Source organism: Oncorhynchus nerka, linkage group LG9b (genome assembly GCF_034236695.1).
Source record: "Oncorhynchus nerka isolate Pitt River linkage group LG9b, Oner_Uvic_2.0, whole genome shotgun sequence".
NCBI classification, from domain to species: Eukaryota; Metazoa; Chordata; class Actinopteri; order Salmoniformes; family Salmonidae; genus Oncorhynchus; species Oncorhynchus nerka.
This window is the reverse complement of record NC_088424.1, coordinates 40,729,296-40,799,627: the sequence shown is the minus strand read 5'-3', so window position 1 is coordinate 40,799,627 and position 70,332 is coordinate 40,729,296. Positions and strand designations below refer to the sequence as shown.

The 70,332-nt window shown below is 47.2% G+C and overlaps 2 protein-coding genes across 5 annotated transcripts; one reads left to right on the top strand and one right to left on the bottom strand.

Moving 5' to 3' along the window:
* The first annotated feature begins 13,836 nt into the window (after positions 1-13,836).
* Positions 13,837-16,835, top strand: LOC115126329 (secretogranin-2b-like). The gene is made up of 2 exons (XM_065013226.1): positions 13,837-13,925; positions 14,615-16,835. Exon 2 carries the CDS (start codon positions 14,615-14,617, stop codon positions 16,406-16,408), a length of 1,794 nt encoding a protein of 597 aa, XP_064869298.1. The 5' UTR covers positions 13,837-13,925; the 3' UTR covers positions 16,409-16,835.
* Positions 16,836-17,430: 595 nt separating this feature from the next.
* Positions 17,431-65,545, bottom strand: LOC115126330 (AP-1 complex subunit sigma-3-like). 4 transcript variants are annotated; one of them, XM_065013693.1, is made up of 6 exons: positions 65,374-65,545; positions 56,189-56,367; positions 21,189-21,297; positions 20,792-20,929; positions 18,586-18,637; positions 17,431-18,054 (listed from the first exon to the last, which is right to left on the bottom strand). In XM_065013693.1, the coding sequence occupies exons 2-6, from the start codon at positions 56,365-56,367 to the stop codon at positions 17,873-17,875; spliced, it is 660 nt and encodes a 219-aa protein (XP_064869765.1). In that variant the 5' UTR covers positions 65,374-65,545; the 3' UTR covers positions 17,431-17,872. The 4 variants fall into 4 exon arrangements, with proteins under 4 accessions (XP_064869765.1, XP_064869766.1, XP_064869767.1 ...); XM_065013694.1 differs by having other exon boundaries at positions 65,435-65,541; XM_065013695.1 differs by lacking the exon at positions 65,374-65,545 and adding an exon at positions 64,947-65,048.
* Between the last annotated feature and the right edge of the window lie 4,787 nt (positions 65,546-70,332).

Sequence of the window (70,332 nt, the reverse complement as noted above, 5' to 3'; positions counted from 1 at the left end):
ATTATCATTCAGCTCCCCTTTTCAAGATTTTAACGCCTTTTATAAGACACAATGACTGTGTCCAGAAAATCCCCAAACAGAGCATTCCCTCCCACACACACTCAGTCAGCTGCATCTGTTACGATGCACAAACACACACAACGCATCACAGCAACCGTCTGACTGTTTTATTTTTAGTGGTCCACTGATGACAAGCCATGTCAGAGACAGTCATAGTGGGCCTGTGCTTTGTCAAGGTTTTTCTAAGGTTTTGATCAGTAACCTTAGTCAAATACTTAGCCACGGTGTACAGTCGATTTAGGGCCAGATAGCACTGCATTTTGCTTTGTGCTTGTGCTTGTGTTTCTCCTTAAGCAATGTAGTTTTGTTTTGACTGTGTTGCAATTTGGTTTATCCTGATTGATTGGATGTTCTGGTCCTGAGGCTTCAGTGTGTTAGTAGAACAGGTTTGTGAACTCAGCCCCAGGACCAGCTGGATGAGGGGACTCTTTTCTTTGCTCAGCTCTTGGCATTGCAGGGCTTGGTAATGATATGAGAGGGGTCACTCTACTTTAGATCTTTCCTAAACATGTTTCCCTCCTCTTTTTTGAGTTTTTATTATTAGTGGATATTGGCCTAATTCTGCCCTGCATGCATTGTTTGTAGTTTTCCTCTGGACATGTAGTAGAATCTTACAGAACTCTGCATGCAGGGTTTCAATGGGGTGTTTGTCCCATTTGATGAAATCTTGTTTTGTGTGGACCCCACACCTCGCTGGCATCTCTCTGTCTCTCTCTCTGTCTCTCTCTCTGTCTCTCTCTCTGTGTCTCTCTGTGTGTGTCTCTCTCTCTGTCCCTCTCTCTCTCTGTCTGTCTCTCTCTCTCTGTCTCTCTCTCTCTGTCTCTCTCTCTGTCTCTCTCTCTGTGTCTCTCTGTGTGTGTCTCTCTCTCTGTCCCTCTCTCTCTCTGTCTCTCTCTGTCTCTCTCTCTCTGTCTCTCTCTCTGTCTCCCTCTCTGTGTCTCTCTGTGTGTGTGTCTCTCTCTGTCCCTCTCTCTCTCTGTCTCTCTCTGTCTCTCTCTCTCTGTCTCTCTCTCTGTCTCTCTCTCTGTGTCTCTCTGTGTGTGTCTCTCTCTCTGTCTCTCTCTCTGTGTCTCTCTGTGTGTATCTCTCTCTCTGTCTCTCTCTCTGTCTCTCTCTCTCTGTCTCTCTCTCTCTGTCTCTCTCTCTGTCTCTCTCTCTGTGTCTCTCTGTGTGTGTCGTGATTCCACCATTTCTCCTTCAACATAGCTGTTGTTCTGAAAGAGCTGCAAAATCTGGACCCCTACAAATCAGCCGGGCTAGACATTCTGGACCCTTTCTTTCTAAAATTATCTGCCGAAATTGTTGCAACGCCTATTACTAGCCTGTTCAACCTCGCTTTCGTCTCGTCTGAGATTCCCAAAGATTGGAAAGCTGCCGCATTATTCTCTCTGTGTGTGTCGTGATTCTGTCCTTGATATTTTCATTCAATTTTATTTTTCTATGGTGGAGGGTTAATGAAATATTTGTTTTAGCGGTATCCGCAGTTTTTTCAAAGTTAGTGTGGAAGAGGACAGAGTAAGTTTCCTGGGGTTTGGAAGATGTGGTGCGCGCGATGGCTTCTCAGCCTAGCGCGGAGGAGACGCTGTCGATACGGCATGGATTCAGGTGTGTTCCTGAGAATGGAGTTAAGGTGGAGGAGGTTCTGCTCGCGGTCGGTGAACAGGTAGGGGACAGAGTATTCAGGTGTTGAGGTGGAGGAGGTTCTGCTCGCGGTCGGTGAACAGGTAGGGGACAGAGTATTCAGGTGTTGAGGTGGAGGAGGTTCTGCTCGCGGTCGGTGAACAGGTAGGGGACAGAGTATTCAGGTGGAGGAGGTTCTGAGGTGGAGGGGAGGTTCTCAGGTGTTGAGGTGGAGGAGGTTCTGGTAAACAGGTAGGGGACAGAGTATTCAGGTGTTGAGGTGGAGGAGGTTCTGCTCGCGGTCGGTGAACAGGTAGGGGACAGAGTATTCAGGTGTTGAGGTGGAGGAGGTTCTGCTCGCGGTCGGTGAACAGGTAGGGGACAGATTATTCAGGTGTTGAGGTGGAGGAGGTTCTGCTCGCGGTCGGTGAACAGGTAGGGGACAGAGTATTCAGGTGTTGAGGTGGAGGAGGTTCTGCTCGCGGTCGGTGAACAGGTAGGGGACAGAGTATTCAGGTGTTGAGGTGGAGGAGGTTCTGCTCGCGGTCGGTGAACAGGTAGGGGACAGAGTATTCAGGTGTTGAGGTGGAGGAGGTTCTGCTCGCGGTCGGTGAACAGGTAGGGGACAGAGTATTCAGGTGTTGAGGTGGAGGAGGTTCAGGTGGGGACAGAGTATTCAGGTGTTGAGGTGGAGGAGGTTCTGCTCGCGGTCGGTGAACAGGTAGGGGACAGAGTATTCAGGTGTTGAGGTGGAGGAGGTTCTGCTCGCGGTCGGTGAACAGGTAGGGGACAGAGTATTCAGGTGTTGAGGTGGAGGAGGTTCTGCTCGCGGTCGGTGAACAGGTAGGGGACAGAGTATTCAGGTGTTGAGGTGGAGGAGGTTCTGCTCGCGGTCGGTGAACAGGTAGGAGCTGAATTTATACATTCTGCTTCTAGAATGAACAAAGCTGTTGTCGTGTTCATGAAAAGACCAAATTTGTTTGGTAGGCTAATTGTTAGTGTAATATTTGTAAGTGGTGTGTTGGTGCCAATTTCACCTCTCTCTACCCATTCGACAAGAGTGGTAGTTACAAATGTGCCTGCGTTTATTACGGATGATCAAATCAGGAAAGTGCTGAGTTGTTTTGGTAAGTTTGCTAGAGGTTTTCGTGTCGGCATGTTTTCATGCAGATGCCGTTAAGCATGTTGTTTCATTGCGGAGGCAAGTGTTCATGTTTCTGATTAACAATGAGCCACAGCTAAATGTGCATTTTAAAGTGAGACTTGGAGAGGGGCTCTACGCAGGGTTTGCCAGCACAGATAAGTCTATGGTGTTTTGAGTGTGGGGATTTGGGGCATAAGAGCTTTGTGTGCCCACATAAAGGGTGTAAACAAGGTGAGGGGGGGGGGGGGAATCGAGGTCAACGTGTAGGGGACAATGAGACGCAGGTAACAGAGGCTGGGCATGGTCATGCCAGTGATGGTGGTGTAGATGAGGCTGGGTCTAGTCATGTTATGGAGGGTGGTGTAGATGAGGCTGGGTCTAGTCAGGTTATAGACGGTGGTGTAGATGAGGCTGGGTCTAGTCAGGTTATAGACGGTGGTGGAGATGAGGCTGGGTCTAGTCAGGTTATAGACGGTGGTGTAGATGAGGCTGGGTCTAGTCATGTTATAGATGGTGGTGTAGATGAGGCTGGGTCTAGTCATGTTATGGATGGTGGTGTAGATGAGGCTGGGTCTAGTCATGTTATGGATGGTGGTGTGGATGAGGCTGGGTCTAGTCATGCTATGGATGGTGGTGTAGATGAGGCTGGGTCTAGTCATGTTATGGATGGTGGTGTAGATGAGGCTGGGTCTAGTCATGCTATGGATGGTGGTGTAGATGAGGCTGGGTCTAGTCATGTTATATAGATGGTGGTGTAGATGAGGCTGGGTCTAGTCTTGTTATGGAAGGTGGTGTCGATGAGGCCTGGTCTAGTCATGTTAAAAATGTCTGTAAAAATGTGCTCCTCAAAATAGGTGTGTAGGGGTAGTCTGCTTGTTGTAAAAGCAGAAATTAACAACATGGGTTTTGTCTTTATAAATGTGTATGCACCTAACACAGGGAGAGAGGGGGGGCATCTGTTTGGGTGTCTTAGACAGGAACTCTCACAGGTAGTGCCTGAGAAGACTCTGGTGGTCGGTGGGGACTGGAACTGTACAATGGATTTTTACTAAAGACAGAAGACAGCCTCATTCTGGGTCAGTGGGAGTTCTAAGGGACATCATTAATCATTAATCAGTTTGACCTAGTGGATGTTTGGAGAACTAGACTTCCCAACACAAGACAGTATACATTTAGTTTATTTTTATTTCACCTTTATTTAACCAGGTAAGCAAGTTGAGAACAAGATCTCATTTACAACTGCAACCTGGCCAAGATAAAGCATAGCAATTCGACATAGCAGTTCTGCCCCTGAACAGGCAGTTAACCCACTGTTCCCAGGCCGTCATTGAAAATAAGAATTTGTTCTTAACTGACTTGCCTGGTTAAATAAAGGTAAAATAAAAAATAAATAAATAAAAACATACAACAACACAGAGTTACACATGGAATACACAAAACCTAGTCAATAATACAGTAGAAAAAGAAAAACAAAAAGTCTATATACAGTGAGTGCAAATGAGGTAAGATAATGGAGTTAAGGCAATAAATAGGCCATGGTGGTGAAGTAATTACAATATAGCAATTAAACACTGGAATGGTAGGATCTGCTTTTCTGATGTATCAAATACTTATGTCATGCAATAAAATGCTAATTAATTACTTAAAAATCATACAATGTGATTTTCTGGAATTTTGTTTTAGATTCCATCTCAGTTGTACAGGGTACAGTTGAAGTGTACCTATGATTAAAAAAATTACAGACCTCTACATGCTTTGTAAGTAGGAAAACCTGCAAAATCGGCAGTGTATCAAATACTTGTTCTCCCCACTGTACCTGCTGGAGCCCGTGCTACGAGTGGGTGCTGCTATGGTGACCAGTGAGCTGAGATAAGGCAAGCTTTACCTAGCAGAGACTTGTAGATAACCTGTAGCCAGTGGGTTTGGCGATGAGTACGAAGCGAGGGCCAACCAACGAGAGCGTAAAGGTCGCAGTGGTGGGTAGTGTATGGGGCTTTGGTGACAAAACGGAAGGCACTGTGATAGACTGCATCCAATTTGTTGAGTAGAGTGTTGGAGGCTATTTTATAGATGACATCGCCGATGTCGAGGATTGGTAGGATGGTCAGTTTTACGAGGGTATGTTTGGCAGCATGAGTGAAGGATGCTTTGTTGCGATATAGGAAGCCGATTCTAGATTTAATTTTGGATTGGAGATGCTTAATGTGAGTCTGGAAGGAGAGTTTACAGTCTAACCAGACACCTAGGTATTTGTAGTTGTTCACGTATTCTAAGTCAGAGCTGTCCAGAGTAGTGATGCTGGACCGGCGGGCAGGTGCGGGCAGTGATCGATTGAATAGCATGCGTTTAGTTTTACTTGTATTTAAGAGCAGTTGGAGGCCACGGAAGGAGAGTTGTATGGTATTGAAGCTCGTCTGGAGGTTAGTTATTAACACAGTGTCCAAAGAGAGGCCAGAAGTACACAGAATGGTGTTGTCTGCGTAGAGGTTGATCAGAGAATCACCAGCAGTAAGAGCGGCATCATTGATGTATACAGAGAAGAGAGTCGGCCCGAGAATTGAACCCTGTAGCAGCCCCATAGAGACTGCCAGAATTCCGGACAAAAGGCCCTCCGATTTGACACACTGAACTCTATCAGAGAAGTTGGTAAACCAGGTGAGGCAATCATTTGAAAAACCAATGCTGTCGAGTCTGCCAATAATGTGGTGATTGACAGAGTCGAAAGCCTAGGCCAGGTTGATGAATACGGCTGAACAGTAATGTCTCTTATCGATGGCGGTTATGATATCGTTTAGGACCTTGAGCGTGGCTGAGCTGCACCCATGACCAGCTCTGAAACCAGATTTCATAGCGGAGAAGGTACGGTGGGATTTTGAAATGGTTGGTAATCTGTTTGTTAACTTGGCTTTTGAAGACCTTAGAAAGACAGGGTAAGATAGATATAGGTCTGTAGCAGTTTGGGTCTAGAGTGTCACCCCCTTTGAAGAGGGGGATGACTGCGGCAGCTTTCCAATCTTTGGGAATCTCAGACGAGACGAAAGCGAGGTTGAACAGGCTAGTAATAGGCGTTGCAACAATTTCGGCAGATAATTTTAGAAAGAAAGGGTCCAGAATGTCTAGCCCGGCTGATTTGTAGGGGTCCAGATTTTGCAGCTCTTTCAGAACAACAGCTATGTTGAAGGAGAAATGGTGGGGGCTGGGTGGGTTGCTGTGGAGGGTGCTGGGCAGTTGACCGGGGTAGGGGTAGCCAGGTGGAAAGCATGGCCAGCCGTAGAGAAATGCTTATTGAAATTCTCAATTATAGTGGATTTATCGGTGGTGGCAGTGTTTCCTAGCCTCAGAGCAGTGGGCAGCTGGGAGGAGGTGCTCTTATTCTCCATGGAATTTACAGTGTCCCAGAACTATTTTGAGTTTGTACTACAGAATGCAATTTTCCGTTTGAAAAAGCTAGTCTTAGCTTTCCTAACTGCCTGTGTATATTTGTTCCTAACTTCACTGAAAAGTTGCATATCACGGGGGCTATTTGATGCTAATGCAGAACATGGGTGAAGGTATTTGGGGCTAGAGTGAGTGCAGCCCGACTTGATAGGTTTTACATGTCCAGAAATCAGAGCAATAGGCTGTTGGGTGCTACCATTCTACCAGTGGGGTTTTCAGATCACCACATAACCATGGCCCGGCTGTCTATTTCACCAGGGCCTCGGCATGCATCCTATTGGAAGTTTAATGCAAAGCTCTTACAAGTTGCCACTTTTTTCTCAGGTTTCCAGACTTTTTGGGAAAGGTGGAGGCAGCAAAGAGAGGAGTATGAGGCTCTGAGTTAATGGTGGGATGTGGGAAAGTCAACAGTATACAGCTCTCTCATCCTCAGAGGCTAGGAGAGTATTGTGGGAACTAGAGCGTAGATGAGATGGAGGTAGAGATGGTGGGGCAAGGCAATGTAGGCCTCCAGGAAAATTTTGCTGAATTACGTAGTGACCTGGGCAGTTTTCTCCAGGTTAAAACAAAGGGAGCACTTGTAAAAGAGCTAGGTTCTCCATGCCTCAAGGAGATGGATGCTCCCAGCTCCTTCTTCTTTGGTTTGGAAAGACAGAGTGGTGAAGCCAAGGGTATGCATTGTCTACGGCTGTCTGATGGGCGGGTGACCTCTGTGGTGGGGGAGATGCGGGAGTGAACTGTGGAGTTTTATACTGAGTTGTACAGGGCAGAACTGTGTGATCCTATGTGTGCTCAGGTCTTGTTTGCAGAACACCCTAAGCTCTCTCTGGCACAGAGGGATGAAATTCACATTCCGCTGTTGTCCCATGAACTGGCAGAGGCCGTAACCCAGATGTCCCCCGGCACCAGGGATCGATGGACTCCCGGTGGAGTTTTATAAAATATTCTGGGGAATAATTGGACTGGACTTCTTTTGCGTGTTGCGTGAGTGCATAGGAGAGTTGCCGATGAGCTGCCGTCGGGCGGCTCTGACTCTCCTGCCCAAAAAAGGGGACTTAAGAACTGGGAGCCTGTGGCGTTGCTCTGTGCGGACTACAATATATTTGCCAAGGTCCTCTCTAACATACTGAAGTCCCAAATGGGACTTCAAGGACAAAACATATTGTGTACCGGGAAGGTCAATCCCGGACAACTTGTTCTTAATCAGGGACATGTTGGACTTCTCGAGAGGTTCTAATGTGACGTTTGGACTGGTCTCTTTAGATCAAGAGATGGCTTTTGATAGAGTGGACCATGAGTATCTGTTTAATGTGATGTCTGTTTTGGGGTTTGGGATTTGTTTTTGACCTGTGTGAAGATGTTGTATGCTGTGGCGTCATGTATGGTCAGGGTGGGAGGGGGGCTCAGAAGGCCAGTCTGGGTGAGATGGGCCATGCCTTCTATCGGGGGAGTTATATACACTAGTCATTGAGTCTTTTTTGGGCCTGCTATGCAGGAGACTGCAGGAAGTGTGCTGGACAGGCATGGGTGTGGTGACAGGCATAGCAGTGTCAGCATATGCAGACTATGTTTCTGTGGTCAGGGATGGGCAGGATATGCAGGCACTAGAGACTAGTCTGAAAGTCTACGAGGGAGCTTTGTCAGCTAAGGTAAACTGGGGCAAGAGCAAATCTCTGTTATGTGGGGCATGGGGGGATAGGGCCACTCATCTGCTTCCAGGGGGTTTGCAGTGGGGTTGTGAAGAGTTTAAAATGTTGGGGGTGTACCTGGGCTCGGAGAGGTGGGTCAGGAAGACCTGGAAGGGGCTGTCACAGGTAGTGGTGTCAAGACCGGCCAGGTGGAGGTGGCTCCTGTCCCAAGTGTCATATAGAGGGAGGGTGCTGTAAATCAAACACCTGGTGACATCTTCCCTGTGTCATAAACTGGCTGTCCTCAACCACACCTGCCAGGCTGCTTGCAGACCTGCAACGCAAGCTGGTGGACTTCATCTGGTTGGACCATCACTGGCTGAGGACGGCAGTGTTGTACATGACCGTCCCCGAAGGAGGACAGGGCCTGGTGGACTTCATCTGGTTGGGCCATCACTGGCTGAGGACGGCAGTGTTGTACATGACCCTCCACGAAGGAGGACAGGGCCTGGTGGAACTGGAGAACAGGGTGGCTGCTTTCCGAACTAAAGGCGGTGCAGAGACTGCTGTACCATACTGATGTTGGCTGGGGGGAACCAGCATGTGCGCTGCTGAGAAGAGCTGGTGGATTAGGGTTGGACCCTGGGCTGTGGGTGTGGGAGGGGCCTATCTTACACAACCCAGCCATCCCTTTGAGATCGGTTCAGTTGGCCACCCCGCAGAGGCAACTGATGGCAGCGGGTTAACTAAGGCTGGGTGACCTGCGACTGCTGGGAGAGGAGGGGTGGAAAACCCCGGAAGTCCTGGCACAACAAACAGGAATAATGTCTCTTAGGCTGCTGGAGAGATCCCTGGAGGAGGTCCAGGAGGGGGGTGTTTGAGCGGCCAAAGGGGGAGGGGCCACCAATGTTTCTGCCACTGCAGGTGACGGCAGAGACAGTGGACTGGCAAGGGGGTCTGGATGACTTGTTTTTAACACTCCGAGCCTGGGGGAGTTTGAGGGGTGTGGGAGGTAAAGCCCTCCACAACCTCTGCATTAAGATGAGGAACATGACATTGATCTCTGTTACCTCATCCACATAACCCTGATCTCTGTTACCTCATCCACATAACCCTGAACTGTTACCTCATCCTCATGACCCTGATCTCTGTTACCTCATCCACATGACACTGATCTCTGTTACCTCATCCTCATAACCCTGATCTCTGTTACCTCATCCTCATAACCCTGATCTCTGTTACCTCATCCTCATAACCCTGATCTCTGTTACCTCATCCACATAACCCTGAACTGTTACCTCATCCTCATGACCCTGATCTCTGTTACCTCATCCACATGACCCTGATCTCTGTTACCTCATCCTCATAACCCTGATCTCTGTTACCTCATCCACATAACCCTGATCTTGGTTACCTCATCCACATAACCCTGAACTGTTACCTCATCCTCATGACCCTGATCTCTGTTACCTCATCCACATGACACTGATCTCTGTTACCTCATCCTCATAACACTGATCTCTGTTACCTCATCCTCATAACCCTGATCTCTGTTACCTCATCCACATAACCCTGATCTTGGTTACCTCATCCACATAACCGCGTTCTCTGTTACCACATCCTCATAACCCTGATCTCTCTGTTACCTCATCCTCATGACCCCGATCTCTGTTACCTCATCCTCATAACCCTGATCTCTGTTACCTCATCCTCATAACCCTGATATCTGTTATCTCATCCTCATAGCCCTGATCTCTGTTACCTCTGATCTCTGTTACCTCATCCTCATAGCCCTGATCTCTGTTAACTCTGATCTCTAGTCCTCATCCACATAACCCTGATCTCTGTTACCACATCCTCAAGACCCTGATCTGTTCCCACATCCAAAGGACCCTGATCTCTGTTACCTCATGCTCATACTCATGATCTCTGGTCTTCATCCACATGACCCTGATCTATGTTACCTCTGATCTCTGTTACCTCATCCACATAACCCTGATCTCTGTTACCTTATCCTCATAACCCTGATCTCTAGTCCTCATCCACATGACCCTGATCTCTGTTACCTCATTCACATAACCCTGATCTCTGTTACCTCATCCTCATGACCCTGATCTGTTCCCACATCCAAAGGACCCTGATCTCTGTTACCTCATGCTCATACTCATGATCTCTGGTCCTCATCCACATGACCCTGATCTCTGGGCCTCATCCACATGACCCTGATCTATGTTACCTCATCCTAATAACCCTGATCTCTGTTACCTCATCCTCATAACCCTGATCTCTGTTACCTCATTCTCATAACCCTGATCTCTGGTCCTCATCCACATGACCCTGATCTCTAATTACCTCATCCTCATAACCCTGATCTGTTACCTCATCCTCATAACCCTGATCTGTTACCTCATCCTTATGACCCTGATCTATGTTACCTCATCCTTATAACCCTGATCTCTGGTCCTCATCCACAACCCTGATCTCTGTTACCTCATCCTCATAACCCTGATCTCTGTTACCTCATCCTCATAACCCTGATCTGTTACCTCATCCTCATAACCCTGATCTCTGGTCCTCATCCACATGACCCTGATCTCTGTTACCTCATCCTCATAACTCTGATCTGTTACCTCATCCTCATAACCCTGATCTGTTACCTCATACACATGACCCTGATCTCTGCTACCTCATCCTCATAACCCTGATCTGTTACCTCATCCTCATAGCCCTGATCTGTTACCACATCCACAGGACCCTGATCTCTGGTCCTCATCCACATGACCCTGATCTCTGGTCCTCATCCTCATCCACATGACCCTGATCTCTGGTCCTCATCCTCATAACCCTGATCTGTTACCTCATCCTCATAACCCTGATCTCTGGTCCTCATCCACATGACCCTGATTCCTGTTACCTCATCCACATGACCCTGATCTCTGTTACCACATTCTCAAGACCCTGATCTGTTCCCACATCCAAAGGACCCTGATCTCTGTTACCTCATCCTCATACTCATGATCTCTGGTCCTCATCCACATGACCCTGATCTCTGGTCCTCATCCACATGACCCTGATCTCTGTTACCTCATCCTATTAACCTGATCTGTTACCTCATCCACATGACCCTGATCTCTGTTACCTCATCCACATGACCCTGATCTCTGTTACCACATCCTCATAACCCTGATCTCTGTTACCTCATCCTCATAACCCTGATCTCTGTTACCTCATCCTCATAACCCTGATCTCTGTTACCTCATCCTCATAACCCTGATCTCTGGTCCTCATCCACATGACCCTGATCTCTGTTACCTCATCCACATAACCCTGATCTGTTACCTCATCCACATGACCCTGATCTCTGGTCCTCATCCACATAACCCTGATCTGTTACCTCATCCACATGACCCTGATCTATGGTCCTCATCCACATGACCCTGATCTATGTTCCTCCGGCTAAAATGTATATTTATTCAATAGAGGTTGTGATGATGATGCAGAAGGATTATACTAACACAGCCCATCACACACACACACAGCAAAACACACACACACACACACACACACACACACACACAGTAAAACACACACACACACACACACACACAGCAAAATACACACACACACACACACACACACACACACACACAGTAAAACACAAGCATGTATACACTCACAAGCACATCTACACACAAGCACATCTTCATGTGAGACTCTTGCGAATGAATCAGTGTGCTCACGTCAGAGAGGCTCTTCTTCTCCCTCGAGAACAGTCAGCTGACGGAATGTTAAAGCAAAACACCTCCAATAGCAGCCAAGTGAAACGTGGAGCACCTCAGGACGTGTGGAGGGAGGAATTAGTGGGTACTCGAATGGCTACAACCTTGGTGGGTATGTAAAACGCTCAAGTTATTGTACACGATGACAGCAAGTCATGTGGTGTGATGGTTATGTGAAGTGTGGAGGGCATTTCAAGGGTGAATTGTAAGAGCACTTCTGAGTGAATGCCATTCCATTTAACCACAAGAGCATTAGTGAGGTTGGGCACTGATGTTGGGCGATTAGGCCTGGCTCGCAGTTGGTGTTCCAATTCATCCCAAAGTTGTTAGACGAGTTTGATGTCAGGGCTCTGTGCAGGTCAATCAAATTCTTTCAAACCATTTCTGTATGGACCTGGCTTTGTGCACGGGGGAATTCTCCTGCTGAAACAGGAAAGGGCCTTCCCTAAACTGTTGCCACAAGCTGTAAACACACAATCGTCATTCTATGCTGTAGCAATAATATTTCCCTACACTAGTACTAATGGGCCAAGCCTGAACCATGAAAAACAGCCCAAGACCATTATTCTTTCTCCACCAAACTTTACAGTTTGCACTATGCATTTGGGTAGGTAGCGTTTTCCTGGCCTACGTCAAACCCAGATTTGTCTGTTGGACTTTCAAATGGTGAAGCGTGATTCATGACTCCAGAGAAAGCTTTTCCTGCTCCAGAGTCCAATAGCGGCAAGCTTTACACGACTCCAGCCGCATTGCAAATGGTGATCTTAGGGTTGTGTGCGGCTGCTCGGCCATGGAAACCCATTTCATGAAGCTCCCGACGAACAGTTCTTGTGCTGACGTTGCTTCCAGAGGCTGTTTGGAACTCGGTAGTGAGTGTTGCAACCGAGGACAGACGATTTTCACGCGCTAAGCGCTTCAGCACTCGGTGGTCCCGTTCTGTGAGCTTGTGTGGCCTACCACTTTGCGGATGAGCAGTTGTTGCTCCTAGACTTTTCCACTTCACAATAACAGCACTTACAGTTGACCAGGGCAGCTCTAGCAGGGAAGAAATGTGGTGAACTGACTTGTTGGATGGTGCTACATTGAAAGTCATTGAGCTCTTCAATAAGGCCATTCTGCTGCCAATGTTTGTCTATGGGGATTGCATGGCTGTTTACTCGATTTTATACACCTGTCAGCAATGGGTGTGGCTGAAATATAATCCACTCATTTAAAGGGGTGTCCACATACTGATGTATATAGTGTATCTGAAATAGCGGTATTAAATTCCCTGTATAAAATCCCACCAATACATATTATTAAATGTCTGTAACTGGGTAGGCCTGTTGACATGTTGTTGATACGCAGCGTTATTATTTAACGCCTGCCACTGCTTTGTTGTTGACATTGCGTGCCACCAGGTCCCTGACCTGCCCGTGACGTGTTGTGATGGGCGTCCTGATCAATGGCCCGATTTTAAAAATCACTATGCCAGGAGGAGCGCGAGCCATGCCAGTAGATGCATTTACCACCGGCGGCGTCTCTTCTCTGCAGACCATAAGCGAGACAGAGAACTGCGACTGCTACTAAGATTCTGCAGCTCCTCAGTGGTGGGTTCAGGGCGTGAGTCATCGCCGGTGGTTTTAACCTCTTATCTTCCGCGAGAGACGGATGTAGTAGGATAACTCCCTGTTACACCTTATTGTTCTGATAATTCCATTAGGCTAATGCAAATCACTGCAATGGATGTCAACAGACATAGGTGATTTCTATGGGTGTAGTTTTTATGCTTAAGCTATTGCTTACTGCTTGAGTAAATGTGTGCCTCATTAGCAAATTAATATTTACAAGAACTGCAATCTGAATAGGGTGGTAAATGAAGCTATACAATTAAATGCTGTAAGAATTGATGTCACAGTGATAACTATTGGCCTTCACAAAGCTAATTGGGACAAGCCCAAAAATAACCCACCACTTTTCCAAAGGGAGTTATGAATAGCGCTTGAATAATAATTGATACAGCTAGAAACAGACAATATCCATCTCTATTTTAAGCACACTGCCTTTTCTTAGCATGCTATATCATGAGCCTAAATCATGTATTATGGATTTCCAAAGGCTGGGTATTGCGTGCGTACTGCTGTGATGACGCGCGAGTCAGGTGTTGCCATATATCACCCGGAGCTGTCCTGGTGCTGAAAACAGAATCGCTCGCGCTACGACTGGGAGGAGATGCTATACACGTTTACTACTGTCGTCTGAGATACTTACCGAAAGGTACAAACTCATGCATGTCTTTTATTTCTCAAACAAAGATTATGATGTTTGTAAGTTATTTGTGGGCTTTCCAGCATTCCGTGTTTAGATTTTCTCTCTCAAGTTCTCATCTCTTATCAGATCTCGGCAATGGCTTGGAATTGAGTTGAATAACTGATAGCCTGATAGCTGTGTGCATGTTGTTGTGATGCATGTCAAGTAGTCTGATGCATTTTGACATTGGGCAACATTGAGATGAATGAATTATTATTATATCCTTCAGAAAAGTGTTTAATGGAGATGGTTTGGAGAAAGGCAGCCACAACCAAAAAAGGTTGCCCTGACAACGGGCAGTGACTCATCCTGTGATGTAGTCTAGTCATTTAAAAACAGTGATTCACAAATATAGCCCACTTTTCCTTGGTGGGTGATTATATCCTGCTCTAGCTATAACCTACTTTTTATCATTTGTGCATTGAGTCATAGCATTCATCACTTATAAGGGTTGTCAATGAACTCGGCATAAATTGAAACACAGATTTTTCATTAAAATAATAATTTGCATTGGAGTGTGGTGGTAACCTCCTTAAAGAGTTAGAAGATTCTAAGAATTTGGAAGATAGAATCTCAGATCAAAATGTAAAAAATGTGCAGGCATATTATTGTTAAACTCAGCTCTCTCTCTCTCTCTCTCTCTCTGCTATATGAAGATGCTGTCACTCCCCAAGCTATCCACGGGGAAAACTGTTGTTCTCGCCTGCCTCCTCCATGCGTGCGCGTCCCTCCCCCGCCATCACAGGCTCAGAGGCGGAGAGTCCGAGGACCGGCAACCCGCTGCATACCCGCCCAGCTCAGACATGATCAAAGCCCTGGAGTACATCGAGAGCCTGAAGCAGCGGACAGATGGGGGCAGAGAGAGAGAGGAGCCAACAAGAGACTATGATGAGGTCGAAAAGTTCCACATCCTCCTCCAGCTCGCCTCTCTCCAGGACAAAGGTGCACCCGAAAGGCAGTCTCCCTCGCCGACCCAGAGAGAGCAAGACATCCCGGCTGAGCAGCTGGTGAGAGCCTTGCTCAGGACCCTCCAGGAGCAGCCCGCTAGTCCCCTCAGACCGGTTCCCGTGGTGCCGGGGAACGAACGTCACACACACAGGTACCAATCGGTGAACACAGGCAGCCCCGTAAACGCACCTGCCTACGGTGGCTTCCCGAGGCCACACAAGAAGTACCCGCTGATGTTCGAGGACGAGGAGAATAGGGACAGCGCCAAGCGCGCTACGGAGGACCTGAACGAACAATACACCCCTCAGAGCCTTGCCAACCTGCGCTCCATCTTCGAAGAGCTGGAGAAACTATCCACATCCAACGGCCAGAAGCGCGGAATCTTTGATGATGATGATGATTTATTCAGTCTGAGGAACCTGGCCTACGAGGATGTGGCGGGCGGGGAGGAGTGGATTCCTTTAGAGGAGCAGGTCGAGACGGAGGAAGTGGTAAACGGGAGCCACGAGGAGTTCGACAGGGCACTGGAGCAGAACTATGACGAGGATGAAGAGGAGGAAGGCAATGGGATGCAGGTGCAGCGCAGAGCCAGCCAGGACAAAGAGGACCCAGAGGACGATACTAAACTAGTGGATTATTACCTGTTGAAGATACTGGAGATGAGTGAACATGAGACAGCCAAGAGGCAAGCTGGAGAGCAAAAACATAGAGTGATTCGCCACCCCCTGGTCGACCCCCAGGCTCTGAACGAGCTGTTAGAGATCTCCCTCAAGCTCCACATCCCCCCGGAGGACCTCATCGATATGCTGATCACCGAGGAGATCAGAAAACTAGAACGTCACCCGCAAGCCTCTTCCCGCTACAGGACCAAACCGAAAATCAGATACTACAGCCGGAGACTGCCAGTCAAAAACGCTCCTGAGGACATGGACGAGGAAGACTTCTTGAAAATCATTGAAATGGAAACCATCAGCAACGACTATCCTGTGAGTCGGAGGCCGCTCAAAAGTGTCTCTGTCCCGGCCAGGGTTTCAGCACCACCCGCCCCGGCGAGAGTTTCAGCACCAGCACCAGCGGTTCCTCCAAAAATCCCAGCTCAGTCTGGACGAAGGGAAAACTTATTTATGTCGGAGCTCAACAAGATGCCTTTTAGGAGAGAAGCGGATGACGATGACGAGGCGGACGAAGACGAGATAACAACCTTTCTGGCGGCCAAAATGTTAACGGAGTACCCTAGCACGATCAGCAAACGCGACACCCAATCTCAGGCGAACGGACAGTTTCCTTATGAGCTATACGAACAAGCCATGAAAGATTACTTTGACCAAGCGGACAGTGAGAAAGCAGGCATGCTGACAAAGAGAGATTCAGTAGCTAACGAGGAGGTAGTGGAGTCCACTGAGACGCAGGTGAAAGATGAGGTAACGACAGAGACCACGGCTCCAGAGTCCGAGAAAGAGGAGGAAAAGGAGCATCGCGGAAAACCGTTTGCTGGAATGTAAAGCTAAGATCGGAGGTCACGCACGGCATCCTCTACTGAAATATTAATAAGTCATGTTTATACTATCTCAAAATGACCCGTCTGCTGGACGTACTCTGGTTTACATAAAATGTGTATATACATGAAGTAACATATATGAATTATATCAGTGTGCTGGGCATGGAGGCAAAGTGTGTTGTGTAAACATCTGGGTTTGTGACTTTCCAATCTTGTAACATTGTGAAAATGTAATTCCCTGATATAGGCTAGAGAGTAAGACCGTCACCGTCCTGCCTTTCAACCCTGTAACGCTGCAAGCTCTGTAATCGCTCAACTCTCTCTATTGATGTGGTATATATATATGCTCATTTTGAAACCATTTTGTACGTGTTTAATAATGTGTGACGAGTTGGAGATGAATAAAGCGTCAGCGCCATTTTTCTTCTTGCTGCGCTGTGTGTTTTTTAATAAACACTGATCACTACAACAGTGATCAGAAATGCCTTCTGAATGATCATACATTGACTGACAGTGATGATTAGATATTGATGATCAGAAATGCCTTCTGAATGATCATACATTGACTGACAAAGGTGATTAGATATTGATGATCAGAAATGCCTTCTGAATGATCATACATTGACTGACAAAGGTGATTAGATATTGATGATCAGAAATGCCTTCTGAATGATCATACATTGACTCACAGTGATGATTAGATATTGATGATCAGATATGCCTTCTGAATGAAGCTTGATTCCACAATGAAAGTGTGAGAAGTTCCTTTTTCACATCCCCCTTGAGCAAGCTTGAACCTGTGGACAATTCCCGAGGCAGAATCAACAGACTCCAGGTAAGATTATAAAGACAGTAAAAGTGTCGGTCTATAAATTCACAATTCTACTGATTGTGCTTGTTTTAATGTTTATCATCTAGTTTGTTTTTCAAACTTCAGCACCATGGACAGCTCCCGCAAATAAAATGTCAAATAATGATGAACATCAAATAGTCCAGTCTACAACAGAAACACAAATCATCAGAGGCTTCTGTATCAAAATACACATTTTAATTCCAAAGTCTTCACCATTCAAGATCCATAATTAGTTATATAAAAAAAACTGTGACATTCACCAAGATAAATAATCACTCCCTTTCCAAGATATAATCCTACAACAAGTCACACAGAAAAAGGCTAGTCTACAAGATGCATTTAAAACACAACTTCAAATACATATTTCTAAAAAGGCACTTCTTAAAATGTCAATACAGCGTACATATTTTGGAGAAAAAAAATGTGAGTATTGATTTTAATGATTGTCAAACCACAGTTTTCAGTAACCTCAATGTACATCGACGAGCAAGAGGGATGGGTGATCATACAGTATCAATATACATTTGATAATAGCTCAATCAATGAGTGTCTCCTACCAATTTATTGGTCATCATGTTATTGTCCTATTTGCAGAAACAAGATGCACTTCCCTACTTAAAAACACTTCCTGCCTGCCTCAGGACACAGATTCAGACACATCATTCTAGAACTCATAACTCCATGGTTCTGGACAGTAGTAAGACTTCCAGGTCTGTAATCGTTCAGATTCCTTCTGGTGTGTAGATCCATTTCCCCCAGTGTTAGAATGCAGGCTTGCTCATGTATTCCTCCATGGTCTAGAGTGGAGAGACAGATGAAACGTGAGATCTCCAGATCAACAAGCCTTGTCCTAATGTGATATTCATAGCCACACCTACATAACATCTAACCATAGAGGTAGAATGATTGTCATTCTAATTGGATGCATCTTACATCCGTGGAGACATAGGAGCGTAAACCGCCAACACAATGTAGACTACTCTGCTACGAACACAATCACAATCATTCACTTCTAACCTTTCGGTCCACATTCAAGGCCATCCAAGCTCCAGACCAAAATCACTGTTGTCAATCTCAGCCTATAGCAATGATGATGAAGGGTGGTGATGAAGATTAAAATGAGTGTGATGATGCAACAACGTCAGATAGCATGCACGTGCATCAGACTAGATCAAACAAGTTTGTTTTATTCCCCCGAAGCAAGAAGATGGTGTGAAACCAGGGCCACGCAGAGTGGGACTCTGGTTTGGTGCGTCTATAGCGCCACCGAGAGCTGAGGATAGACGGACAATACAGAAAACAGACATACTGCCAACGCTCAGACTTACAGCAACTGAAGAATAAAGGAAATAGAAGTATAATCTCCATCAGTCTCTGTTTCTGAGATAGGAGAGAAAATAGGAGAGAAAAGAGAAAAGAGGAGAGAAAAGAGAAGAGGAGAGAAAAGAGAAGAGGAGAGAAAAGAGAAGAAGAGAAGAGGAGAGAAAAGAGAAAAAGAGAAGAGAGAGAGAAAAGAGAAAAGAGAAGAGGAGAGAAAAGAGAAAGAGAGAAAAGAGGAGAGAAAAGAGAAAAGAGAAAAAAGAGAAGAGGAGAGAAAAGAGAAAAAAAGAGAAAGGAGAAAAAGAGAAAAGGAGAGAAAAGAGAAAAGAGAAAAGAGAAGAGGAGAGAAAAGAGAAAAGAGAAAAGAGAAGAGGAGAGAAAAGAGAAAAGAGAAGAGGAGAGAAAAGAGAAAAGAGAAGAGGAGAAGAGAGAGAAAAGAGAAGAGGAGAGAAAAGAGAAAAGAGAAGAGAAAAGAAAAAGAGAAAAGAGAGAAAGAGAAGAGAGAGAAAAAGAGAAAAGAGAAGAGGAGAGAAAAGAGAAAAGAGAAAAGAGAAAAGAAGAGAAAAGAGAAAAAGAGAGGAAAAAAGAAAAAGAGGAGAGAAAAGAGAAAAGAGAAGAAGAGAGAAAAGAGAAAAGAGAAGAGGAGAGAAAAGAGAAAAGAGAAAAGAGAAGAGGAGAGAAAAAGAGAAAAGAGAAAAGAGAAAAGGAGAGAAAAGAGAAAAGAGAAAAGAGAAGAGGAGAGAAAAGAGAAAGAGAAAAGAGAAAAGAGAAGAGGAGAGAAAAGAGAAAAGAGAAAAGGAGAGAGAAAAGAGAAGAAGAAAGAAAAGAGAAGAGAAAAGAGAAAAAGAGAAGAGAGGAGAGAGGAGAGAAAAAGAGAGGAGAGAGAGAGAGAAGAGAGAGGAGAGAGGAGAGAGAGAGAGAAAAGAGAAAGAGAAAAGAGAAGAGAAAAGAGAAAAAAGAGAAAAAGAGAAAAGAGAAGAGAAGAAAAAGAGAAAAGAAAGAGAGAAGAGAGAAAGAGAAAAGAGAAAGAAGAGAGAAAAAGAGAAGAGGAGAGAAAAGAGAAAAGAGAAAAGAGAAGAGGAGAGAAAAGAAAAAGAGAAGAGGAGAGAAAAAGAGAAAAGAGAAAAGAGAAAGAGAAAAGAGAAGAGAAAAGAGAAAAGAGGAGAGAAAAGAGAAAAGAGAAGAGGAGAGAAAAGAGAGAAAAGAAAAGAGAGGAGAGAGGAGAGAAAAGAGAGGAGAGGAGAGAGAAGAGAGAGGAGAGAGGAGAGAGGAGAGAAAAGAGAGAAGAGGAGAGAAGAGAGGAGAGAGAGGAGAGAAAATAGGAGAGAAGAGAGGAGAGAGAGAATAGACAGAACAGGTCCATGAGTATTGGCACCAGTTAATATGGTTCATGAAGGGAAGCCTGTTAGCGGAGATTGACAGGAGAGCTCACCAGGAAGTCAGTTAGCTGCTGCACTACACATTATCAACCCATGCTGAAACAGTAACACTTTTTCAACAGTCCACTTTCACCTGGTATTACTAAGGAATTATAGGGTAAAATGGCTACTTTAGAGTACCTACTATAAATAATTCATTAAAATTGGTAACTACTTGGTATAGCTATGCGTGTGTTCAATCTCCAATAAACAAGAGGTTAATTATAGCTAATTATTATGTAATTACATATGTAAATACAAGATAAATATCAGACCGCAATATAGTCTCAGCTAAGATCGGAGGCAGAAATACTAATCCTAGATCAGATCGGAGGCAGAAATACTGATCCTAGATCAGATCAGGAACAGAAATACTGATCCTAGATCAGATCGGAGGCAGAAATACTGATCCTAGATAAGATCGGAGGCAGAAATACTGATCCTAGATAAGATCAGAGGCAGAAATACTGATCCTAGATCAGATCGGAGACAGAATTCTGATCCTAGATCAGATCGGAGACAGAATTCTGATCCTAGATCAGATCGGAGACAGAATTCTGATCCTAGATCAGATCGGAGACAGAATTCTGATCCTAGATCAGATCGGAGACAGAATTCTGATCCTAGATCAGATCGGAGACAGAATTCTGATCCTAGATCAGATCGGAGACAGAATTCTGATCCTAGATCAGATCGGAGACAGAATTCTGATCCTAGATCAGATCGGAGACAGAATTCTGATCCTAGATCAGTCCCTACTGGGCAGGTTCTATCCTGAGCGTGGCGTTTCTCTCACCTCCTGTAGCATGTCCGAGGCCTCGACGGAGCGGGCCACCACTAGTTTGGAAGTCTCCTGTACCTCTCCCCCTAATAGAAACTCATCCAGTATGAAGTAGGCCTTTTCAAAGTTAAAGATAATGTCCAGCTCACACACCTGCATGGGTAAAGGAAGAGGAAATCACCCAATGTTCATGAGGTACTGTCCAGTCTAGCAGGAATCATTTTACTGTGTTAAATCATATCTACTACACAGGCAGTGCAGTTTCAGTCTAAGTTTGGGAAGAAATAGGCTGAAAGAGAAGGGAAGGAAATATGTGAGAGAAAGACAGAAAGACATAGTGAGAGAGATTGAGAGATCGAGTGAAATAAAGAGAGTGCTGGGTGAAAGAAAAGAAAGGTTGTCTCTTACGTACGTTGCCAAAGTACTTGTCCAACAGCTCCACATAGCGATGCAGCATCTCCAAGGCCAGAAGTTCATTCTCCTCAGCATCCAGACCACAGCAGAAATACAGACTGGCATATCTACAATGAGAGAGTAGTGGGGGATAACAGGACAATACAGCATTACAGTTAGAGAGTAGTGGGGGGGTAACAGGGCAATACAGCATTACAGTTAGAGAGTGGTGGTGGTGGTGGTGGTGGGGGGTAACAGGACAATACAGCATTACAGTCAGAGAGTGGTGGGGGGTAACAGGACAATACAGCATTACAGTCAGAGAGTGGGGGGGGGTAACAGGGCAATACAGCATTACAGTTAGAGAGTAGTGGGGGGTAACAGGGCAATACAGCATTACAGTTAGAGAGTGGTGGTGGTGGTGGGGGGTAACAGGACAATACAGCATTACAGTCAGAGAGTAGTGGGGGGGGCAACAGGGCAATACAGCATTACAGTTAGAGTGGTGGTGGTGGTGGGGGGTAACAGGACAATACAACATTACAGTCAGAGAGTGGTGGGGGGGTAACAGGACAATACAGCATTACAGTCAGAGAGTGGTGGGGGAAACAGGACAATACAGCATTACAGTCAGAGAGTGGTGGGGGGGGTAACAGGACAATACAGCATTACAGTCAGAGAGTGGTGGGGGGGTAACAGGGCAATACAGCATTACAGTTAGAGAGTGGTGGTGGTGGTGGGGGGTAACAGGACAATACAGCATTACAGTCAGAGAGTGGTGGGGGGGGGTAACAGGACAATACAGCATTACAGTTAGAGAGTGGTGGTGGTGGTGGGGGGGGTAACAGGACAATACAGCATTACAGTCAGAGAGTGGTGGGGGGGGGGGTAACAGGACAATACAGCATTACAGTCAGAGAGTGGTGGGGGTAACAGGACAATACAGCATTACAGTCAGAGAGTGGTGGTGGTGGTGGGGGGGTAACAGGACAATACAACATTACAGTCAGAGAGTGGTGGTGGTGGGGGGGTAACAGGGCAATACAACATTACAGTCAGAGTGGTGGTGGTGGGGGGGGGTAACAGGACAATACAACATTACAGTCAGAGAGTGGTGGTGGTGGGGGGGTAACAGGACAATACAACATTACAGTCAGAGTGGTGGTGGTGGGGGGTAACAGGACAATACAGCATTACAGTCAGAGAGTGGTGGGGGGGGTAACAGGACAATACAACATTACAGTCAGAGAGTAGTGGGGGTAACAGGGCAATACAGCATTACAGTTAGAGAATGGTGGTGGTGGTGGGGGGCAACAGGACAATACAGCATTACAGTCAGAGAGTGGTGGGGGGGAAACAGGACAATACAGCATTACAGTCAGAGAGTGGTGGTGGTGGTGGTGGGGGGGTAACAGGACAATACAACATTACAGTCAGAGAGTGGTGGTGGGGGGGGTAACAGGACAATACAACATTACAGTCAGAGAGTGGTGGTGGGGGGTAACAGGACAATACAACATTACAGTCAGAGAGTGGTGGTGGTGGGGGGGTAACAGGACAATACAACATTACAGTCAGAGAGTGGTGGTGGGGGGTACAGGGCAATACAACATTACAGTCAGAGAGTGGTGGTGGGGGGGTAACAGGACAATACAACATTACAGTCAGAGAGTGGTGGTGGGGGGGGTTACAGGGCAATACAACATTACAGTCAGAGTAGTGGTGGTGGGTAACAGGACAATACAACATTACAGTCAGAGAGTGGTGGTGGGGGGTAACAGGACAATACAACATTACAGTCAGAGAGTGGTGGTGGTGGGGGTAACAGGACAATACAACATTACAGTCAGAGAGTGGTGGTGGGGGGTAACAGGACAATACAACATTACAGTCAGAGAGTGGTGGTGGTGGGGGGGGTAACAGGACAATACAACATTACAGTCAGAGAGTGGTGGTGGGGGGGGTAACAGGACAATACAACATTACAGTCAGAGAGTGGTGGTGGGGGGGTAACAGGACAATACAACATTACAGTCAGAGAGTGGTGGTGGTGGGGGGTAACAGGACAATACAACATTACAGTCAGAGAGTGGTGGTGGTGGGGGGTAACAGGACAATACAACATTACAGTCAGAGAGTAGTGGGGGTAACAGGGCAATACAGCATTACAGTTAGAGAATGGTGGTGGTGGTGGGGGGGTAACAGGACAAATGCATTACAGTCAGAGAGTGGTGGGGGGTAACAGGACAATACAGCATTACAGTCAGAGAGTGGTGGTGGGGGGTAACAGGGCAATACAACATTACAGTCAGAGAGTGGTGGTGGGGGGGGGGCAACAGGGCAATACAGCATTACAGTTAGAGAGTGGTGGTGGGGGGTAACACGGCAATACAACATTACAGTTAGAGAGTGGGGGGGGTAACAGGGCAATACATCATTACAGTTAGAGTGTGGTGGGGGGGTAACAGGGCAATACAGCATTACAGTTAGAGAGTGGTGGGGGGGGTAACAGGGCAATACAGCATTACAGTTAGAGAGTGGTGGTGGGGGTAACAGGGCAATACAGCATTACAGTTAGAGAGTGGTGGGGGGGGTAACAGGGCAATACAGCATTACAGTTAGAGAGTGGTGGGGGGTAACAGGGCAATACAACATTACAGTTAGAGAGTGGTGGGGGGTAACAGGACAATACAACATTACAGTTAGAGTGGTGGTGGGGGGTAACAGGGCAATACAACATTACAGTTAGAGAGTGGTGGGGGGTAACAGGACAATACAACATTACAGTCAGAGAGTGGTGGTGGGGGGGTAACAGGACAATACAACATTACAGTCAGAGAGTGGTGGTGGTGGGGTGGGGGGGTAACAGGACAATACAACATTACAGTCAGAGAGTGGGGGGGGGTACAGGGCAATACAACATTACAGTCAGAGAGTGGTGGTGGGGGGTAACAGGACAATACAACATTACAGTCAGAGAGTGGTGGGGGGGGGGTAACAGGACAATACAACATTACAGTCAGAGAGTAGTGGGGGTAACAGGGCAATACAGCATTACAGTTAGAGAATGGTGGTGGTGGTGGGGGGTAACAGGACAATACAGCATTACAGTCAGAGAGTGGTGGGGGGGAACAGGACAATACAGCATTACAGTCAGAGAGTGGTGGTGGTGGTGGGGGGGTAACAGGACAATACAACATTACAGTCAGAGAGTGGTGGTGGGGGGTAACAGGACAATACAACATTACAGTCAGAGAGTGGTGGTGGGGGGGTAACAGGACAATACAACATTACAGTCAGAGAGTGGTGGTGGTGGGGGGGGTAACAGGACAATACAACATTACAGTCAGAGAGTGGTGGGGGGGTGTTACAGGGCAATACAACATTACAGTCAGAGAGTGGTGGTGGGGGGGGTAACAGGACAATACAACATTACAGTCAGAGAGTGGTGGTGGGGGGGTTACAGGGCAATACAACATTACAGTCAGAGTGGTGGTGGTGGGTAACAGGACAATACAACATTACAGTCAGAGAGTGGTGGTGGGGGGTAACAGGACAATACAACATTACAGTCAGAGAGTGGTGGTGGGGGGTAACAGGACAATACAACATTACAGTCAGAGAGTGGTGGTGGGGGGTAACAGGACAATACAACATTACAGTCAGAGAGTGGTGGTGGTGGGGGGGTAACAGGACAATACAACATTACAGTCAGAGAGTGGGTGGGGGGTAACAGGACAATACAACATTACAGTCAGAGAGTGGTGGTGGGGGGGTAACAGGACAATACAACATTACAGTCAGAGAGTGGTGGTGGTGGGGGGGGGGAGTAACAGGACAATACAACATTACAGTCAGAGAGTGGTGGTGGTGGGGGGTAACAGGACAATACAACATTACAGTCAGAGAGTAGTGGGGGTAACAGGGCAATACAGCATTACAGTTAGAGAATGGTGGTGGTGGTGGGGGGGTAACAGGACAATACAGCATTACAGTCAGAGAGTGGTGGGGGGGGTAACAGGACAATACAGCATTACAGTCAGAGAGTGGTGGTGGGGGGGGATAACAGGGCAATACAACATTACAGTCAGAGAGTGGTGGTGGGGGGGTAACAGGGCAATACAGCATTACAGTTAGAGAGTGGTGGTGGGGGGGTAACACGGCAATACAACATTACAGTTAGAGAGTGGGGGTAACAGGGCAATACAGCATTACAGTTAGAGAGTGGTGGGGGGTAACAGGGCAATACAGCATTACAGTTAGAGAGTGGTGGTGGGGGGGGTAACAGGGCAATACAGCATTACAGTTAGAGAGTGGTGGTGGGGGGTAACAGGGCAATACAGCATTACAGTTAGAGAGTGGTGGGGGTAACAGGGCAATACAGCATTACAGTTAGAGAGTGGTGGGGGGTAACAGGGCAATACAACATTACAGTTAGAGAGTGGTGGGGGGGTAACAGGACAATACAACATTACAGTTAGAGAGTGGTGGTGGGGGGTAACAGGGCAATACAACATTACAGTTAGAGAGTGGTGGGGGGTAACAGGACAATACAACATTACAGTCAGAGAGTGGTGGTGGGGGTGTAACAGGGCAATACAACATTACAGTTAGAGAGTGGTGGGGGGTTGTAACAGGGCAATACAGCATTACAGTTAGAGAGTGGGGGGGTAACAGGGCAATACAGCATTACAGTTAGAGAGTGGTGGGGGGGGTAACAGGTCAATACAGCATTACAGTTACAGTTAGAGAGTGGGGGTAACAGGAAAATACAGCATTACAGTTACAGTTAGAGAGTGGTGGGGGGGGGTAACAGGGCAATACAGCATTACAGTTAGAGAGTGGGGGGTAACAGGGCAATACAGCATTACAGTTAGAGAGTGGTGGGGGGTAACAGGGCAATACAACTTTACAGTTAGAGAATGGTGGGGGGGGGGTAACAGGGCAATACAGCATTACAGTTAGAGAGTGGGGGGGTAACAGGGCAATACAACATTACAGTCAGAGAGTGGTGGTGGTGGGGGGGGGGGTAGCAGGGCAATACAGCATTACAGTCAGAGAGTGGTGGTGGGGGGGTAACAGGGCAATACAACATTACAGTCAGAGAGTGGTGGTGGGGGGTAACAGGACAATACAGCATTACAGTTAGAGAGTGGGGGTAACAGGGCAATACAGCATTACAGTTAGAGAGTGGTGGGGGTAACAGGGCAATACAGCATTACAGTTAGAGAGTGGGGGGGTAACAGGGCAATACAGCATTACAGTTAGAGAGTGGTGGGGGGGTAACAGGCAATACAGCATTACAGTTACAGTTAGAGAGTGGGGGGTTAACAGGGCAATACAGCATTACAGTTACAGTTAGAGTGGTGGGGGGTGACAGGGCAATACAGCATTACAGTTAGAGAGTGGGGGGTAACAGGGCAATACAGCATTACAGTTAGAGAGTGGTGGGGGGGTAACAGGGCAATACAGCATTACAGTTACAGTTAGAGAGTGGGGGTAACAGGGCAATACAGCATTACAGTTACAGTTAGAGAGTGGTGGGGGGTAACAGGGCAATACAGCATTACAGTTAGAGAGTGGGGGGATAACAGGGCAATACAGCATTACAGTTAGAGAGTGGTGGGGGGTAACAGGGCAATACAACTTTACAGTTAGAGAGTGGTGGGGGGTAACAGGGCAATACAGCATTACAGTTAGAGAGTGGGGGGGTAACAGGGCAATACAACATTACAGTTAGAGAGTGGTGGTGGTGGGCGGGGGTGGGTAACAGGGCAATACAGCATTACAGTTAGAGAGTGGTGGGGGTAACAGGGCAATACAACTTACAGTTAGAGAGTGGTGGGGGGTAACAGGGCAATACAGCATTACAGTTAGAGAGTGTGGGGGGTAACAGGGCAATACAACATTACAGTTAGAGAGTGGTGGTGGTGTGGCGGGGGGGTAACAGGGCAATACAACATTACAGTTAGAGAGTGGTGGTGGGTGGGGGTAACAGGGCAATACAACATTACAGTTAGAGAGTGGTGGTGGGTGGGGGGTAACAGGGCAATACAACATTACAGTCGGAGAGTGGTGGTGGGTGGGGGTAACAGGGCAATACAACATTACAGTTAGAGAGTGGTGGTGGGGGGAGAGTAACAGGGCAATACAACATTACAGTCAGAGAGTGGTGGTGGGGGGGGGTAACAGGGCAATACAACATTACAGTCAGAGAGTGGTGGGGGGGGGTAACAGGGCAATACAACATTACAGTTAGAGAGTGGTGGGGGGTAACAGGGCAATACAACATTACAGTCAGAGAGTGGTGGTGGGGGGGGGTAACAGGGCAATACAACATTACAGTTAGAGAGTGGTGGTGGGGGGATAACAGGGCAATACAGCATTACAGTTAGAGAGTGGTGGTGGGGGGTAACAGGGCAATACAACATTACAGTTAGAGAGTGGGGGGATAACAGGGCAATACAGCATTACAGTTAGAGAGTGGTGGGGGGGGGTAACAGGGCAATACAGCATTACAGTTACAGTTAGAGAGTGGGGGGGGGTAACATGGCAATACAGCACTACAGTTACAGTTAGAGTGGTGGGGGGTAACAGGGCAATACAACATTACAGTTAGAGAGTGGTGGGGGGTAACAGGGCAATACAGCATTACAGTCAGAGAGTGGGGGGTAACAGGGCAATACAGCATTACAGTCAGAGAGTGGTGGTGGGGGGGGTAGCAGGGCAATACAACATTACAGTTAGAGAGTGGGGGATAACAGGGCAATACAGCATTACAGTTAGAGAGTGGTGGGGGGGTAACAGGGCAATACAGCATTACAGTTACAGTTAGAGAGTGGGGGTAACAGGGCAATACAACATTACAGTTAGAGAGTGGTGGGGGGTAACAGGGCAATACAACATTACAGTCAGAGAGGTGGTGGTGGGGGGGATAACAGGGCAATACAACATTACAGTCAGAGTGGTGGGGGGGGGTGGGGGGTAACAGGGCAATACAGCATTACAGTTAGAGAGTGGTGGTGGGGGGTAACACGGCAATACAACATTACAGTTAGAGAGTGGTGGGGGGGTAACAGGGCAATACAGCATTACAGTTAGAGAGTGGTGGGGGGGGGTAACAGGGCAATACAGCATTACAGTTACAGTTAGAGTGGTGGGGGGGTAACAGGGCAATACAGCATTACAGTTAGAGGGCAATACAGCATTACAGTTAGAGAGTGGGGGGGGTAACAGGGCAATACAGCATTACAGTTAGAGAGTGGTGGGGGGTAACAGGGCAATACAACATTACAGTTAGAGAGTGGTGGGGGGTAACAGGGCAATACAGCATTACAGTTAGAGAGTGGGGGGTAACAGGGCAATACAGCATTACAGTCAGAGAGTGGTGGTGGGGGGTAACAGGGCAATACAACATTACAGTTAGAGAGTGGGGGGGGATAACAGGAAAATACAGCATTACAGTTACAGTTAGAGAGTGGTGGGGGGGTAACAGGGCAATACAGCATTACAGTTAGAGAGTGGGGGGGGTAACAGGGCAATACAGCATTACAGTTAGAGAGTGGGGGGGGGGGTAACAGGGCAATACAACATTACAGTTAGAGAATGGTGGGGGGGGTAACAGGGCAATACAGCATTACAGTTAGAGAGTGGGGGTAACAGGGCAATACAACATTACAGTCAGAGAGTGGTGGTGGGGGGGGTAACAGGGCAATACAGCATTACAGTTAGAGTGGTGGTGGGGTGGGGGGTAACAGGGCAATACAACATTACAGTCAGAGAGTGGTGGTGGGGGGTAGCAGGGCAATACAGCATTACAGTTAGAGAGTGGGGGGGGTAACAGGGCAATACAGCATTACAGTTAGAGAGTGGTGGGGGGTAACAGGGCAATACAGCATTACAGTTAGAGAGTGGGGGGTAACAGGGCAATACAGCATTACAGTTAGAGAGTGGTGGGGGGTAACAGGGCAATACAGCATTACAGTTACAGTTAGAGGTGGGGGTAACAGGGCAATACAGCATTACAGTTACAGTTAGAGAGTGGTGGGGGGTGACAGGGCAATACAGCATTACAGTTAGAGAGTGGGGGGTAACAGGGCAATACAGCATTACAGTTAGAGAGTGGTGGGGTGGGGGGTAACAGGGCAATACAACATTACAGTTACAGTTAGAGAGGTGGGGGGTAACAGGGCAATACAGCATTACAGTTACAGTTAGAGAGTGGTGGGGGGTAACAGGGCAATACAGCATTACAGTTAGAGAGTGGGGGGATAACAGGGCAATACAGCATTACAGTTAGAGAGTGGTGGGGGTAACAGGGCAATACAACTTTACAGTTAGAGAGTGGTGGGGGGTAACAGGGCAATACAGCATTACAGTTAGAGAGTGGTGGGGGGGGTAACAGGGCAATACAACATTACAGTTAGAGAGTGGTGGTGGTGTGGCGGGGGTGGGTAACAGGGCAATACAGCATTACAGTTAGAGAGTGGTGGGGGGTAACAGGGCAATACAACTTTACAGTTAGAGAGTGGTGGGGGGGTAACAGGGCAATACAGCATTACAGTTAGAGAGTGTGGGGGGGTAACAGGGCAATACAACATTACAGTTAGAGAGTGGTGGTGGTGTGGCGGGGGTGGGTAACAGGGCAATACAACATTACAGTTAGAGTGGTGGTGGGGGGGGTAACAGGGCAATACAACATTACAGTTAGAGAGTGGTGGTGGTGGGGGTAACAGGGCAATTACAACATTAGAGAGTGGTGGTGGGGGGGGGGTAACAGGGCAATACAACATTACAGTTAGAGAGTGGTGGGGGGGGGTAACAGGGCAATACAACATTACAGTTAGAGAGTGGTGGTGGGGGGTAACAGGGCAATACAACATTACAGTCAGAGAGTGGTGGGGGGTAACAGGGCAATACAACATTACAGTTAGAGAGTGGTGGGGGGGTAACAGGGCAATACAACATTACAGTTAGAGAGTGGTGGTGGGGAGGGGGGTAACAGGGCAATACAACATTACAGTTAGAGAGTGGTGGTGGGGGGATAACAGGGCAATACAGCATTACAGTTAGAGAGTGGTGGTGGGGGGGTAACACGGCAATACAACATTACAGTTAGAGTGTGGGGGGATAACAGGGCAATACAGCATTACAGTTAGAGAGTGGTGGGGGGGTAACAGGGCAATACAGCATTACAGTTACAGTTAGAGAGTGGGGGGGTAACATGGCAATACAGCACTACAGTTACAGTTAGAGAGTGGTGGGGGGTAACAGGGCAATACAACTTTACAGTTAGAGAGTGGTGGGGGTAACAGGGCAATACAGCATTACAGTCAGAGAGTGGGGGGTAACAGGGCAATACAGCATTACAGTCAGAGAGTGGTGGTGGGGGGTAGCAGGGCAATACAACATTACAGTTAGAGAGTGGGGGGTAACAGGGCAATACAGCATTACAGTTAGAGAGTGGTGGGGGGGGTAACAGGGCAATACAGCATTACAGTTACAGTTAGAGAGTGGGGGGTAACAGGGCAATACAACATTACAGTTAGAGAGTGGTGGGGGGGGTAACAGGGCAATACAACATTACAGTCAGAGAGTGGTGGTGGGGGGGGATAACAGGGCAATACAACATTACAGTCAGAGAGTGGTGGTGGGGGGGGGTAACAGGGCAATACAGCATTACAGTTAGAGAGTGGTGGTGGGGGGTAACAGGGCAATACAACATTACAGTTAGAGAGTGGTGGGGGGTAACAGGGCAATACAGCATTACAGTTACAGTTAGGTGGGGGGGTAACAGGGCAATACAGCATTACAGTTAGAGAGTGGGGGGGGGGTAACAGGGCAATACAGCATTACAGTTAGAGAGTGGGGGGGGTAACAGGGCAACACATTACAGTTAGAGAGTGGGGGGGTAACAGGGCAATACAGTTACAGTTAGAGAGTGGTGGGGGGTAACAGGGCAATACAGCATTACAGTTAGAGAGTGGGGGGGGTAACAGGGCAATACAGCATTACAGTCAGAGAGTGGTGGTGGGGGGGGTAACAGGGCAATACAACATTACAGTTAGAGAGTGGGGGGATAACAGGGCAATACAGCATTACAGTTAGAGAGTGGTGGGGGGGGTAACAGGGCAATACAGCATTACAGTTACAGTTAGAGAGTGGGGGGGGTAACAGGGCAATACAGCACAGTTAGAGCCAGAGGGGGGCACCAGGGCAATACAGTTAGAGAGTGGTGGGGGGGGTAACAGGGCAATACAGCATTACAGTTAGAGAGTGGGGGTAACAGGGCAATACAGCATTACAGTTAGAGAGTGGTGGGGGGGGTAACAGGGCAATACAACATTACAGTTAGAGAGTGGTGGGGGGGTAACAGGGCAATACAGCATTACAGTTAGAGAGTGGGGGGTAACAGGGCAATACAGCATTACAGTCAGAGAGTGGTGGTGGGGGGTAACAGGGCACAGCATTACAGCATTACAGTTAGAGAGTGGGGGGGTAACAGGGCAATACAACATTACAGTTAGAGAGTGGGGGGGTAACAGGGCAATACAGCATCACAGTTAGAGTGGGGGGGGTAACACGGCAATACAACATTACAGTCAGAGAGTGGTGGGGGGGGCAACAGGGCAATACAGCAATACAGTTAGAGAGTGGTGGGGGGGTAACAGGGCAATACAGCATTACAGTTAGAGAGTGGTGGTGGGGGGTAACAGGGCAATACAGCATTACAGTTAGAGAGTGGTGGGGGGGTAACAGGGCAATACAGCATTACAGTTAGAGAGTGGGGGGGTAACAGGGCAATACAACATTACAGTTAGAGAGTGGGGGGGTAACAGGGCAATACAGCATTACAGTTAGAGAGTGGGGGGTAACACGGCAATACAACATTACAGCCAGAGAGTGGTGGGTGGGGGGGGAGTAACAGGGCAATACAGCATTACAGTTAGAGAGTGGTGGGGGGGGGGGTACCAGGGCAATACAGCATTACAGTTAGAGAGTGGTGGTGGGGGGTAACAGGGCAATACAGCATTACAGTTAGAGAGTGGTGGGGGGGGTAACAGGGCAATACAGCATTACAGTTAGAGAGTGGTGGGGGGGGGTAACAGGGCAATACAGCATTACAGTTAGAGAGTGGTGGGGGGTAACAGGGCAATACAACATTACAGTTAGAGAGTGGTGGGGGGGGTAACAGGACAATACAACATTACAGTTAGAGAGTGGTGGTGGGGGGTAACAGGGCAATACAACATTACAGTTAGAGAGTGGTGGGGGGGTAACAGGACAATACAACATTACAGTCAGAGAGTGGTGGTGGGGGGGGGTAACAGGGCAATACAACATTACAGTTAGAGAGTGGTGGGGGGTTGTAACAGGGCAATACAACATTACAGTCAGAGAGTGGTGGTGGGGGGGGGTAACAGGGCAATACAGCATTACAGTTAGAGAGTGGGGGGTAACAGGGCAATACAGCATTACAGTCAGAGAGTGGTGGTGGGGGGGGTAACAGGGCAATACAACATTACAGTTAGAGAGTGGGGGGGGGGTAACAGGGCAATACAGCATTACAGTTAGAGAGTGGGGGGGTAACAGGAAAATACAGCATTACAGTTACAGTTAGAGAGTGGTGGGGGGTAACAGGGCAATACAGCATTACAGTTAGAGAGTGGGGGGGGTAACAGGGCAATACAGCATTACAGTTAGAGAGTGGTGGGGGGTAACAGGGCAATACAACTTTACAGTTAGAGAATGGTGGGGGGTAACAGGGCAATACAGCATTACAGTCAGAGAGTGGTGGTGGGGGGGTAACAGGGCAATACAACATTACAGTTAGAGAGTGTGGGGGGGGGGGGTAACAGGGCAATACAACATTACAGTCAGAGAGTGGTGAGAGTGGTGGTGGGGGGGGGGTTAACAGGACAATACAGCATTACAGTTAGAAGAGAGTGGTGGGGGGTAACAGGGCAATACAGCATTACAGTTAGAGAGTGGGGGGTAACAGGGCAATACAACATTACAGCCAGAGAGTGGTGGGTGGGGGGTAACAGGGCAATACAGCATTACAGTTAGAGAGTGGTGGGGGGGTAACAGGGCAATACAGCATTACAGTTAGAGAGTGGTGGTGGGGGGGTAACAGGGCAATACAGCATTACAGTTAGAGAGTGGTGGTGGGGGGGTAACAGGGCAATACAGCATTACAGTTAGAGAGTGGTGGGGGGGGTAACAGGGCAATACAGCATTACAGTTAGAGAGTGGTGGGGGGTAACAGGGCAATACAACATTACAGTTAGAGAGTGGTGGGGGGTAACAGGACAATACAACATTACAGTTAGAGAGTGGTGGTGGGGGGGGGGTAACAGGGCAATACAACATTACAGTTAGAGAGTGGTGGGGGGGTAACAGGACAATACAACATTACAGTCAGAGAGTGGTGGTGGGGGGGGTAACAGGGCAATACAACATTACAGTTAGAGAGTGGTGGGGGGGTACCAGGGCAATACAACATTACAGTCAGAGAGTGGTGGTGGGGGGGTAACAGGGCAATACAGCATTACAGTCAGAGAGTGGTGGTGGGGGAGGGGGGCAACAGGGCAATACAACATTACAGTTAGAGAGTGGGGGGGGGATAACAGGGCAATACAGCATTACAGTTAGAGAGTGGTGGGGGGGTAACAGGTCAATACAGCATTACAGTTACAGTTAGAGAGTGGGGGGGTAACAGGGCAATACAGCATTACAGTTACAGTTAGAGAGTGGTGGGGGGGGGGTAACAGGGCAATACAGCATTACAGTTAGAGAGTGGGGGGTAACAGGGCAATACAGCATTACAGTTAGAGAGTGGTGGTGGGGGGGGTAACAGGGCAATACAACATTACAGTCAGAGAGTGGTGGTGGGGGGGGGGAGTAACAGGGCAATACAGCATTACAGTCAGAGAGTGGTGGTGGGGGAGTAACAGGGCAATAAAACATTACAGTCAGAGAGTGGTGGTGGGGGGGCAGGGCAATACAGCATTACAGTTAGAGAGTGGGGGGGATAACAGGGCAATACAGCATTACAGTTAGAGAGTGGTGGGGGGGGTAACAGGGCAATACAGCATTACAGTTAGAGAGTGGGGGTGGGGGGTAACAGGGCAATACAGCATTACAGTTAGAGAGTGGTGGGGGGGGTAACAGGGCAATACAGCATTACAGTTAGAGAGTGGGGGGGTAACAGGGCAATACAACATTACAGTTAGAGAGTGGGGGGGTAACAGGGCAATACAGCATTACAGTTAGAGGGGGGGGGTAACAGGGCAATACAACATTACAGTCAGAGAGTGGGGGGGGGTTAGAGAATGGGGGGGTAACAGGGCAATACAGCATTACAGTTAGAGAGTGGGGGGGGGTAACAGGGCAATACAGCATTACAGTCAGAGAGTGGTGGTGGGGGGTAACAGGGCAATACAACATTACAGTCAGAGAGTGGTGGTGGTGGGGGGGGGTAACAGGGCAATACAGCATTACAGTTAGAGAGTGGGGGGGGGGGTAACAGGGCAATACAGCATTACAGTTAGAGAGTGGTGGTGGGGGGGGGTAACAGGGCAATACAGCATTACAGTTAGAGAGTGGTGGGGGGTAACAGGGCAATACAGCATTACAGTTAGAGAGTGGGGGGGGGGGTAACAGTACAGCATTACAGTTAGAGTGGGGGGGGGTAACAGGGCAATACAACATTACAGTTAGAGAGTGGTGGGGGGGTAACAGGGCAATACAGCATTACAGTTAGAGAGTGGTGGGGGGTAACAGGGCAATACAGCATTACAGTTAGAGAGTGGTGGGGGGTAACAGGGCAATACAGCATTACAGTTAGAGAGTGGTGGGGGGGTAACAGGGCAATACAGCATTACAGTTAGAGAGTGGTGGGGGGGGGTAACAGGGCAATACAACATTACAGTTAGAGAGTGGTGGGGGGGTAACAGGACAATACAACATTACAGTTAGAGAGTGGTGGTGGGGGGGTATCAGGGCAATACAACATTACAGTTAGAGAGTGGTGGGGGGGTAACAGGACAATACAACATTACAGTTAGAGAGTGGTGGTGGTGGGGGGGTAACAGGACAATACAGCATTACAGTTAGAAGAGTGGTGGGGGTAACAGGGCAATACAACATTACAGTTAGAGAGTGGTGGGGGGGGTAACAGGGCAATACAACATTACAGTCAGAGAGTGGTGGGGGGGGGGGGTTACAGGGCAATACAACATTACAGTTAGAGAGTGGGGGGTAACAGGGCAATACAGCATTACAGTTAGAGAGTGGGGGGGTACCAGGGCAATATAGAGTTAGGTGGTGGTGGGGGGTAACAGGGCAATACAGCATTACAGTTAGAGAGTGGTGGTGGGGGTAACAGGGCAATACAGTATTACAGTTAGAGAGTGGTGGTGGGGGGGGGTAACAGGGCAATACAACATTACAGTTAGAGAGTGGTGGGGGGGGGGTTAGAGTAACAGGGCAATACAACATTACAGCCAGAGAGTGGTGGGTGGGGGGGGGGGTAACAGGGCAATACAGCATTACAGTTAGAGAGTGGTGGGGGGGTACCAGGGCAATATAGCATTACAGTTAGAGAGTGGTGGTGGGGGGTAACAGGGCAATACAGCATTACAGTTAGAGAGTGGTGGTGGGGGGGGTAACAGGGCAATACAGTATTACAGTTAGAGAGTGGTGGTGGGGGGTAACAGGGCAATACAACATTACAGTTAGAGAGTGGTGGGGGGGTAACAGGGCAATACAACATTACAGTTAGAGAGTGGTGGGGGGTAACAGGACAATACAACATTACAGTTAGAGAGTGGTGGTGGGGGGGTAACAGGGCAATACAACATTACAGTTAGAGAGTGGTGGGGGGGTAACAGGACAATACAACATTACAGTCAGAGAGTGGTGGTGGGGGGGTAACAGGGCAATACAACATTACAGTTAGAGAGTGGTGGGGGGTTGTACCAGGGCAATACAACATTACAGTCAGAGAGTGGTGGTGGGGGGGTAACAGGGCAATACAGCATTACAGTTAGAGAGTGGGGGGGTAACAGGGCAATACAGCATTACAGTCAGAGAGTGGTGGTGGGGGGTAACAGGGCAATACAACATTACAGTTAGAGAGTGGGGGGGTAACAGGGCAATACAGCATTACAGTTAGAGAGTGGGGGGGTAACAGGAAAATACAGCATTACAGTTACAGTTAGAGTGGTGGGGGGGTAACAGGGCAATGCATTACAGTTAGGAGGGGGGAGGGTAACAGGGCAATACAGCATTACAGTTAGAGAGTGGTGGGGGGTAACAGGGCAATACAACATTACAGTTAGAGAATGGTGGGGGTGGTAACAGGGCAATACAGCATTACAGTCAGAGAGTGGTGGTGGGGGGGGGTAACAGGGCAATACAACATTACAGTTAGAGAGTGTGGGGGGGTAACAGGGCAATACAACATTACAGTCAGAGAGTGGTGGTGGTGGTGGTGGGGGGGGTAACAGGACAATACAGCATTACAGTTAGAAGAGAGTGGTGGGGGGGGGGCAATACAGCAACAGTTAGGCAATACAACATTACAGTTAGAGAGTGGTGGGTGGGGGGGTAACAGGGCAATACAGCATTACAGTTAGAGAGTGGTGGGGGGGGGTAACAGGGCAATACAGCATTACAGTTAGAGAGTGGTGGTGGGGGGTAACAGGGCAATACAGCATTACAGTTAGAGAGTGGTGGTGGGGGGGGGTAACAGGGCAATACAGCATTACAGTTAGAGAGTGGTGGGGGGGGGTAACAGGGCAATACAGCATTACAGTTAGAGAGTGGTGGGGGGTAACAGGGCAATACAACATTACAGTTAGAGAGTGGTGGGGGGTAACAGGACAATACAACATTACAGTTAGAGAGTGGTGGTGGGGGGGGAGTAACAGGGCAATACAACATTACAGTTAGAGAGTGGTGGGGGGGGGTAACAGGACAATACAACATTACAGTCAGAGAGTGGTGGTGGGGGGTAAACAGGGCAATACAACATTACAGTTAGAGAGTGGTGGGGGGTTGTACCAGGGCAATACAACATTACAGTCAGAGAGTGGTGGTGGGGGGGGGTAACAGGGCAATACAGCATTACAGTCAGAGAGTGGTGGTGGGGGGGGGGGGAGTAACAGGGCAATACAACATTACAGTTAGAGAGTGGGGGGGATAACAGGGCAATACAGCATTACAGTTAGAGAGTGGTGGGGGGGGGGGTTGTAACAGGGCAATACAGCATTACAGTTAGAGAGTGGTGGGGGGGGGGGGTAACAGGGCAATACAGCATTACAGTTAGAGAGTGGTGGGGGGGGGGCAACAGGGCAATACAACATTACAGTTAGAGAGAGAGTGGTGGTGGGGGGTATCAGGGCAATACAACATTACAGTTAGAGAGTGGTGGGGGGTAACAGGACAATACAGCATTACAGTTAGAGAGTGGTGGTGGTGGGGGGATAACAGGACAATACAGCATTACAGTTAGAAGAGTGGTGGTGGGGGGTAACAGGGCAATACAACATTACAGTTAGAGAGTGGTGGGGGGGTAACAGGGCAATACAACATTACAGTCAGAGAGTGGTGGGGGGGGGTGGGGGGTGGGGGGGTAACAGGGCAATACAGCATTACAGTTAGAGAGTGGTGGGGGGGGGTAACAGGGCAATACAGCATTACAGTTAGAGTGGTGTGGTGGTGGGGGGGGGGCAATACAGCATTACAGTTAGAGAGTGGTGGTGGGGGGGGGTAACAGGGCAATACAACATTACAGTTAGAGAGTGGTGGTGGGGGGTAACAGGGCAATACAACATTACAGTTAGAGAGTGGTGGGGGGGGTAACAGGGGTCAGGGGGTGGGGGGGGGCGTAACAATACAACATTACAGTTAGAGTGGTGGGGGGTAACAGGGCAATACAGCATTACAGTTAGAGAGTGGTGGTGGGGGGTAACAGGGCAATACAGCATTACAGTTAGAGAGTGGTGGTGGGGGGGTAACAGGGCAATACAGCATTACAGTTAGAAGTGGTGGGGGGTAACAGGACAATACAACATTACAGTGAGAGTGGTGGTGGGGGGGGGTAACAGGGCAATACAACATTACAGTTAGAGAGTGGTGGGGGGTAACAGGGCAATACAACATTACAGTCAGAGAGTGGTGGGGGGGGGTAACAGGGCAATACAGCATTACAGTTAGAGAGTGGTGGGGGTAACAGGGCAATACAGCATTACAGTCAGAGAGTGGTGGGGGGGGTAACAGGGCAATACAACATTACAGTTAGAGAGTGGGGGGGTAACAGGGCAATACAGCATTACAGTTAGGGGGGGTAACAGGAAAATACAGCATTACAGTTACAGTTAGAGTGGTGGGGGGGGGGGGGTAACAGGGCAATACAGCATTACAGTTAGAGAGTGGGGGGGGTAACAGGGCAATACAGCATTACAGTTAGAGAGTGGTGGGGGGTAACAGGGCAATACAACATTACAGTTAGAGAATGGTGGGGGGTAACAGGGCAATACAGCATTACAGTCAGAGAGTGGTGGTGGGGGGGTAACAGGGCAATACAACATTACAGTTAGAGAGTGGTGGGGGGGTAACAGGGCAATACAACATTACAGTCAGAGAGTGGTGAGAGTGGTGGTGGTGGGGGGGGGTTAACAGGACAATACAGCATTACAGTTAGAGAGTGGTGGGGGGGTAACAGGGCAATACAGCATTACAGTTAGAGAGTGGGGGGGTAACAGGTGCCAGAGAGTGGTGGGTGGGGGTAACAGGGCAATACAGCATTACAGTTAGAGAGTGGTGGTGGGGGGTAACAGGGCAATACAGCATTACAGTTAGAGAGTGGTGGTGGGGGGTAACAGGGCAATACAGTTAGAGAGTGGTGGGGGGGGTTGTACAGTTAGAGAGTGGTGGTGGGGGGTAACAGGGCAATACAGCATTACAGTTAGAGAGTGGTGGGGGGGGGTAACAGGGCAATACAGCATTACAGTTAGAGAGTGGTGGGGGGGGGGTAACAGGGCAATACAACATTACAGTTAGAGAGTGGTGGGGGGGTAACAGGACAATACAACATTACAGTTAGAGAGTGGTGGTGGGGGGGTAACAGGGCAATACAACATTACAGTTAGAGAGTGGTGGGGGGGTAACAGGACAATACAACATTACAGTCAGAGAGTGGTGGTGGGGGGGGGGGGGTAACAGGGCAATACAACATTACAGTTAGAGAGTGGTGGGGGGTACCAGGGCAATACAGCATTACAGTTAGAGAGTGGTGGTGGGGGGTAACAGGGCAATACAGCATTACAGTCAGAGAGTGGTGGTGGGGGAGGGGGTAACAGGGCAATACAACATTACAGTTAGAGAGTGGGGGGATAACAGGGCAATACAGCATTACAGTTAGAGTGGTGGTGGGGGGTAACAGGTCAATACAGCATTACAGTTACAGTTAGAGAGTGGTGGGGGTAACAGGAAAATACAATTACAGTTACAGTTAGAGAGTGGTGGGGGGGTAACAGGGCAATACAGCAAGAGAGTGGGGGGGCAACAGGGCAATACAGTTACAGTCAGAGAGTGGTGGTGGGGGGGGATAACAGGGCAATACAACATTACAGTCAGAGAGTGGTGGTGGGGGGGTAACAGGGCAATACAACATTACAGTCAGAGAGTGTGGTGGGGGGGGGTAACAGGGCAATACAACATTACAGTCAGAGTCAGTGGTGGTGGGGGGGTAACAGGGCAATACAGCATTACAGTTAGAGAGTGGGGGGTAACAGGGCAATACAGCATTACAGTTAGAGAGTGGTGGGGGGGTAACAGGGCAATACAGCATTACAGTTAGAGAGTGGGGGGGGTAACAGGGCAATACAGCATTACAGTTAGAGAGTGGTGGGGGGGGGTAACAGGGCAATACAGCATTACAGTTAGAGAGTGGGGGGGTAACAGGGCAATACAACATTACAGTTAGAGAGTGGGGGGGGTAACAGGGCAATACAGCATTACAGTTAGAGAGTGGGGGTGGCAATACAACATTACAGTCAGGGTGGTGGGGGGGGGTAACAGGGCAATACAGCATTACAGTTAGAGAGTGGGGGGGGGGTGTAACAGGGCAATACAGCATTACAGTCAGAGAGTGGTGGTGGGGGGGGTAACAGGGCAATACAACATTACAGTTAGTGGTGGTGGTGGGGGGTAGCAGTGGTGGGGGGGGGTAACAGGGCAATACAGCATTACAGTTAGAGAGTGGTGGGGGGGGTAACAGGGCAATACAGCATTACAGTTAGAGTGGTGGGGGGGGGTAACAGTGGTGGTGGTTAGGGGGGGGGGTAACAGGGCAATAACAGGGCAATACAGGGCAATACAGCATTACAGTTAGAGAGTGGTGGGGGGTAACAGGGCAATACAGCATTACAGTTAGAGAGTGGTGGGGGGGGGCAATACAGCATTACAGTTAGAGAGTGGTGGTGGGCAATACAGCATTACAGTTAGACAGTGGTGGGGGGGTAACAGGGCAATACAACATTACAGTTAGAGAGTGGTGGGGGGTAACAGGACAATACAACATTACAGTTAGAGAGTGGTGGTGGGGGGTATCAGGGCAATACAACATTACAGTTAGAGAGTGGTGGGGGGTAACAGGACAATACAACATTACAGTTAGAGAGTGGTGGTGGTGGGGGTAACAATACACAGCATTACAGTTAGAAGAGTGGTGGGGGGGTAACAGGGCAATACAACATTACAGTTAGAGAGTGGTGGGGGGGGTAACAGGGCAATACAACATTACAGTTAGAGAGTGGTGGGGGGGTAACAGGGCAATACAACATTACAGTTAGTGGTGGGTGGGGGGGTAACAGGGCAATACAGCATTACAGTTAGAGAGTGGTGGGGGGGTAACAGGGCAATACAGCATTACAGTTAGAGAGTGGTGGTGGGGGGTAACAGGGCAATTACAGTTAGAGAGTGGTGGTGGGGGGGTACACATTACAATGGTGGGGGGCACAGGGCATTACAGTTAGAGAGTGGTGGTGGGGGGGTAACAGGGCAATACAGCATTACATTACAGTTACAGTTAGAGTGTGGTGGGGGGTAACAGGGCAATACAGCATTACAGTTAGAGAGTGGTGGTGGGGGGGTAACAGGGCAATACAGCATTACAGTTAGAGAGTGGGGGGGGGGCTGGGCAATACAACATTACAGTTAGAGAGTGGTGGGGGGGGTAACAGGGCAATACAACATTACAGTTAGAGAGTGGTGGGGGGGTAACAGGGCAATACAACATTACAGTTAGAGAGTGGTGGGGGGGTAACAGGGCAATACAACATTACAGTCAGAGTGAGTGGTGGGGGGTAACAGGGCAATACAGCATTACAGTTAGAGAGTGGGGGGGGTAACAGGGCAATACAACATTACAGTTAGAGAGTGGTGGGGGGGGTAACAGGGCAATACAACATTACAGTCAGAGAGTGGTGGTGGGGGGGGGGGTAACAGGGCAATACAGCATTACAGTTAGAGAGTGGGGGGTAACAGGGCAATACAGCATTACAGTTCAGAGAGAGTGGTGGTGGGGGGGGTAACAGGGCAATACAGCATTACAGTTAGAGAGTGGTGGGGGGGTGGTAACAGGGCAATACAGCATTACAGTTAGAGAGTGGGGGGGGGGTAACAGGGCAATACAGCATTACAGTTAGAGAGTGGGGGGTGGGGAGAGTGGTGGGGGGGGGTAACAGGGCAATACAGCATTACAGTTAGAGAGTGGTGGGGGGGGGGTAACAGGGCAATACAGCATTACAGTTAGAGAGTGGTGGGGGGGGTAACAGGTTAATACAGCATTACAGTTAGAGAGTGGTGGGGGGGTAACAGGGCAATACAGCATTACAGTTAGAGAGTGGTGGGGGGTAACAGGGCAATAAACATTACAGTTAGAGAGTGGTGGGGGGGGTAACAGGACAATACAACATTACAGTTAGAGAGTGGTGGTGGGGGGGTAACAGGGCAATACAACATTACAGTTAGAGAGTGGTGGGGGGGTAACAGGACAATACAACATTACAGTTAGAGAGTGGTGGTGGTGGGGGGTAACAGGACAATACAGCATTACAGTTAGAGAGAGTGGTGGGGGGGTAACAGGGCAATACAACATTACAGTTAGAGAGTGGTGGGGGGTAACAGGGCAATACAACATTACAGTCAGAGAGTGGTGGGGGGGGGGTTAAGGGCAATACAACATTACAGGAGAGTGGGGGGGGTAACAATACAACATTACAGTTAGAGAGTGGTGGTGGGGGGGTAACAGGGCAATACAGCATTACAGTTAGAGAGTGGTGGGGGGGGTAACAGGGCAATACAGCATTACAGTTAGAGAGTGGTGGGGGGGGGGTAACAGGGCAATACAACATTACAGTTAGAGAGTGGTGGGGGGGGTAACAGGGCAATACAACATTACAGTTAGAGAGTGGTGGGTGGGGGGGGGTAACAGGGCAATACAGCATTACAGTTAGAGAGTGGTGGGGGGGGGGGGGGTAACAGGGCAATACAGCATTACAGTTAGAGAGTGGTGGTGGGGGGGTAACAGGGCAATACAGCATTACAGTTAGAGAGTGGTGGTGGGGGTAACAGGGCAATACAGCATTACAGTTAGAGAGTGGTGGGGGGGGGGTAACAGGGCAATACAACATTACAGTTAGAGAGTGGTGGGGGGGTAACAGGACAATACAACATTACAGTTAGAGAGTGGTGGGGGGTAACAGGACAATACAACATTACAGTTAGAGAGTGGTGGTGGGGGGTAACAGGGCAATACAACATTACAGTTAGAGAGTGGTGGGGGGGGTAACAGGACAATACAACATTACAGTCAGAGAGTGGTGGTGGGGGGGGGGGGTAACAGGGCAATACAACATTACAGTTAGAGAGTGGTGGGGGGTTGTACCAGGGCAATACAGCATTACAGTCAGAGAGTGGTGGTGGGGGGTAACAGGGCAATACAGCATTACAGTTAGAGAGTGGGGGGGTAACAGGGCAATACAGCATTACAGTCAGAGAGTGGTGGTGGGGGGGTAACAGGGCAATACAACATTACAGTTAGAGAGTGGGGGGGGTAACAGTTACAGCATTACAGTTAGAGAGTGGGGGGGGGGTAACAGGAAAATACAGCATTACAGTTACAGTTAGAGAGTGGTGGGGGGGGGGGTAACAGGGCAATACAACATTACAGTTAGAGAGTGGGGGAGGGTAACAGGGCAATACAGCATTACAGTTAGAGAGTGGTGGGGGGGTAACAGGGCAATACAACATTACAGTTAGAGAATGGTGGGGGGGTAACAGGGCAATACAGCATTACAGTCAGAGAGTGGTGGTGGGGGGTAACAGGGCAATACAACATTACAGTTAGAGAGTGTGGGGGGGTAACAGGGCAATACAACATTACAGTTAGAGAGTGGTGGTGGTGGTGGTGGGGGGGTTAACAGGACAATACAGCATTACAGTTAGAGAGAGTGGTGGGGGGGTAACAGGGCAATACAGCATTACAGTTAGAGAGTGGGGGGTAACACGGCAATACAACATTACAGTTAGAGAGTGGTGGGGGGGGTAACAGGGCAATACAGCATTACAGTTAGAGTGTGGTGGGGGGGGGGTAACAGGGCAATACAGCATTACAGTTAGAGAGTGGTGGGGGGGGTAACAGGGCAATACAGCATTACAGTTAGAGAGTGGTGGTGGGGGGGGGGCAATAACAGGGCAATACAGCATTACAGTTAGAGAGTGGTGGGGGGGTAACAGGGCAATACAGCATTACAGTTAGAGAGTGGGGGGTAACAGGGCAATACAACATTACAGTTAGAGTGGTGGGGGGGGGTAACAGGACAATACAACATTACAGTTAGAGAGTGGTGGTGGGGGGGTAACAGGGCAATACAACATTACAGTCAGAGAGTGGTGGTGGGGGGGTAACAGGGCAATACAACATTACAGTTAGAGTGGTGGGGGGGTGTAACAGGGCAATACAACATTACAGTCAGAGAGTGGTGGGGGGGGGGAGTAACAGGGCAATACAGCATTACAGTTAGAGTGGTGGTGGGGGGGTAACAGGGCAATACAACATTACAGTTAGAGAGTGGTGGGGGGGTAACAGGGCAATACAGCATTACAGTTAGAGAGGTGGGGGGGTAACAGGAAAATACAGCATTACAGTTAGAGAGTGGTGGGGGGTAACAGGGCAATACAACATTACAGTTAGAGGTGGTGGGGGGTAACAGGGCAATACAGCATTACAGTTAGACAGTGGTGGGGGGGGTAACAGGGCAATACAACATTACAGTTAGAGAGTGGTGGGGGGTAACAGGACAATACAACATTACAGTTAGAGAGTGGTGGTGGGGGGTATCAGGGCAATACAACATTACAGTTAGAGAGTGGTGGGGGGGTAACAGGACAATACAACATTACAGTTAGAGAGTGGTGGTGGTGGGGGGTAACAGGACAATACAGCATTACAGTTAGAAGAGAGTGGTGGGGGGGGGTAACAGGGCAATACAACATTACAGTTAGAGAGTGGTGGGGGCGTAACAGGGCAATACAACATTACAGTCAGAGAGTGGTGGGGGGGTTACAGGGCAATACAACATTACAGTTAGAGAGTGGGGGGGGGTAACAGGGCAATACAGCATTACAGTTAGAGTGGTGGGGGGGTACCAGGGCAATATAGCATTACAGTTAGAGAGTGGTGGTGGGGGGGTAACAGGGCAATACAGCATTACAGTTAGAGAGTGGTGGTGGGGGGTAACAGGGCAATACAGTATTACAGTTAGAGAGTGGTGGTGGGGGGGGGTAACAGGGCAATACAACATTACAGTTAGAGAGTGGTGGGGGGGTAACAGGGCAATACAACATTACAGCCAGAGAGTGGTGGGTGGGGGGGGGTAACAGGGCAATACAGCATTACAGTTAGAGAGTGGTGGGGGGTAACAGGGCAATACAACATTACAGTTAGAGAGTGGTGGGGGGTAACAGGATAATAGCATTACAGTTAGAGAGTGGTGGTGGGGGGTAACAGGGCAATACAGCATTACAGTTAGAGAGTGGTGGGGGGGGGTAACAGGGCAATACAGTATTACAGTTAGAGAGTGGTGGTGGGGGGGGTAACAGGGCAATACAACATTACAGTTAGAGAGTGGTGGGGGGGTAACAGGGCAATACAACATTACAGTTAGAGAGTGGTGGGGGGTAACAGGACAATACAACATTACAGTTAGAGAGTGGTGGTGGGGGGGGTAACAGGGCAATACAACATTACAGTTAGAGAGTGGTGGGGGGGTAACAGGACAATACAACATTACAGTCAGAGAGTGGTGGTGGGGGGTAACAGGGCAATACAACATTACAGTTAGAGAGTGGTGGGGGGTTGGTTGTACCAGGGCAATACAACATTACAGTCAGAGAGTGGTGGTGGGGGGGGGTAACAGGGCAATACAGCATTACAGTTAGAGAGTGGGGGGTAACAGGGCAATACAGCATTACAGTCAGAGAGTGGTGGTGGGGGGTAACAGGGCAATACAACATTACAGTTAGAGAGTGGGGGGGGGTAACAGGGCAATACAGCATTACAGTTAGAGAGTGGGGGGTAACAGGAAAATACAGCATTACAGTTACAGTTAGAGAGTGGTGGGGGGTAACAGGGCAATACAGCATTACAGTTAGAGAGTGGGGGAGGGTAACAGGGCAATACAGCATTACAGTTAGAGAGTGGTGGGGGGGGGGTAACAGGGCAATACAACATTACAGTTAGAGAATGGTGGGGGGTAACAGGGCAATACAACATTACAGTCAGAGAGTGGTGGTGGTGGTGGTGGGGGGGTAACAGGGCAATACAGCATTACAGTTAGAAGAGTGGTGGGGGGTAACAGGGCAATACAGCATTACAGTTAGAGAGTGGGGGGTGGTAACACGGCAATACAACATTACAGTTAGAGAGTGGTGGGTGGGGTAACAGGGCAATACAGCATTACAGTTAGAGGTGGTGGGGGGGGTAACAGGGCAATACAGCATTACAGTTAGAGAGTGGTGGTGGGGGGGGTAACAGGGCAATACAGCATTACAGTTAGAGTGGTGGTGGGGGGGGGTAACAGGGCAATACAGCATTACAGTTAGAGAGTGGTGGGGGGTAACAGGGCAATACAGCATTACAGTTAGAGAGTGGTGGGGGGTAACAGGACAATACAACATTACAGTTAGAGAGTGGTGGTGGGGGGGGTAACAGGGCAATACAACATTACAGTTAGAGAGTGGTGGGGGGGGTAACAGGACAATACAACATTACAGTCAGAGAGTGGTGGTGGGGGGGGTAACAGGGCAATACAACATTACAGTTAGAGAGTGGTGGGGGGATACCAGGGCAATACAACATTACAGTTAGAGAGTGGTGGTGGGGGGGGTAACAGGGCAATACAACATTACAGTCAGAGAGTGGTGGTGGGGGGTAACAGGGCAATACAACATTACAGTTAGAGTGGTGGGGGGGGATAACAGGGCAATACAGCATTACAGTTAGAGAGTGGTGGGGGGGTAACAGGTCAATACAGCATTACAGTTAGAGTTGGGTGGGGGTAACAGGAAAATACAGCATTACAGTTACAGTTAGAGAGTGGTGGGGGGGGTAACAGGGCAATACAGCATTACAGTTAGAGAGTGGTGGGGGGGTAACAGGGCAATACAACTTTACAGTTAGAGAATGGTGGGGGGTAACAGGGCAATACAGCATTACAGTTAGAGAGTGGTGGGGGGGTAACAGGGCAATACAGCATTACAGTCAGAGAGAATGGTGGTGGGGGGGATAACAGGGCAATACAACATTACAGTCAGAGAGTGGTGGTGGGGGGTAACAGGGCAATACAGCATTACAGTCAGAGAGTGGTGGTGGGGGGGGTAACAGGGCAATACAACATTACAGTCAGAGAGTGGTGGTGGGGGGTAGCAGGGCAATACAGCATTATAGTTAGAGAGTGGTGGGGTAACAGGGCAATACAGCATTACAGTTAGAGAGTGGTGGGGGGGGTAACAGGGCAATACAGCATTACAGTTAGAGAGTGGGGGGGTAACAGGGCAATACAGCATTACAGTTAGAGAGTGGTGGGGGGGGTAACAGGGCAATACAGCATTACAGTTAGAGAGTGGGGGGTAACAGGGCAATACAACATTACAGTTAGAGAGTGGGGGGGGTAACAGGGCAATACAGCATTACAGTTAGAGAGTGGGGGTAACACGGCAATACAACATTACAGTCAGAGAGTGGTGGGGGGGTAACAGGGCAATACAGCATTACAGTTAGAGAGTGGGGGGGTGTAACAGGGCAATACAACATTACAGTCAGAGAGTGGTGGGGGGGGGTAACAGGGCAATACAGCATTACAGTTAGAGAGTGGTGGTGGGGGGGGGAGTAACAGGGCAATACAGCATTACAGTTAGAGTGGTGGGGGGGTAACAGGGCAATACAGCATTACAGTTAGAGAGTGGTGGGGGGGTAACAGGGCAATACAGCATTACAGTTAGAGAGTGGTGGGGGGGGGGTAACAGGGCAATACAACATTACAGTTAGAGAGTGGTGGGGGGTAACAGGACAATACAACATTACAGTTAGAGAGTGGTGGTGGGGGGTATCAGGGCAATACAACATTACAGTTAGAGAGTGGTGGGGGGTAACAGGACAATACAACATTACAGTTAGAGAGTGGTGGTGGGGGGGTATCAGGGCAATACAACATTACAGTTAGAGAGTGGTGGGGGGGTAACAGGACAATACAACATTACAGTTAGAGAGTGGTGGTGGTGGGGGTAACAGGACAATACAGCATTACAGTTAGAGAGTGGTGGGGGGGGGCAACAGGGCAATACAACATTACAGTTAGAGAGTGGTGGGGGCGTAACAGGGCAATACAACATTACAGTCAGAGAGTGGTGGGGGGGGTTACAGGGCAATACAACATTACAGTTAGAGAGTGGGGGGGGGCAACAGGGCAATACAGCATTACAGTTAGAGAGTGGGGGGGGGTAAGGGCAATACAACATTACAGTTAGACAGTGGTGGGGGGGTAACAGGGCAATACAACATTACAGTTAGAGAGTGGTGGTGGGGGGGGTAACAGGGCAATACAACATTACAGTTAGAGAGTGGTGGGGGGGTAACAGGGCAATACAACATTACAGTTAGAGAGTGGTGGGGGGTAACAGGACAATACAACATTACAGTTAGAGAGTGGTGGTGGGGGGGTAACAGGGCAATACAACATTACAGTTAGAGAGTGGTGGGGGGGTAACAGGACAATACAACATTACAGTTAGAGAGTGGTGGTGGGGGGTAACAGGGCAATACAACATTACAGTTAGAGAGTGGTGGGGTTGTAACAGGACAATACAACATTACAGTTAGAGAGTGGTGGTGGGGGGAGTAACAGGGCAATACAGCATTACAGTTAGAGAGTGGGGGGTAACAGGGCAATACAACATTACAGTCAGAGAGTGGTGGTGGGGGGTAACAGGGCAATACAACATTACAGTTAGAGAGTGGGGGGGGTAACAGGGCAATACAGCATTACAGTTAGAGAGTGGGGGGGTAACAGGGCAATACAGCATTACAGTTACAGTTAGAGTGTGGTGGGGGGGATAACAGGGCAATACAGCATTACAGTTAGAGAGTGGGGGAGGGTAACAGGGCAATACAGCATTACAGTTAGAGTGGTGGGGGGTAACAGGGCAATACAACATTACAGTTAGAGAGTGGTGGGGGGGGTAACAGGGCAATACAACATTACAGTTAGAGTGGTGGTGGTGGGGTGGGGGGGTAACAGGGCAATACAGCATTACAGTTAGAAGAGTGGTGGGGGGTAACAGGGCAATACAGCATTACAGTTAGAGAGTGGGGGGTAACAGTACAACATTACAGTTAGAGAGTGGTGGGGGGGGGGTAACAGGGCAATACAGCATTACAGTTAGAGTGGTGGTGGGGGGGGTAACAGGGCAATACAGCATTACAGTTAGAGAGTGGTGGTGGGGGGGTAACAGGGCAATACAGCATTACAGTTAGAAGTGGTGGGGGGGGGTAACAGGGCAATACAGCATTACAGTTAGAGAGTGGTGGGGGGTAACAGGGCAATACAACATTACAGTTAGAGAGTGGTGGGGGGTAACAGGACAATACAACATTACAGTTAGAGAGTGGTGGTGGGGGGATAACAGGGCAATACAACATTACAGTTAGAGAGTGGTGGGGGGGTAACAGGACAATACAACATTACAGTCAGAGAGTGGTGGTGGGGGGGGGTAACAGGGCAATACAACATTACAGTTAGAGAGTGGTGGGGGGGTAACAGGGCAATACAACATTACAGTCAGAGAGTGGTGGTGGGGGGTAACAGGGCAATACAGCATTACAGTCAGAGAGTGGTGGTGGGGGGGGTAACAGGGCAATACAACATTACAGTTAGAGAGTGGGGGGGATAACAGGGCAATACAGCATTACAGTTAGAGAGTGGTGGGGGGGGTAACAGGTCAATACAGCATTACAGTTACAGTTAGAGGTGGGGGGGGTAACAGGAAAATACAGCATTACAGTTACAGTTAGAGTGGTGGGGGGGTAACAGGGCAATACAGCATTACAGTTAGAGAGTGGTGGGGGGGTAACAGGGCAATACAACATTACAGTTAGAGAATGGTGGGGGGGTAACAGGGCAATACAACATTACAGTTAGAGAGTGGGGGGGGTAACAGGGCAATACAGCATTACAGTCAGAGTGGTGGTGGGGGGGGGATAACAGGGCAATACAACATTACAGTCAGAGAGTGGTGGTGGGGGGGTAGCAGGGCAATACAGCATTACAGTCAGAGAGTGGTGGTGGGGGGGGGTAACAGGGCAATACAACATTACAGTCAGAGAGTGGTGGTGGGGGGGGTAACAGGGCAATACAGCATTACAGTTAGAGAGTGGGGGGGTAACAGGGCAATACAGCATTACAGTTAGAGAGTGGTGGGGGGGGAGTAACAGGGCAATACAGCATTACAGTTAGAGAGTGGGGGGTAACAGGGCAATACAGCATTACAGTTAGAGAGTGGTGGGGGGGTAACAGGGCAATACAGCATTACAGTTAGAGTGGTGGGGGGGTAACAGGGCAATACAACATTACAGTTAGAGAGTGGGGGGGGTAACAGGGCAATACAGCATTACAGTTAGAGAGTGTGGGGGGGCAATACAACATTACAGTTAGAGAGTGGTGGGGGGTAACAGGGCAATACAGCATTACAGTTACAGTTAGATTACAGTCAGAGAGTGGTGGGGGGGTAACAGGGCAATACAGCATTACAGTTAGAGAGTGGTGGTGGGGGGTAACAGGGCAATACAGCATTACAGTTAGAGAGTGGTGGGGGGGGTAACAGGGCAATACAGCATTACAGTTAGAGAGTGGTGGGGGGGGGGGGTAACAGGGCAATACAACATTACAGTTAGAGAGTGGTGGGGGGTAACAGGGCAATACAACATTACAGTCAGAGAGTGGTGGTGGGGGGGTAACAGGGCAATACAACATTACAGTTAGAGAGTGGTGGTGGTGGTGGGGGGGGTAACAGGACAATACAACATTACAGTTAGAGAGTGGTGGTGGGGGGGTATCAGGGCAATACAACATTACAGTTAGAGAGTGGTGGGGGTAACAGGACAATACAACATTACAGTTAGAGAGTGGTGGTGGTGGGGGGTAACAGGACAATACAGCATTACAGTTAGAAGAGAGTGGTGGGGGGGGGGTAACAGGGCAATACAACATTACAGTTAGAGAGTGGGGGGGGGTAACAGGGCAATACAACATTACAGTTAGAGAGTGGTGGGGGGGTTACAGGGCAATACAACATTACAGTTAGAGAGTGGGGGGGGTAACAGGGCAATACAGCATTACAGTTAGAGAGTGGGGGGGGTAACAGGGCAATACAGCATTACAGTTAGAGAGTGGTGGTGGGGGGTAACAGGGCAATACAGCATTACAGTTAGAGAGTGGTGGTGGGGGGGTAACAGGGCAATACAGTATTACAGTTAGAGAGTGGTGGTGGGGGGGGGGTAACAGGGCAATACAACATTACAGTTAGACAGTGGTGGGGGGGGTAACAGGGCAATACAACATTACAGTCAGAGAGTGGTGGGTGGGGGGGTAACAGGGCAATACAGCATTACAGTTAGAGAGTGGTGGGGGGGGTACCAGGGCAATATAGCATTACAGTTAGAGAGTGGTGGTGGGGGTAACAGGGCAATACAGCATTACAGTTAGAGAGTGGTGGTGGGGGGTAACAGGGCAATACAGTATTACAGTTAGAGAGTGGTGGTGGGGGGGTAACAGGGCAATACAACATTACAGTTAGAGAGTGGTGGGGGGTAACAGGGCAATACAACATTACAGTTAGAGAGTGGTGGGGGGTAACAGGACAATACAACATTACAGTTAGAGAGGTGGTGGGGGGTAACAGGGCAATACAACATTACAGTTAGAGAGTGGTGGGGGGGTAACAGGACAATACAACATTACAGTCAGAGAGTGGTGGTGGGGGGGTAACAGGGCAATACAACATTACAGTTAGAGAGTGGTGGGGGTGTACCAGGGCAATACAACATTACAGTCAGAGAGTGGTGGTGGGGGGGTAACAGGGCAATACAGCATTACAGTTAGAGTGGGTGGGGGGGGTAACAGGGCAATACAGCATTACAGTCAGAGAGTGGTGGTGGGGGGGTAACAGGGCAATACAACATTACAGTTAGAGAGTGGTGGGGGGTAACAGGGCAATACAGCATTACAGTTAGAGAGTGGGGGGGGGGGTAACAGGAAAATACAACATTACAGTTACAGTTAGAGAGTGGTGGGGGGTAACAGGGCAATACAGCATTACAGTTAGAGAGTGGGGGAGGGTAACAGGGCAATACAGCATTACAGTTAGAGAGTGGTGGGGGGGGGTAACAGGGCAATACAACATTACAGTTAGAGAATGGTGGGGGGGGTAACAGGGCAATACAACATTACAGTTAGAGAGTGGTGGTGGGGGTAACAGGGCAATACAACATTACAGTTAGAGAGTGTGGGGGGGGTAACAGGGCAATACAACATTACAGTCAGAGAGTGGTGAGAGTGGTGGTGGTGGGGGGTAACAGGACAATACAACATTACAGTTAGAAGAGTGGTGGGGGGTAACAGGGCAATACAACATTACAGTCAGAGAGTGGTGGGGGGTTACAGGGCAATACAACATTACAGTTAGAGAGTGGGGGTAACAGGGCAATACAGCATTACAGTTAGAGAGTGGGGGTACCAGGGCAATATAGCATTACAGTTAGAGAGTGGTGGTGGGGGGGGTAACAGGGCAATACAGCATTACAGTTAGAGAGTGGTGGTGGGGGTAACAGGGCAATACAGTATTACAGTTAGAGAGTGGTGGTGGGGGGGTAACAGGGCAATACAACATTACAGTTAGACAGTGGTGGGGGGTAACAGGGCAATACAACATTACAGCCAGAGAGTGGTGGGTGGGGGGGGTAACAGGGCAATACAGCATTACAGTTAGAGAGTGGTGGGGGGGGGTACCAGGGCAATATAGCATTACAGTTAGAGAGTGGTGGTGGGGGGTAACAGGGCAATACAGCATTACAGTTAGAGAGTGGTGGTGGGGGGTAACAGGGCAATACAGTATTACAGTTAGAGAGTGGTGGTGGGGGGTAACAGGGCAATACAACATTACAGTTAGAGAGTGGTGGGGGGGGTAACAGGGCAATACAACATTACAGTTAGAGAGTGGTGGGGGTAACAGGACAATACAACATTACATTTAGAGAGTGGTGGTGGGGGGTAACAGGGCAATACAACATTACAGTTAGAGAGTGGTGGGGGGGTAACAGGACAATACAACATTACAGTCAGAGAGTGGTGGGGGGGGTAACAGGGCAATACAACATTACAGTTAGAGAGTGGTGGGGGGTTGTACCAGGGCAATACAACATTACAGTCAGAGAGTGGTGGTGGGGGTAACAGGGCAATACAGCATTACAGTTAGAGAGTGGGGGGTAACAGGGCAATACAGCATTACAGTCAGAGAGTGGTGGTGGGGGGGTAACAGGGCAATACAACATTACAGTTAGAGAGTGGGGGGGGGGGGTAACAGGGCAATACAGCATTACAGTTAGAGAGTGGGGGGTAACAGGAAAATACAGCATTACAGTTACAGTTAGAGAGTGGTGGGGGGGTAACAGGGCAATACAGCATTACAGTTAGAGAGTGGGGGGGGTAACAGGGCAATACAGCATTACAGTTAGAGAGTGGTGGGGGGGGGGTAACAGGGCAATACAACTTTACAGTTAGAGAATGGTGGGGGGTAACAGGGCAATACAGCATTACAGTCAGAGAGTGGTGGTGGGGGGGTAACAGGGCAATACAACATTACAGTTAGAGAGTGTGGGGGGTAACAGGGCAATACAACATTACAGTCAGAGAGTGGTGAGAGTGGTGGTGGTGGGGGGGGGTAACAGGACAATACAGCATTACAGTTAGAAGAGAGTGGGTGGGGGGGTAACAGGGCAATACAGCATTACAGTTAGAGAGTGGGGGGTAACACGGCAATACAACATTACAGCCAGAGAGTGGTGGGTGGGGGGGTAACAGGGCAATACAGCATTACAGTTAGAGAGTGGTGGGGGGGGGGCAATACAGCATTACAGTTAGAGAGTGGTGGTGGGGGGTAACAGGGCAATACAGCATTACAGTTAGAGAGTGGTGGTGGGGGGTAACAGGGCAATACAGCATTACAGTTAGAGAGTGGTGGGGGGGGTAACAGGGCAATACAGCATTACAGTTAGAGAGTGGTGGGGGGTAACAGGGCAATACAACATTACAGTTAGAGAGTGGTGGGGGGTAACAGGACAATACAACATTACAGTTAGAGAGTGGTGGGGGGGGGGGTAACAGGACAATACAACATTACAGTTAGAGAGTGGTGGGGGGGTAACAGGACAATACAACATTACAGTCAGAGAGTGGTGGTGGGGGGTAACAGGGCAATACAACATTACAGTTAGAGAGTGGTGGGGGGTTGTACCAGGGCAATACAACATTACAGTCAGAGAGTGGTGGTGGGGGGGGTAACAGGGCAATACAGCATTACAGTCAGAGAGTGGTGGTGGGGGGGGTAACAGGGCAATACAACATTACAGTTAGAGAGTGGGGGGATAACAGGGCAATACAGCATTACAGTTAGAGAGTGGTGGGGGGTAACAGGTCAATACAGCATTACAGTTACAGTTAGAGAGTGGGGTGGGGGGGGTAACAGGAAAATACAGCATTACAGTTACAGTTAGAGAGTGGTGGGGGTAACAGGGCAATACAGCATTACAGTTAGAGAGTGGGGGAGGGTAACAGGGCAATACAGCATTACAGTTAGAGAGTGGTGGGGGGGTAACAGGGCAATACAACTTTACAGTTAGAGAATGGTGGGGGGGGTAACAGGGCAATACAGCATTACAGTTAGAGAGTGGGGGGGGTAACAGGGCAATACAGCATTACAGTCAGAGAGTGGTGGTGGGGGGGATAACAGGGCAATACAACATTACAGTCAGAGAGTGGTGGTGGGGGGGTAGCAGGGCAATACAGCATTACAGTCAGAGAGTGGTGGTGGGGGTAACAGGGCAATACAACATTACAGTCAGAGAGTGGTGGTGGGGGGTAGCAGGGCAATACAGCATTATAGTTAGAGAGTGGGGGGGTAACAGGGCAATACAGCATTACAGTTAGAGAGTGGTGGGGGGGGTAACAGGGCAATACAGCATTACAGTTAGAGAGTGGGGGGTAACAGGGCAATACAGCATTACAGTTAGAGAGTGGTGGGGGGGGTAACAGGGCAATACAGCATTACAGTTAGAGAGTGGGGGGGGTAACAGGGCAATACAACATTACAGTTAGAGAGTGGGGGGTAACAGGGCAATACAGCATTACAGTTAGAGAGTGGGGGGTAACACGGCAATACAACATTACAGTCAGAGAGTGGTGGGGGGGTAACAGGGCAATACAGCATTACAGTTAGAGAGTGGGGGGTGTAACAGGGCAATACAGTATTACAGTCAGAGAGTGGTGGTGGGGGGGGGGGGGTAACAGGGCAATACAGCATTACAGTTAGAGAGTGGTGGTGGGGGGTAACAGGGCAATACAGCATTACAGTTAGAGAGTGGTGGGGGGGTAACAGGGCAATACAGCATTACAGTTAGAGAGTGGTGGGGGGGTAACAGGGCAATACAGCATTACAGTTAGAGAGTGGTGGGGGGTAACAGGGCAATACAACATTACAGTTAGAGAGTGGTGGGGGGTAACAGGACAATACAACATTACAGTTAGAGAGTGGTGGTGGGGGGGTATCAGGGCAATACAACATTACAGTTAGAGAGTGGTGGGGGGTAACAGGACAATACAACATTACAGTTAGAGAGTGGTGGTGGTGGGGGGTAACAGGACAATACAGCATTACAGTTAGAAGAGAGTGGTGGGGGGGGTAACAGGGCAATACAACATTACAGTTAGAGAGTGGTGGGGGCGTAACAGGGCAATACAACATTACAGTCAGAGAGTGGTGGGGGGTTACAGGGCAATACAACATTACAGTTAGAGAGTGGGGGCGTAACAGGGCAATACAGCATTACAGTTAGAGAGTGGGGGGGGGGGTAATAGGGCAATACAACATTACAGTTAGAGAGTGGGGGGGAAGGGGGTAATAGGGCAATACAACATTACAGTTAGAGAGTGGGGGGGAAGGGGGTAATAGGGCTGGGGTCATTTAATATGAAGAAGAGGAAACCACTTGAATACTTTGATTTTGACATGCAACCTGAGATAAATAGTAAGCAAATAAGAGTTCTCCTCTTCACTTCCTCCCCTCCCCACTTCTTGTAGATGATTTTCAGGTCATTCCTCCCTTTCCACCCCTCCTCACCTCTTGTAGACAATCTTTAGGTCTTTCCAGTGCAGGAAGTTGCAGGAGCGTGGTTTCCGTGCCAACACCATGGTGGTCATGTCCCTGGTGATCTTCTTCTTCTCTCGCTCTGGGATGGGCGTGAACCACTTCTGGAGACGGAGCTTGCCCTGGCGACTGAAGAGGAGCAGGAAACGCATCTAAAAGGGCGAGATGGGTTAGTAGAGGACATGCAGAGAGGAGAGAAAAATATAGGGCAGAACGCTGGGTTCCAATATTTATCTTTCAAACCTTCATTCAGGTAGTTGGGTGAAAACCCTGGAATGAGTAGGTGTGTCCAAACTGTTGACTGGTACTGTACACAGTTGAAGTCAGAAGTTTACATACACCTTAGCCAAATAAATTTAAACTCAGTTTTTCAGAATTACTGACATTTATTCCTAGTAGAAATTCTATGTCTTAGGTCAGTTAGGATCCCCACTTTACTTGTGAAAGATTGTGAAATGTCAGAATAATAGTAGAGAGAATGATTTATTTCAGCTTTTATTTGTTTCATCACATTCCCAGTGGGTCAGAAGTTTACATACACTCAATTAGTATTTGGTAGCCTTCCAAAATAAGTTGGGTGAATTTTGGCCAATTCCTCCTGACAGAGCTGGTGTAACTGAGTCAGGTTTGTAGGCCTCCTTGTGTAACCGATGTGAAATGGCTAGCTAGTTAGCGGTGTTCGCGCTAAATAGTGTTTCAATCGGTGACGTCACTTGCTCTGAGACCTTGAAGTAGTGGTTCCCCTTGCTCTGCAAGGGCCGCGGCTTTTGTGGAGCGATGGGTAACGATGCTTCGAGGGTGACTGTTGATGATATGTACAGAGGGTCCCTGGTTCGAGCCCGGGTATGGGCGAAGGGACGGTCTAAAGTTATACTGTTACACTTACACACGCTTTTTCAGTTCTGCCAACAGACTTTCTATAAGATTGAGGTCAGGGCTTTGTGATGGCCATTTCAATACCTTGACTTTGTTGTCCTTAAGCAATTTTGCCACAACTTTGGAACTATGCTTGGGGTCATTGTCCATTTGTAAGACCCATTTCCGACCAAGCTTTAATTTCCTGACTGATGTCTTGAGATGTTGCTTCAATATATCCACATCATTTTCCTTCCTCATGTTGCCATTGTGATGTGCACCAGTCCCTCCTGCAGCAAAGCACCCCCACAACATGATGCTACCACCCCCGTGCTTCACGGTTGGGATGGTGTCCTTCAGCTTGCAAGCCTCCCCCTTTTTCCTTCAAACATAACGATGGTCATTATGGCCAAACAGTTCTAGTTTTGTTTCATCGGACCAGAGGACATTTCTCCAAAAACTACGATTTTTGTCCCCATGTGCAGTTGCAAAACGTAGTCTGGCTTTTTTTATGGCTGTTTTGGAGCAGTGGCTTCTTCCTTGCTGAGCGGCCTTTCAGGTTATGTCGATATAGGACTCGTTTTACTGTGGATATAGATACTTTTGTACCGGTTTCCTCCAGCAAAGTCCTTTGCTGTTGTTCTGGGATTGATTTGCACTTTTCGCACCAAAGTACGTTCATCTCTAGGAGAAATCGCCTTTCTGAGTGGTGTGACGGCTGCGTGGTCCCATGGTGTTTATACTTGCGTACTATTGTTTGTACAGATGAACGTGGTACCTTCAGGCGCTTGGAAATTCCTCCCAAGGATGAACCAGACTTGTTTTTTAACTGAGGTCTTGGCTGATTTCTTTTGATTTTCCCATGATGTCAAGCAAAGAGGCACTGAGTTTGAAGGTAGGCCTTGAAATACATCCACAGGTACACCTCCAATTGACTCAAATTATGTCAATTAACCCATCAGAAGCTTCTAAAGCATGACATCATTTTCTGGAATTTTCCAAGCTGTTTAAAGGCAGTCAACATAGTGTATGTAAACTTCTGACCCACTGGAATTGTGATACAGTGAATTATAAGTGAAATAATCTGTCTGTAAACAATTGTTGGAAAAATGACGTGTTAAGCACAAAGTAGATGTCCTAACCGACATACCAAAACTATAGTTTGTTTACAAGAAATTTGTGGAGTGGTAGAAAAACAAGTTTTAATGACTCCAACCTAAGTGCATGTAAACTTCTGACTTCAACTGTATAGTACAGTATATAGTACCAGCTTGGACACACCTACTCATTCAAAGGTTTTTCTTTATTTTGATTCTGATTACAGTGACAGTGTTTTTGTAATCGGATTACATGTAAAACTGAGGAGATGTAATCATTACTCCCCTGTACCCAACCTCTTTCATTTAGTAATACTGTTTTGCTTCCAAGAGAACTCAAGAGACGTGCTAGTGCTGTTTAGAGAGTGTGTTTCCTTGCTTTGTTCAGCTGGATGTCCAATTTGATATTCATTAGAACTAAGCCAATGGGGCCAAGGGATCTCTGGTTTCATCTTCCTGCTATTGTTGACTTCAGAGGACCACAGCTGGACAAGCTTTCTCTGAGGACATCTATTGTTGTCAACTGTTAAACTGAGCCGGCGACGCCAGCAAAGCCATTCGTTGGCCAGCAAAGCCATACAGAATACACAATATAGAAATGAATTAACTTAACATAAATGTGTTTCCTTCTTAACCTTGCACTGCAGATGTGTATAGTTGTTAATGAATGGCAGCAAAGCCATTGATATTTCAGGGACTTGAGGCATCGTTGGTCTGACAGTAGGACAGAGACGAGGATATATAAATAACATAGGATTAGAAGTTCTGCTATTAAAACGTTATACCTTTCTAAATTCAGGGAGACGTACAGGGCATTCAGAAAGTATTCACACCCCTTGATTGTTTCCACATGTTGTTGTGTTACAGCCTGAAATGAAAATGGATCAAATTGAGACTGTGTGTCACTGGACTACACAATATACCCCAACATGTCAAAGCGGAATTATGTTTTTACAAACTTAAAAAAATGTATTAAACATGTAAATCTGAAATGTCTTTGAATCAATAAGTATTGAACCCATTTGTTATGGCCTAAATATGCTGAACAAGTCACATAATAAGTTGCATGGACTCTATAATAGTGTAACATGTTTTTTGAATGACTACCTCATCTCTGTACCCAACACATGTATCTGTAAGGGCCCTCTGTTGAGCTGTGAATTTACAACACAGATTCAACCACAAAGACCAGGGAGGTTTTCCAATGCCTCACAAAGATGGGCACCTATTGGTAGATGGGTCAAAATAAATCAAACATTGAATATGGCTTTGTGCATGGTGAAGTTATTAATTACACTTTGGATGGTGTATCAATACACCCAGTCACTACAAAGATAAAGATCCAATCAAATTTGATTTGCACCAGATCAAAGTGGAGCTATATACAGGGAGTACCAGTACCAGATCAATGTGGAGCGATATACAGGGAGTACCAGATCACTGTGGAGCTATATACAGGGAGTACCAGATCACTGTGGAGCTATATACAGGGAGTACCAGTACCAGATCAATGTGGAGCGATATACAGGGAGTACCAGATCACTGTGGAGCTATATACAGGGAGTACCAGTACCAGATCAATGTGGAGCTATATACAGGGAGTACCAGTACCAGATCACTGTGGAGCTATATACAGGGAGTACCAGTACCAGATCAATGTGGAGCTATATACAGGGAGTACCAGATCACTGTGGAGCTATATACAGGGAGTACCAGATCACTGTGGAGCTATATACAGGGAGTACCAGTACCAGATCAATGTGGAGCGATATACAGGGAGTACCAGATCACTGTGGAGCTATATACAGGGTGTACCAGTACCAGATCAATGTGGAGCTATATAAATTCAGTGCCTCTTTGCTTGACATCATGGGAAAATCTAAAGAAATCAGCCAAGACCTCAGAAAAAATTATTGTAGACCTCCACAACTCTGGTTCATCCTTGGGAGCAATTTCCAAACGCCTGAAGGTACCACGTTCATCTGTACAAACAATAGTACGCAAGTATAAACACCATGGAACCACACAGCCGTCATACCGCTTAGGAAGGAGATGGGTTCTGTCTTCTAGAGATGAACATACTTTAGTGCGAAAAGTGCAAATCAATCCCAGAACAACAGCAAAGGACCTTGTGAAGGTGCTGGAGGAAACAGGTACAAAAGTATCTATATCCACAGTAAAACAAGTCCTATATCGACATGACCTTAAAGGCCGCTCAGCAAGGAAGAAGCCACTGCTCCAAAACAGCCATAAAAAAAGTCAGACTACCATTTGCAACTGCACATGGGGACAAAGATCGTACTTTTTGGAGAAATGCGCTCTGGTCTGATGAAACAAAACAGAACTATTTGGCCAAAATGACCATCATTATGTTCGGAGTAAAAAGGGGGATGCTTGCAAGCCGAAGATCACCATCCCAACCGTGAAGCGCGGGGGTGGCAGCATCATGTTGTGGGGGTGCTTTGCTGCCAGAGGGACTGGTGCACTTCACAAAATAGATGGCAACATGATGTTGAAAATTATGAGGATATATTGAAGTCAGGAAGTTAAAGCTTGGTCACAAATGGGTCTTCCAAATGGACAATGACCCCAAGCATACTTCCAAAGTTGTGGCAAAGTGGCTTAAGGACAACAAAGTCAAGGTATTGAAATGGCAATCACAATGCCCTGACTTCAATCACATAGAAAATTTGTGGGCAGAACTGAAAAAGCGTGTGCAAGCAAGGAGGCCTACAAACCTGACTCAGTTACACCAGCTCTGTCAGGAGGAATGGGCCAAAATTCACCAAATGTATTGTGGGAAGCTTGTGTAAGGCTACCTGAAACCTTTGACCCAAGTCAAACAATTTAAAGGCAATGCTACCAAATACTAATTGAGTGTATGTACATTTCTGACCCACTGGGAATGTGATGAAATAAATTAAAGCAAAACTAAATAATTCTCTCTGCTATTATTCTGACATTTCACAATCTTAAAATAAAGTGGGGATCCTAACTAACCTAAAACAGGGAATTTTTACTCTGATTAAATGTCAAGAATTGTGAAAAACTGAGTTTAAATGTATTTGGCTAAGGTGTATGTAAACTTCCGACTTCAAATGTATATACAGGTGTCATGACGTTGGCCTGGGGGTAGGGTTATGACAGTCATAAATACCTCTTCCCCCCTTTTTCCTCTCTCTACCCTACTGATGTTACATTTGCAAACCCCCTTGGTTAACATAGGGATTCTGGGAACATCAGAAGGTGGGGGGAAATGAACTATATTCTGGTAATCCGACCAAAGGAACATATGCAGTAGTACTTAATGAATATGATGTCAGTTCGGTTGTCATCTGAGACATTCTCATCAATGATAAGATGACAAACTCTACAGTGGAAAGTCTACACATCAGAGTTATCGGATTCACATGGAATTGTTGTTCAATTTAAATGTTTGAATATGAAATCATTCGTGATGGGATGAAATGTGATTTTAGCTTCTAAAATGTGAGATTTGGGTTTTCATAAGGTTCGGGCTCTGCTCAATCAGTGGCCCGCCCTGTGAAGGGACATGGGCTATAAAACTTTTCAAACACGCCCTCTTCTCCCTTCCTATATAAAGCCTTGACGACAATATAACCTCCTGTTCCAAGGATGTGAGGACGACGGTCCTATGTCAAAATGGTTCAGATAATAACTACAGAACGAAGCCAACTTCAGCGTGAGCTTTGGTTGCGAATGGTATGAACTTTGAACTCTTATTCACTACAGAAGTGATACCTCCTAGCCATTGAGTTAGCAACAGCAACTGCAAACGAGGGTTAGGAAGGAACAGACAGAGTATCACGTCTATCACACAACTACGTTACTACAACGTATGCAATTGACCACCAGAGACTTTCTTCAAAGGACAAAGGACTCGGTTTGGCAACATGGCCTTCCATCTACCACCAACCTACCGAAGCGCAGCTTAGAGTAAATATTTATTGCATTTTCCTTTTCCAAATAGGCGGTAATTTAGAATGCATAAGACACTGTATATACGATATATCTCATTTTGTCTGTCATAGTTGAAGTGTACCTATGATGGAAATTACAGGCCTCTCTCATCTTTTTAAGTGGGAGAACATGCACAATTGGTGGCTGACTAAATACTTTTTTGCCCCAAAAATCCAGAAAATCACATTGTAGGATTTTTAATGAATTTATTTTCAAATTATGGTGGAAAATAAGTATTTGGTCAATAACAAAAGTTTATCTCAATAATTTTTTACCAAAAAGTTATATTTTGGTTTCATCTGACCATATGACATTCTCCCAATCTTCTTCTGGATCATCCAAATGCTCTCTAGCAAACTTCAGACGGGCCTGTACATGTACTGGCTTAAGCAGGGGGATACGTCTGGCACTGCAGGATTTGAGTCCCTGGCGGCGTAGTGTGTTACTGATGGTAGGCTTTGTTACTTTTGTCCCAGCTCTCTGCAGGTCTTTCACTAGGTCCCCCGTGTGGTTCTGGGATTTTTGTTCACCGTTCTTGTGATCATTTTGACCCCATGGGGTGAGATCTTGCGTGGAGCCCCAGATCGAGGGAGATTATCAGTGGTTTTGTATGTCTTGCATTTCCTAATAATTGCTCCCACAGTTGATTTCTTCAAACCAAGCTGCTTACCTATTGCAGATTCAGTCTTCCCAGCCTGGTGCAAGTCTACAATTTTGTTTCTGGTGTCCTTTAACAGCTCTTTGGTCTTGGCCATAGTGGAGTTTGGAGTGTGACTGTTTGAGTTTGTGGACAGGTGTCTTTTATACTGAAAACAAGTTCAAACAGGTGCCATTAATACAGGTAACGAGTGGAGGACAGAGGAGCCTCTTAAAGAAGAAGTTACAGGTCTGTGAGCCAGAAATCTTGCTTGTTTGTAGGTGACCAAATACTTATTTTCCACCATAATTTGCAAATAATTAAATTAAAAATCCTACAATGTGATTTTCTGGATTTTTTTCTTCTCATTTTGTCTGTCTTAGTTGGAGTGTACCTATGATGAAAATTACCGGCCTCTCTCATCTTTTTAAGTGGGAGAACTTGCACAATTGGTGGCTGACTAAATACTTTTTTGCCCCACTGTATACTGTTTCCTATACTATTTTATAGTATCTCATTCACTTAATAATGCAAACATATCTTGCATTACTCATCTTATATGTATATACTATTCTATAGTATCTCATTCACTTAATAATGCAAACATATCTTGCATTACTCATCTTATATGTATATACTGTTTCCTATACTATTCTATAGTATCTCATTCACTTAATAATGCAAACATATCTTGCATTACTCATCTTATATGTATATACTGTTTCCTATACTATTCTATAGTATCTCATTCACTTAATAATGCAAACATATCTTGCATTACTCATCTTATATGTATATACTGTTTCCTATACTATTTTATAGTATCTCATTCACTTAATAATGCAAAAATATCTTGCATTACTCATCTCATATGTATATACTGTTTCCTATACTATTCTATAGTATGTCATTCACTTAATAATGCAAACATATCTTGCATTACTCATCTTATATGTGTATACTGTTTCCTATACTATTCTATAGTATCTCATTCACTTAATAATGCAAACATATCTTGCATTACTCATCTTATATGTGTATACTGTTTCCTATACTATTTTTCTGTATCTTAGTTCGTTCCGCTCTGACATCGCTCATCCAAATGTATATATTCTAAATTCATTCCTACTTAGATTTGTGTGTATTGGGTATTTGTTGGGTAATTTGTTAGATATTACTTGTTAGATTTTACTGCTCTGTCAGAGCTAGAAGCACAAGCATTTAGCTACACCGGCAATAACATCTGCAAATCACGTGTTTGTGACCAATAAAATTAGATTTGGATTAACGGCTGTGATAGGAGAAAACTGAGGATGGATCAACAACATTGTAGTTACTCCACAATACTAACCTAAATGACAGAGTGAAAAGAAGTTAGCCTGTACAGAATATACATATTCCAAAACATGCATCCTGTTTACAATAAGGAACTAAAAAAGTTAAACTGCAAAAAAAAATTGCAAAGAAATTAACTTTATGCCCTGAATACAAAGCGTTATGTTATTCAACACACCACTGAGTACCAATTCATATTTCAAGCATGGTGGTGGCTGCATCATGCTTGTCAGCGGCAAGGACTAGGGAGGTTTTTTGTTTGTTGATAAAAATAAAACAGAATATAGCGCAAGCAAAATCCCAGCAGAAAACTTGGTTCAGTCTGCTTTCCACCAGACACTGTGAGACACATTCATCATTCAGCAGGACAATAACCTAAAACACAAGGACAAATATACATTGGAGTTGCTTACCGAAATAACTTTGGCCTAGTTATGATTTAAATCGGTTTGAAAATCTATGGCAAGACTTGAAAATGGCTGTCTGGCAATGATCAACAACCAATGTGATTTTTTTGTGTACAATACAGGTGTGCAAAGCTCTCAGAGTTATCCAGAAAGAATCACAGCTGTAATCACTGCAGAATGTGATTCTAACATGTATTGACTCAGGGGTGTGTTACTTATATAAATGGGGTTTTTCCATATTTAATTATCAATTCATTTACTAAAATGTCTAAAAACATGTTTTCACTTTGTCATTATGGAGTATCGTGTGTAGATGGGTGAGAGAAAACAAATATTTAATCCATTTTGAATTCAGGCTGTAACACAACAAATGTGGAATAAGTCAAGGGGTATGAATACTTTATGAAAACACTACTTACAGTTATTGAAAGGGCAATGCAGTCCCAAATAGGCTATGACGCCTAAACTGTATAAACATATCCCAGGTTGCCACTGTCACCGGGGCTGTGCAGAGTCACCTGCCAAGCGACAAGTGACGGAATATGTTCCGCAGGAGGGAAATACCCCTTACTTCCGACTTGTCCCTTCCGCAGAGATACTGTAGCGTACCCATTCAAAGCCCATCAAACATTTAGAATAAACGATGTATTTATAATCAATATATGTATAGTGTATAGGGAGGGCAAACGATAAATGACAAATATACAGTTGAAACGGACTCAGAAATCCTAAACAAACACCTGGCAGCTAATGTACAGGTACAGTCTAGTGACTGTCAGAATAGTCTGACTCAATACTAAATTAGAACAGCGCGTCATGCACCGGAAAAAAACGAAAAAAACTCACCACTTTGAGGATTTTTGGGGGGATCGTTTTTAGTAAATAAAAGTTAGTAAAATAGTTTCACCTCGCACAGCCTGTCTGACAACTGACAGGGCGCATATCTGTCGTTGTTCCTCCAGAACGCTCGCTGACCTCCGAGCTGAACGGGTACAACTCCTCCCTTCTGGAGCCTGTGGGGATTAGCCCCTACGTCACCAGCCCTCTTTTCTGGATTGGATGTGAGCTTTACACCTGTTCAATACTGTACCGGAGGTGGCTACTGTACCAGGCTAGGCGTATTAGCATACTGATACAAAATTAGCTCAATTAAAAATGTTTTAAAAAAGCATTGCCAGTGTGGCTACTGAGTGGGAGGCTAAAGGTTATTAAGCAGTATTGCTTCGTTGTTTTAGCCTTCATAAACTGTTCATGTGCAGGCGTTCCCCAAGACATTAAAAAAGTAGCCTAAAGAATCAATGAATGAACGTGTCACCTGACATGGTGTTTCAGAGGCCTGTGCACCTCTTGTTCTTGGAAAAGACTTGAGGGGGCAGCACTACACAAAACAAATGAACTAGTAGGCACGCTGCTTTTTTTCCTGTCGCGTTTTGCCTGGCCACAACTCAGCTGGTTTTAGAGAGCAAAAGCCAGTGTTGCCAACTCCTCAGTAAGGAAAGTAGCTATTGGCTGTCCTAGAAGTCGCTAAATGACGTCATCACCTAATGTCGCTAAATTGGCCACACTGAGCAGAACACTTGAACATGAAAAGCCGTGTCTTTCTATTGCAATATCGTCTGGTTTCTCATAGGAATTCACAAGGTCAGTTATTTGCAAAATGTTGACATACATACTGTAAATGTGTTGTATTTTGTTTTGTGGGGAAATTAGAAGGTTATTGAGGGTGCAGAAACTGTTTGCAAAGTCAAAGTGTTAACACTAACCTATGTGTGAGAGTATTCTATGCTGGTCCTCGTTTCAAGATCATGATGAAATATTTGTCTGTTTATGATCATCTGTAATTGTCAGGCTACTACTCTCACTGTAGGCTATATATTCATTTAGATCACCGTATGGCACTACCAGACATACACAACCCCAGTTTTAACTCACATTACAATAGTCCCATTGACAGACGAAGTGCCTTGTCATGTGAGGTTGGTTTCTCCTTCAGTCACACAGCAGCTGACCCATTCTATAAAGGTGTCACACAGCAGCTGACCCATTCTATAAAGGTGTCAGACAGCAGCTGACCCATTCTATAAAGGTGTCACACAGCAGCTGACCCATTCTATAAAGGTGTCACACAGCAGCTGACCCATTCTATAAAGGTGTCACACAGCAGCTGACCCATTCTATAAAGGTGTCACACAGCAGCTCACCCATTCTATAAAGGTGTCACACAGCAGCTGACCCATTCTATAAAGGTGTCACACAACAGCTGACCCATTCTATAAAGGTGTCACACAGCAGCTCACCCATTCTATAAAGGTGTCACACAGCAGCTGACAAATTCTATAAAGGTGTCACACAGCAGCTGACCCATTCTATAAAGGTGTCACACAACAGCTGACCCATTCTATAAAGGTGTCAGACAGCAGCTCACCCATTCTATAAAGGTGTCACACAGCAGCTGACAAATTCTATAAAGGTGTCACACAGCAGCTCACCCATTCTATAAAGGTGTCACACAGCAGCTGACCCATTCTATAAAGGTGTCACACAGCAGCTCACCCATTCTATAAAGGTGTCACACAGCAGCTCACCCATTCTATAAAGGTGTCACACAGCAGCTCACCCATTCTATAAAGGTGTCACACAACAGCTGACAAATTCTATAAAGGTGTCACACAGCAGCTGACCCATTCTATAAAGGTGTCACACAACAGCTGACCCAGCAAATAAAGGTATGAGACCAGAGACTGGTCAAGAAGAAAAACCCACACTGCCTCTCTATGCTGCTGTCTTAGGCTACACAAGTTAAACCCTCCCCCTGCCTCTCTATGCTGCTGTCATAGGCTACACAAGTTAAACCCTCCCCCTGCCTCTCTATGCTGCTGTCTTAGGCTACACAAGTTAAACCCTCCCCCTGCCTTTCTACGCTGCTGTCATAGGCTACACAAATTAAACCCTCCCCCTGCCTCTCTATGCTGCTGTCATAGGCTACACAAGTTAAACCCTCCCCCTGCCTCTCTATGCTCCTGTCATAGGCTACACAAGTTAAACCCTCCCCCTGCCTCTCTATGCTGCTGTCATTAGCTACACAAGTTAAACCCTCCACAAATTAAACCCTCCCTCTCTATGCTGCTGTCAAAAGCTACACAAATGAAACCCTCCCCCTGTCTCTACGCTGCTGTCATAGGCTACACAAGTTAATCCCTCCCTCTCTACGCTGCTGTCATAGGCTACACATGTATCTGGTTAAAAAAAGGTACTACATTACCAAAACGTTGCTTAATAGGTTTACCCATTGAATTGTTGGGTGTGACTTTCTTTGTATAGGCTACAGAACTATCAGGATTCTGTTTTACCAACATCCCATCTGTTTGTCCAGGTGGTACAGTCCACATGGTACGCAGGAACAAGGAGAGAGCTGAGAGAGAGAGATTGCTTGTGTGTGTTTGTGAACACCCCACCATCAACGTGTTGCTAGGCTCCACACAGTCTGTATACTAACCTGCAACACCCCACCATCAACGTGTTGCTAGGCTCCACAGTCTGTATACTAACCTGCAACACCCCACCATCAACGTGTTGCTAGGCTCCACAGTCTGTATACTAACCTGCAACACCCCACCATCAACGTGTTGCTAGGCTCCACACAGTCTGTATACTAACCTGCAACACCCCACCATCAACGTGTTGCTAGGCTCCACACAGTCTGTATACTAACCTGCAACACCCCACCATCAACGTGTTGCTAGGCTCCACACAGTCTGTATACTAACCTGCAACACCCCACCATCAACGTGTTGCTAGGCTCCACAGTCTGTATACTAACCTGCAACACCCCACCATCAACGTGTTGCTAGGCTCCACACAGTCTGTATACTAACCTGCAACACCCCACCATCAACGTGTTGCTAGGCTCCACAGTCTGTATACTAACCTGCAACACCCCACCATCAACGTGTTGCTAGGCTCCACACAGTCTGTATACTAACCTGCAACACCCCACCATCAACGTGTTGCTAGGCTCCACACAGTCTGTATACTAACCTGCAACACCCCACCATCAACGTGTTGCTACTAACCTGCAACACCCCACCATCAACGTGTTGCTAGGCTCCACACAGTCTGTATACTAACCTGCAACACCCCACCATCAACGTGTTGCTAGGCTCCACACTAGAGGTTGACCGATTGTCCTGCGTTGCATATAATCTGACTGAGCGGTGGTAGGCAGAAGCAGAAGCGTAAACATTCATTCAAACAGCACTTTTAGACGTTTTGCCAGCAGCTCTTCGTTGTGCGTCAAGCATTGCACAGTTTATGACTTCAAGCCTATCTGTTTATGACTTCAAGCCTATCAACTCCTGAGATGAGGCTGGTGTAACCGAAGTGAAATGTCTGGCTAGTTAGCGCGCGCTAATAGCGTTTCAAACTTCACTCGCTCTGAGCCTTCTAGTAGTTGTTCCCCTTGCTCTGCATGGGTAACGCTGCTTCGATGGTGGCTGTTGTCGTTGTGTTGCTGGTTCGAGCCCAGGGAGGAGCGAGGAGAGGGACGGAAACTATACTGTTACACTGGCAATACTAACGTGCCTATAAGAACGTCCAATAGTCAAAGGTTAATGAAATACAATTGGTATAGAGGGAAATAGTCCTATAATTCCTATAATAACTACAACCTAAAACGTCTTACCTGGGAATATTGAAGACTCATGTTAAAAGGAACCACCAGCTTTCATATGTTCTGAGCAAGGAACTGAAACATTAGCTTTCTTACATAGCACATATTGCACTTTTACTTTCTTCTCCAACACTTTGTTTTTGCATTATTTAAACCAAATTAAACATTTCATTATTTATTGAGGCTAAATTGATTTTATTAATGTATTATATTAAGTTAAAATAAGTGTTCATTCAGTATTGTTGTAATTGTCATTATTACTAATAAATACATTTTTTAAAATCAGCCGATTAATCGGTATCTGCTTTTTTGGTCCTCCAATAATCGGTACCGTTGAAAACTCATAATCGGTCAACCTCTAATATAGACTTTATTTTTTTCTATTGTGTTATTGACTGTACGCTTGTTTATTCCATGGGTAACTCTGTGTTGTTTCCTTCGCACTGCTTTGCTTTATCTTGGCCAGGTCGCAGTTGTAAATGAGAACATGTTCTCAACTGGCCTACCTGGTTAAATAAAGGTGAAATAAAAAAAAGTAATAAAAAATTCCACTGCAGAAGAGTTAGGACCCAAGGGTGGTGGACACGTGCACAGTAGACATAACCAACCAATGGTCTGGATATTCCTTGGGGCTATGCCAAGGTAGTTTCTGCAATAAAAAAATATCTGTCAACATCAACTCTTTTGTCCATTCTGGCATGTCCATGTACTGACTACACCGTTCTCATCCTCTTCCCCCCAGATTAGTTACATCAGGGGGCATGCTGGTCCAGAAGCTCCGACCTGATGACCTCCAGTCTGCAAAAGGTCACATTGATGGACCCATGGTCTAGGTAGAAGTAGAGAACAGGGTCCACATGGTGGGGATACCTTGCTTGGAGGTGCTTGGCTACAGTAGTTATGTACAACACACTATAAGATTGTATTCATCGCATACGAATGTCAAAAGTTGCTTAAGACTGTTATTGTGTGACCCAGCCGCACCATATCAACATAAGCTAGTATTTTCCAGTCTCAAGCTGTGACCCCAATGTAACCAAACACACACAACCATTTGATAAACTCTTTCTTACCTAAAGAAGCAATTCTAATACTAGCTGAAATGATTCAGCTCTAAGGCTGAACAAAAATAAAAA

Coding starts and splice junctions, on each gene's coding strand:
- LOC115126329 (XM_065013226.1), top strand. CDS start 14,615: ATGCTGTCACTCCCCAAGCTATCCACGGGGAAAACTGTTGTTCTCGCC.
- LOC115126330 (XM_065013693.1), bottom strand. CDS start 56,367: ATGCGTTTCCTGCTCCTCTTCAGTCGCCAGGGCAAGCTCCGTCTCCAG. Junction 18,638..20,791: donor CCTCGGACATGCTACAGGAG/GTGAGAGAAACG, acceptor CTCCTATCTCAG/AAACAGAGACTGATGGAGAT. Junction 18,055..18,585: donor TCCTTTATTCTTCAGTTGCT/GTAAGTCTGAGC, acceptor TCTCCACTCTAG/ACCATGGAGGAATACATGAG.